The sequence below is a fragment of the Hypanus sabinus genome, chromosome 18, assembly GCF_030144855.1.
Source record: "Hypanus sabinus isolate sHypSab1 chromosome 18, sHypSab1.hap1, whole genome shotgun sequence".
NCBI classification, from domain to species: Eukaryota; Metazoa; Chordata; class Chondrichthyes; order Myliobatiformes; family Dasyatidae; genus Hypanus; species Hypanus sabinus.
Genome location: NC_082723.1, coordinates 3,861,725 through 3,933,813, shown reverse-complemented (window position 1 = coordinate 3,933,813; position 72,089 = coordinate 3,861,725). Strand labels below are relative to the sequence as shown.

At 44.0% G+C, this 72,089-nt stretch overlaps 1 protein-coding gene across 1 annotated transcript; it reads right to left on the bottom strand.

The window, feature by feature from the left end:
- Positions 1 to 42,483: 42,483 nt before the first annotated feature.
- Positions 42,484 to 46,068, bottom strand: LOC132407287 (NACHT, LRR and PYD domains-containing protein 3-like). The gene is made up of 4 exons (XM_059993571.1): positions 45,253 to 46,068; positions 44,006 to 44,092; positions 43,683 to 43,850; positions 42,484 to 43,530 (listed from the first exon to the last, which is right to left on the bottom strand). Exons 1-2 carry the CDS (start codon positions 45,927 to 45,929, stop codon positions 44,014 to 44,016), a joined length of 756 nt encoding a protein of 251 aa, XP_059849554.1. The 5' UTR covers positions 45,930 to 46,068; the 3' UTR covers positions 42,484 to 43,530; positions 43,683 to 43,850; positions 44,006 to 44,013.
- Positions 46,069 to 72,089: the final 26,021 nt, after the last annotated feature.

The following is a 72,089-nucleotide window of genomic DNA, read 5'->3' as shown; positions in this document are numbered from 1 at the left end:
AGCAAGTATGTGATGTTGAGGCTCTACAAGACACTCGGGGGACCACACTTGGAGAATTGTGTGCAGTTTTGTGATCCTTATTTTAGACACGATATACTGATATTGGAGAGGGTTCAGAGAAGATTCATGAGAATAATTCCAGGAATGAAAGGGTTACCGTATGAGGAGCATCTGACAGCTCTTGGGCTGTGTTCTCTGGAGTTCAAGAGAATGAGGGGGATCTCATAGAAACATTCCCAATGTTAAAAGTCCTGAACAGATTAGATACGGTAAAGTTAATAACCATAACAATATAACCATATAACAATTACAGCACGGAAACTGGCCATCTCGGTCCTTCTAGTCCGTGCTAAACGCTTACTCTCACCTAGCCTCACCGACCTGCACACAGCCCATGACCTTCCATTCCTTTCCTGTCCATAGACCTATCCAATTTAACGTTAATTTACAATACCGAACCTGTCTCTACCACTTCTACAGGAAGCTCGTTCCACACAGCTACCACTTTCTGAGTTAAGAAATTCCCCTGCTGTTACCCTTAAACTTTTGCCCCCTAACTCTCACATCATGTCCTCTTATTTGAAACTCCCCTACTCTCAATGGAAAAAGCCTATCCTTGTCAAGTCAATCTATTCCCCTCATAATTTTAAATATCTCTATCAAGCCCCCCTCAACATCTTACGCTCCAAAGAATAAAGACCTAACTTGTTCAACCTTTCCCTGTAACTTAGGTGCTGAACCCCAGGGAATATTCTAGTAAATCTTCTCTGTATCTGTCTATTTAGTTGACATCTTTCCTATAATTCAGCGAGCAGAACTGTACACAATACTCCAAATTCGGCCTTACCAATGCCTTGTACAATTTTAACACTACATCCCAACTCCGATACTGAATGCTCTGATTTATAACGGCCAGCATTCCAAAAGCTTTCTTCACCACCCTATCCACATGAGATTCCACCATCAGGGAACTATGCACCATTATTCCTAGATCTCTCTGTTATATTGCATTCTTCAAAGCTCTACCGTTTACCATGTATGTCCTATTTGGATTATTCAAGCCAAAATTTAGCACTTCACTATTATTAGCATTAAACTCCATCTGTTGTCGTTCAGCCCCCTCTTATAACTGGCCTAACTCTCACTGCAAGCTTTGAAAACCTACTTCATTATCCACAACGCCACCTACCTTAGTATCATCTGCATGGTAGGGGATTATTTAATTTCCCATGGTAGGGGATTCTTGGACAAGAGGGCACGACTTCAGAATTTAAGGACGTCATTTCGAACTGAGATGCGGACAAATCACTCTAGTCAGAGTATGGTAAATCTGAGGAATTTGTTGCTACGGGCAGCCATGAATGTCAAGTCAGTGGTTGTATTAAAGGCAGAGATAGACACGTTCTTGATTATCCAGGGCATCAAAGGTGATGGGGTGATTCAGGGTAGTGGAGATGACTAGAAGAATTTGATCAGCCCACTATCGAATGGTGGAGCAGACTCGATGGGACAAATGGCCTACTTCTACTCCTATATCGGATGGTCTTATGGATTCACTCATCCATGTGTCTCCATCTATTTCCGATTTTCAAAACGTATCTACATTTCAATATCTTAAACACATGGATTTCTGTAGATGCTGGAAATCCAAAGAAACACACACAGAAAATGCTGGAGGAACTCAGCAGGTCGAGCAGCATTTATGAAATTGATCAACATTCGATATATCAGGCCGAGATCTTTCTTCAGTTCTGGAAAGTTACGGAAAAGACACCAGAATAAAACGTCATGGGGAGGGGAAAAGTGACAGATGAAGCCCGGTGATTATGAAAGGTAACGGGCTGGAGAGGAAGCAATCTGGTAAGAAGAGGCAGTGGAGCAATGGCGATAGAGTTCCTCCTGTCCCGCCCTACCAGGCAATGACACTCTGCAATCAACATATTCTGCTCATGTAAGTGGGCAGTTCGCTCCACCTTGTCCATGGAGTTTCACAGCATCGATGTGTGTAGTGAGGTCTATGATGTCCAATGCCTGCATTTCTGTCCACGCCGATCTCTTTAATTCTCTCATGTTACAGTAATGAATTTCCCTGCAATGGGGAAATATCTCTGTCTCTCTGTGCTTCTGTCCATCTATCTATTTTTCTATCTTCCATCTAAGTTTCTGTCAATTTCTCCCTCACAAAAATACATACGTTCTCAGGATCTCTCTCTCTCTCTCTCTCTCAGACACACACACACACACACACACACACACACACACACACACACACACACACACACACACACACACACACACACACACACACACACACACACTCACTCACTCACACTCACACCACGGAATTTCAATTTATTTGTCCCAATGGAACTTCATTTTTTCGGACTTTTTCACTTTTCGATATATTCTGTGCTTATCTTTTCACTGCTCACTGCACTTCAGGTACTCAGGAGTATTCATTGAAATTCATGCAGAAGCGCCAAATGGATTTTAGTGAGAATTTTGATAATGTTCCCCAAATTAGGCTGGGTCAGGGTGGCAGGAAGCAGGGATCCAGGGGAACTTGGCTTTGTGGATACTGAGATGAATTGACCACAGAGGCAGTGGGTGCTGGTAGAGTGAGAAGCGTATTCTCTCTAGAAGCAGGTACACAGGAGTGCCCTGAACAGATCTGTTCCGACAACCCTGTTTGTTGTGATTTTAATTCACTCGGAAGATTATGTGAATGTGGATGTGGGTTCAATTGCAGCATTGAAGAGAAGTTTGTTTGGGTAGATGGATGAGGGAGATATTGACATCTAGAGTCCGTATGCATGTGAACGGGCCAGGCAGAGAATGGCACAGTCTAGATGGGCTGAAAGCCCTGAATCTGTGCTGTGAGAGAATGAATTACATTGTGCGTCCTACACAAGTGCATTTCGCTGGCGATCTAAGTTATTCCAATGAAATGTTCTAAAAAAACACCTGCAAATACAAGAAACACTCAATGGATGAAGAACATCTGGGGAGACAAAGCAAGTTAGTATTTCAGCTTCAACACCTTGTGTCGGAATGGCTTCAAACAATTTCTGATGTGAATTCAGGCCTCCAGCATCTTGAGTGTTTATTTAATTTCCAGCTGCTCACAGACAGACAGTGAGTGGGAATTCCCATACACGGTGAGGATACTGAACCCGAGGTAGATAACCAACGATGCAAACACTGAACAGCTCACTCCAGGTACACACTGCCTCTGTGTATTGAGATTACCTCGCAGGTCTATTCCATCTCTCCGATCTTTTCGATCTGTGGCCATTCAGTCCTTCTAACCATCAACAAGATGGTGGCTCCTCTTCCATTTCATTGCATTCTCCATAACAAATACTCTCTAATCTGTTAATCCTCTATGGAATTAATTTCCATCTTCTGCAGCCCGGTGTTGCCCCAACCACTCACATCCCACCCCTGTCACTATTTCCACCTTGCCACCTCCCGCTCACCTGGATCCACCTTTCACTCCCCAGCTCTTGCCCCATTCACACCTCTCACGTCTTTTCTCTGACTATTTCCCGTCCCCTCTCAGTTCAGAGGGAGGGTGTCGGCCCGAAATGTCGACGGTCCATTTCACTCTACAGATGCTTAGTTCCTCCGGCAGTTTGAGCTTTGGTCTGATTTACCTGTTTTAGAATGGGGAGCGGGATTTTACACTTATTCCAGGTACAATCTCAATAAAGCCCAAAGAATTGTCACTTTGCCCGGATCTCTGGCCGCGCTTGCAGGGCAACAGTCTGCCTGTGTTTGCCCCCCAATGTGGTGAATCCCTCTGCTCGCCACCACCGTTGCCTCAGACATTTCCACAGATGAGCCCCTCCTGTCCCCACCAGAACAAACATCCTGTCCGCCCACTCTCACACCATCTGAATCATTTCAATAAAATCCCCCTCTTCCTCCCTCCCCGGGGAACCGGCATCAAACCGATGGGCCGATCGGACTCCTCCTACCTCTCAGCGATACATCAGATTTCGGCCGCAGGAGACGCTTCACAAACTCCGCAACTTCCCTCGGAGGGAAATGGAAACAAATCAGAAAGCCGACATTTACCTTGGGATTTGTTCCGCCCTGAAGGGAGATCGACACTTGAGCTGGAAAGTTTCAGCGGGGTAACGCCCACTCGGCTTGTCCGCCTCTGTTACTGGTTGTACCCAGTGATTGACATCGCTTCGCTCCAATGGGAGTATCGCAGCCCCTGAAGCTTTGGTTTTCACCTGTGGGGGGGGGGTGTAGTGGAGGTCACGTGATTGCTAGCTCAGCCGTTAAACCGATAAAGCTCGAGCTCTCCAGCGCGTGGGTGGGGTAAGACACCGCGCACGCGAGGGCAGGTCCTGGTGTGAGGAGGCAATGTGTGATGTAAGTCGCGTGAATTTGCCTGTGTGACGTCATCTGTGTGGGAGCGCTTGTAATTAAACACCTGAATGGACGTTTCTGATGCTTTCAGTGACACAACAACATTAATCACTGGTTTCATCACTGAACCCAGTGTTGTGAGATGTAAAGTCCCCTGTTTTGTATCCGGCTGTGCCGTGTTGTTGGTGGACTGGGCAGCGTCGTGTTTGTCTCGATTCGGGTCACAACACCAGAATTGCCAGCGGGGTCCACACACAGTGTATTAGTCAACAGAAAACCTCTCGTCCCTGCAGTCTTTGTCTCCTGGTAAACTCAACAACCTGACAATGTGGACCATAGACACCCTTCTTCTTTAAAGTCAATTATTCATTCAGACTGCTGATCGCTGAGAGGAATTATATTTATTGGTCATTAAAGTTCACCCAGATTCGTTTGGACGGATTTGATGTGGAGTTCGGGGTGTCACAGTGAAAGGGCCGGACGGCCGAACTCTCTCCGTTGCCCAAACAGCCTTCTAGGTGAGGCGACACTTCACCCGTGAATCTTCCGGGGTCGCCCGTTGTATCCGCTGCTCCCGATGCGGCCACCTCTTCACTGGTGACATCAGCTGCTCCGCAGTTGTGCGGGGGTTGTTTTTTTTGTTTTTTTGGCGGGGCGGAATTGATGTTATTGTTCCCTTTTGAGAGGGAGGGGTGGGTTTTGGGGGTTGATGATCGGGATGCCGTTCTTTTTGATGCGGGGGTTGGGGTGGGAGTTTGATTTTTTCTCTCTGAACGACTTTCATGCTCTTTCTATGTTTTGTGGTACTCGGGAAATAAATAAAACACAAGCGTTCTTTATGGATACCTGCTTTGAACTATCCGCTCCAGCGGGGCTTCCCAGTATCCAAAATTTTCATTCCCATTCCCGTTCCGACGTGTCAACCCTCTTGTGCCAAGTTAAGGCCACCCTCAGGGTCAAAGATTTGCATCTTCTATTCCGTCTGGGTAGCCCCTCCACCCAAACTGATGCCATGAATATCGATTTCTCCTTCCGGTGAACAATTCTCCCTCCCTCCCACTCTCTCTCTTCTTCTCTGACTTTTCACGTCCTCTCACGTGCTTATCACTTCTCTCTCGGTCCACTGCTCCGATTCTCCACTCTCCTCTTCTATTAGAGTCTATTTTCTTCTACTCTTGAACTTTCCCACCTACCCGGCTTCACCTATCACCATCCAGCTAGCCATTTCCTTTCCGATTTTATTCAGAAATTTCCCGCATTCCATCTCAGTGCTGAAGGAGGGTTCAACTGGAAACGTCGACTGTCGATTCTTTTCGTTAGATGCTTCCGGGTCTGCTGAGTTCCGCCAGCATTTTGTTTGTGTTGCTAAGGATTTCCTGAATCGGCAAACTTTCTCGCATTTTTGATTTCCCTCTCCATTGTACCTCCTGCCTCCGAATACAGGAAGTGCTGTATGGACCTCCGGCCAGTAGTAGCGATGTGCAGACCTCCGACCGGTGGTGTCGTTGTACAGACCTCCGGCCATTGAGATGTGCAGACCTGCGGTCACCGGTGGTACTGCGGAGGACTTCCTGATGAACGCATGCACAGTACCGACTGTAGCTGTTGGGAGTTCTCAGACTAAAGCGGGGGTGAGTAGGGGCTGATCCCGGTGGGTTTGTGTAAATCTGGGCAGGCTGCATTGGGAAAGGGCCGGGCCCGTGCTCTGTCGGATGGCTGGAGCAGGGGGCACTTTGCCAGTCTTTCAGCTGCCGGAGATATAGCAGCGGCGATTGATAAGTTCGTGGCCTATGTTGGAAGGCTTAAAGTTATACAGCTCTCGGTACATGTACGTGCAGTTGATTATCCAGAAAGTTTGAAGTTAATAACTTTTGCGGAATTTCTGTGTCAGATAATTGAAAATTGCTAGGTTTTCTAAAATCGACTCCCACCCTAGGCCACGAACTTATCAATCACCCCTCGTATTTCACACCTAATTTGTGTACCTGCCCATTTCATGTACTGGGTAAGTTCCTTGCCCCATTCATGTGATGACCAGGTACACAAATTGGATGTCACACACACAAATACACACACACACACACACACACACACACACACACACACACATATATATATATTTATAAATGGGACTTTTTATAATGTCAAGCACTGAACCAAGATGAAAGAAAGATATATGAATATATATGATATATGAATATGATAATGTTTTGCACGATTGCGTTCAATAATTATCATAAAATTTAATTATCAAGCAAGTGAAGTAACGTTGTTTGCTTTGAAGCCATAGGGTTGTTAGTGAGAAAAAATTACTTTTGTATTAGTGAGTAATCCACGGACCACCACATTGACAGCTCCAGGATTTCACTCGAAACGATCAAATATTTTATCCTAATGTTATTTGTGGTATTTTCCCCACCTGCCACCAAACCCTCTCCCTAACCCCCGTTTCCTTAAAATTCCCTCTATTTAATATGCAGCCGCTGTTAAATTTCCCGCTTGTTTATTTTGATTTTTTTACCGAGGTGCTGGAGTGGTGCTCCGGTGAGCTCCGGCAGCACTGCACCCCTGTTTAGATCCAAGTAACTTGGACCCGGGGATCAAGCTGCCCCAGTTTATGAGGTGTTGAGCGAGTATTTCTGGTCTGGGATAAAGTGTTTTTTTTTTCTGGAGTAGCTTTGGAAGCAATGGTGCTAATCTGAGGAGAGAATGAGTTTGTATTCCATCCCTCACAAGGAGAGGCTGTGATTAAATGGGCTGTTCTGTGTTTGAACCAGTAGAAGCAGACCTGGGGGGTTCAGTGTTCGAACTGTGTTTGGAAATTCCTCCTCGCTGTCACCTGTCTGTCAGACAGTGGAAATCAAACAGAAAATCAAATTGCACTAAAAATCAAAAATCCTTAATCCATTCTGACAAAAGATCGTGAACCTGAATCGTTACATTTGTTGCTCTCCCCACAGCAGTTCCATACCTTTTGAGCGATTCTGGTGAATCCAGTTTCTTTTTATTCCATTCACTCTGGAATGGTTTAAATTTCCTGATTGTCTGTTAGCCTTGGGAATGTGTTCAGTGCAGTTGTTGCTAACAAGGTTCACGTGAATAATCTCAGGAATCATCGGCTTTTTGTATGAGGAGCATTTGATTGTTATGGGGCTGTGCTCGATGGAGGTCAGACGGGGTGAAAGAGGAGGGGGTGGTTAAATAAACCTACCAAATGCTGAAAAACCTGGATACAGTGAACATGGAGAGGATGTTTCCATTAGACGGACAGTCTGTGATCTGACAGCACAGTCTCAGAATAAAGATGCTTCCCTTTAAAACTGAAACAAGAAAAAATTTCTTCAGCCAAAAGATGGCTGATCTGTGGAATTTGTTGCCACAGATGTTGGTTGAGGCTGCCATTTGGTTATATTTATGACAGAGATTAATATACTCATGATTGCTAAGTAGCTTCAGGGTTACAGGAGGAAGGCAGGAATATGGTGTTGGAATAAATCTCAGTCATGGGTCAGTGGTGGAGCAGATGTGATGGATTGAATCACCTAATTCTGTCCCTGCATCTTATGTCTTACCATGACTGAATGATAACTCCTTCCTATCCAATATCAGGTTTTGTGAAGTGCGAGGACAATTACTGATTTGTTCACTGAGATCGTTATATTTGTCTTCACTGTTTAGATTTCAGTGAGCCGGAATATTTTGTTCTGCTTTGTATTATTAACATGGTTCATTATCTCTCATGTTAAATTTAGACCTGTGGTGAGAGATTTATCTGAATAAAAACCCACAACTGGAAGCAAACCACGACTGAAGATAAGGGAACAGCAGCGAGTGAACCAGCCCGAGGACTGAGAGCACCTACTGGAGAGAAACCCTTTCGACTCAGGGTTTCCATTGTTTCAGTCAGGAGCAAGTTTGGTGAGTCTCATTTATTCAAACACTGGTCCTTTAGACATTACATACTGTACAAAATAAAGTAGGGAATAGTTGAGGTGAGAATGCAAGTAGCAGTTAAGTCTGTCAGACCCAGCTGCAATCCCTCCAGGTCTGTAATTACTGTCAGTATCCCAGCTCTTTAAAGTCACTCACATTCCCTCAGTGTTTGCTCATTTGAAGAACTTGCATCTTCTGAAGTAGCTTTTGGTCGGTTCTGAGTGTGGAGAGGGAAAGAGGGGTGTTTGTATTTACTATCCTGCAAAAAGAAGTAATTGTTTGCAATTACTTGCTGCAGACTCACTACCCATACCCTGTACATTCTCAACCAGATTATTGACATCGATGACAAGTAGCAATGGATGTTACCCTGGGGAGCTCCACGAGGCACGGGTCTTGACTCCAATAAACACCCTCCCATCATCACCATCTGCTTCCTACTATCGAGCTGTTCTCAGACTTTGGGCTCTGTAACAAATACAATGGTAACAGCAAGATAAGACAGTGATTAATATAAAGAGAGATTTGTTGCTTTGTAAAAGCTATCTGATGTAATGGACCAGATCCTCCTTTGCTTACACTAAATCTGCCCTAGGACCCAACCTCCCGGGTCACACTTTGTCCGATAATCCACATCCCCAACCTCCCTCCACCCCGCCAGTAACCCCACAACTTTCCCACCATTTACCCCACACTGATACATGTAGACAGATCCTCATCACCGACATCCACTCTCACTGCTTGGGGGACCAGAACTAACTGATCCTACATTCCCGGCCCAGACTGTCCAGGCATCTGGCTCGGTCCCGGCCCTTTCCCACTGCAACCAACCTTCGATTTACACAAACCCGAGATCAGCTCATTCCTCATCGCTGCCCAACCAGGCTCAGAGCTCGTTAATTAGCCTCGTGTGTGGCACCTTGTCAAAGATCTGAAAATCCAAGTAGACAAGATCAACCAATTCTCCTTTGTCTGCCCTGCTTATTATTTCTCAAAGCTTTCCACCAAATTTATCAGGCAAGATTTTCCCTTGAGGAACAATGCTGGCTCTGGCCTATTTTATCTTGTGCCTCCAAGTACCCCGAACTCACATCCTTAACAGTCGACTCCAACATATTTCAAACCACTGTCAGACTAAGTGGCCTATCATTTCCTTTCTTCTGCCTCTCTCCCTTCTTGAAGAGTGGAGTGACATTTGCAATTTTCCAGTCTTCCAGAACCATTCCTAAATTTAGTGATTTTTGAAGGATGATTAATGCCTCCACAATCTCTCTGGCCACCTCTTTCAGAACTGCGGGTGTAAACTATCTGGTGCAGGTGACTTACCTGCCTTCAGATCTTCAGTTTCCAAAGAACCTTCTCTCTTGTTGTGGTCCCTTTTGTACAGGTCCCTTCCCTGGAAGAGAGCCATGGAACCATAAACCCTGTTCCCTCCCCTCCCCTTCACCCTCCACATGCCTGATGTCATGCATGGATTTGCTACACCGGGGTCTGACATCACATGTGCGGTTCCTTACGTCTGTGGGTTTGTTTCTCGTGGTTGTGCAGTTTAATCTTTCTTCAGTTCAGACAAGGGAGTAAGATCCAGATTTGTCACGTCCTGTCATTGTGGGTGAGCATTTTTTTTCTATCGTCTCCATTACACTCTTACAAATTGCCGAATTGCAGCCGATGTTTCGAGGTATATAACCCGATTAATGCAAGAAGGAAGCCGTTTCTGTTTTTCCGGGCTTCTCAAACATTTGTACACTTCAGTGAAATCTCCCTCCAGAAGTTCCAGAGAAGCTCAGTCTGTCTGATATTTCCACACAGTTAAAGTGGGGAATCGTTTATTAGTGTCATGTACCGAGGTTCAGTGAAAATCTTGTCTTGCATACCATCCTCTCAGATCAACACATTACAGCAGTAGATGATGGTAAAACATTAACAGGGTGTAACAAAGCATTATGGTCACAGAGAAAATCCACTGCAGGTGGACATATGGTGCAAGGTCACATCGAGTTACATTCTGAAGTCACGACTCCATCTTATAATGCTGAGGAACATTCAGTTTGCTTATAACAGCAGAATGGAAAATGTCCCTAGGCCTGGTGGTATGTTTTCTGTTATTTGTTTTTATTTATCTTCAACCCGATGGGTGGTTGAGAATTGAGAATGACTGGTCTGGAGTTCTGGGAATCTTTAATTATGTTGCCTGATTTACTGAGGCAGCAGGAAGTATAGATCGAATCCATGGAGGGGAGGCTTGTTTCCATGATGTGCTCAGTGAAGTCCACAGTTCTCTGCTATTTCTTGAAGTCAACAGAAGAGAGTAGCCACACAAAGGTGAGATGTATCTGGATGAGATACTTTTTATGGTGTAAACTTAAATTCGCCGGACCAATAACCACACAACAAGCCGTTCTTTACTTTATCCTTATGACCAGTTTATTTGGTCAAACTCAGCCGGTGAGAAGCTCAGAGCCAAGCATCAGGGAGACAGACTTCCTCTCCCTCTGGTGGCTCGTGACGAACTTCTGTCTAACATGCAGAAGCGTTACAGTTTATAGAACTAGGAAACAAAGAACACTTTAGTTCAACCGGTACTACCAGCAAGTCTGTCAGAGCAAAACTTAATTTCTTAGATTAGAGAGTCCACTAAATCAGGGTTGTAATTACAAATGAATATACTGTCAAAGCCTTAACAGTTATTCTCCTTCGTTTGAGAAAGGAGGGAACTCAGTTCAATTTGTGTCTCATTAGAACTCAACTCCACATAACGTTCCCAAGAGACATCTGTGAGTCGTTAATCTAAACAAGCTGCAAGCAGATTCTTCAGTGAAGGACAAAACAGAAATTTGCACACTATCCAGAACAGAGCACACATGTTCGCACTTATTTTTTACCCATTATTTACAAGAGTCCAAGAATCATTTCTTACATCCCCCAATACCCTTAAAACGTCATCATTCCTCCTTTTTATTATTGCACGATAACCTTTTAGAACAGATTGTCGCTTCTACAACATGATAGAAAACATGGCCAAAGGCAGGGTAGGATACAGACAATAATCAAAATTAATACAATCAGACTTCCAAAATGCAAAAGCAACCTCCAGAAGTCCCTGAATATATTGAAGGGTCAGGACCACCCTCCCCTGCCTTACTGGTCCCAAAATTGTGTAGCTTACAGCCAACATTTTGAATTTTCTGAATATCTTGGGTTGTGTGTTTAGACAAGTCAGTAATATTAGACGATTCGTCAGGGATATGAGTTCAGCATTCCTTACCTATGATAGCACAGGTCCCTCCTTTTTTCTGCTAATATAAAGACTTGGGCCATCCGATTCTGTCGCACTGCTTGTCGAATTGCAATCATCTCACTTACCTGTGCTTGAGTGTCAGTCAGTGCTCCAGCTGTATTATTGGCCAATTCTTCTAGAACGGCTGTAAAATTAATTATTTCCCTGGAATTTCTGGCTACCCCATAGGAGGGAGAGGCAATCATCCATAATCTCTCAGATTCCGTTATACCCCTTCGTTGCCTATTCCAGTGGATGATCCTGAGGCTGAGCCAGGATCCTCAAGTGGTGCACAAGGTCGGCCAAGTAGCAACAACCACTCCGACCCTCGTCCCCCCACGAGAAACCGTCTGGTAGGGTGTGGTTCCATGCCGCTGCCCTGTTCTTTCTCCCGGCAGCCAGGGATCGGCCCTATTTCAACAAAGCCAATAAGCTCCGTTTATTGGTCCAGGGGTATCATAAGTTTAACTCTTGGTACAGTTACTACTTCCCACTTGACAGAGTGCACTCTCATTCTGGTTACACCAAAAAGTAGAACTAGTTTCTTGTGTAAGTTTTGCCAACTTGTCTTTCAAAGTACCATTGGCTTGTTCCACTATGCCTCTGCTTTCAGATGATGGGTGCAGTGGAACTGCTGTTTTCTAGCAAGTTCTTTACAGATTTCCTCATTTATTTTGGCCCATTGTCCTAGCTTATTTCTGGAAGTCCATAGTGAGGAGTTATTTAGCAATATTTTCACAACAGTCATAGTGGTATTATTAGTTGTAGGAACAACTCAGCCTTCTGGGCAGAGACAGCCGCTTCAAAAGAGGCCTGCTCAATTACACAGGCACGTAAAAGTTTGGGAGCCACTGGTCAAAATTTCTATTACTGTGAATAGTTAGATGAGTAAAATTTGAACTGATTTCCAAAAGGCATAAGTTAAAGATGACACATTTCTTTAATATTTTAAGCAAGAAATCTTTTTTATTTCCATCTTTTGCAGTTTCAAAATAACGAAAAAAGAAAAGGGCCTGAAGCAAACGTTTGGGCAGCCTGCATGGTCAGTACTTAGTAACACCCCCTTTGGCAAGTATCACAGTTTGTAAACGCTTTTTGTAGCCAGCTAAGAGTCTTTCAATTTCTGTTTGGTGGATTTTCGCCCATTCTTTCTTTGCAAAAGGATTCTAGTTCTGTGAATTCTTGATCTGTCTTGCATGCACTGATCTTTTGACTTCTATCCACAGATTCTAAATGATGTATAAGGCGTGGGACTGTGAGGGCCATGGCAAAACCTTCAGCTTGCACCTCTTGATGTAGTCCATTGTGGATTTTGAGTTAAGTTTAGGTTCATTATCTTATTGTAGAAGCCATCCTCTTTTCATCTTCCGCTTTTTTACAGCCTGTGTGACGTTTGCTTCCAGAATTTGCTGGTATTTAATTTAATCCATTCTTCCCTCTACCAGTAAAGGTTCTTGCAATTCAGGAAAGTACAGTTCCCATACATGATGCAGCCAGTCAGGATGCTCTCAATTGAGTTCCGTAGAAAGTCCTTAGGATTTGGGTCCCCATCCCAAACTTCTTCAGCCATCTGAGGTGAAAGAGGTGCTGTACTTTTTTCACAACACAGCCAGTGTATGCAGACCATGTGAGATCCTTGGTGACGTTTGTGCCATGGAACTTAAAGCTGTTCACCCTCTCAACCCCAGATCCATTGATATCAATAGGGGTTAGCCTGTCTCCATTCCTTCTGTCCGGATTCCAGATGAGCTGAGGAGAGGGAATTATGATATTCCAGCCATTATTGGGACTTGGTTGCACCCAACAGTCTGAGCAATTTAGAGGAACAAATTTGTAGAGAGATCGCAGACCATGCCAAGAAACAAAGGTTGATTTAATAAGAGATTTTAACTTTCCATATATTGACTGGGACGCCCATACTATAAAACAAATAGATGGGGTAGAGTTTGTCAAATGTGCCCTTAATCAGTACCTCGAATTCCCGATGTATAAGTGTGCAATAAGCTGTTAGGAAATGATCCACGGCTGGTGTCAGAAATTAATTATTATAATGCCATGAAGTTGAAAGTAAATACGGAAAAAGAGAGGTCTGGACCATGGGTGGGGATTCTCAATTGGAGAACGGTCAATTTTGATGGTATCAGAAAGGATCTGGCAAGTGTTGTTTGGGACAGGCTGTTTTCTGGCAAAGGAGTACTTCGTAAGTGGGAGGCCTTCAGAAGTGAAATTTTGAGGGTGTTGAGTTTGTATGTGCCTGCCAAAATAAATATTGAAAAGTAACTGGTGCAGGGAACCTGGGTTCTCAAGAGATATTGAGGCTCCGGATATTTTGTTCTGCTAAATGCCTCAAACTGTTGGGTGCTGCCAAGGCTAATTAATGACTGACTCATAAATCATCATTCTACGACCTCAACTCATCTGACTTGTTTTTTAGTCTTCTGTTGGTTTCTCAACGCTTCCCAATAGTTTTTGCTGTTTTGTTTGCCCTCCCTTTTGCTGTTATGTTGGCTTTGGCTTCTCATTTCAGCCACGGTTGTGTCCTCCTGCCTTTCCAATGCTTCCACTTCTTTGGGATGTATCGATCACTCCCAGAAAATCCACCCATTGCTGCTCCATTGTCACTCCTACATTTTCCCTTCCAGACGAGTTTAGCCAGCTTCTCTGACATAGAAACATAGAGAAGTTCAGTACAGAAACAGGCTTTTTGGCCCATCTAGTCAATGCTGAAAAAACATTTAAGCTGTCGAATGCAACTACCTGCACCGGGACCATCGCCCTCCATACCCCTACCAGCCAGGTACCTATCAAACTTCTCTTAATTGTGAAACCAAGCTCATATTCACCACGTGCTGTCATCTCATTCCACACTCTCACGACCATTTCAATGAAGAGCTTTTCACATGTTTCCATTAAATTTTCACCTTCCCCACTTACCCACGACCTCTGGTTGTCATCCCACCCAACCTCAGTGGAAGATGCTGCTTGCATTTACCCATCTGTCCCTTAATTTTGTGTACTTCTAAGAACACTTCAAAGCAATGTATGATTCCCTTGTTTATGATTAGAGAATATTTTAGGTGAAAAGATGATGAGCGGCCTTGATCGTGTAGATAGCCAGAGGCTTTATCCCCCATGTCTAAAGTGGCTAACACGATGGGCATAGTTTTAAGGTGCTTGGAAATAGATACTGAGGGGATGTCAGTTTTTTTTTTACACTGAGAGTGGTGGGCGCATGGAATGCAGTAGCACTGCGTGAGACTGTTTCAGTTACTGTGGGGCCAGGCACCCATGCAGCTCAGTGGGATCAGGGAATAATACCAATGGAGAGAGTCAAACTGAGCCAGGTCACAGATTGGAGATGGCAGAAATGCCCCATTCTTATCGAGACTGGAGGAGCATCAGAGAGTTTGATGGTCATTCCAGATACCAGCACTGTGCCCAGTTAGAAGATGACTTCTCTCTCCAACTTGTGTTGAACTTCACTGCAACAGTGTGATGTCAGATCACACCTCGGCAACTAAAGTGATCTCATCTGAAATATTGTCCTACACCAATTGATGGATTTTGTAAATCTTTTTACAGGGTACAAATGACAAGCAATTTGTCTATGGAAATCCTGAACACAACAGGCTAGTTTTGCTGTCCTTGTCCAGATATTGAAGAAGAGACGCAAGGGATTCAATCGATCATCCATCCTTCCTGCTCAGACTGTGGGGAGGGATTCACTCGATTATCTGACCGACTGGCACGTCCATCATTTTACACGGGTGGGAGTGGGGTTCCCATTCATCTACTCAGACAATGGGAATGGATTCAGTCGATCATTTCAACTGAAGGTACATCAGCAAGTTCACACTCTAAAAGGCCATTCACCTGTTTTGTGTGTGAGAAGGGTTTCAGTCAGTCATCCCACCTGTGGACACACCAGTCAGTTCACACTGGGTGGAGTTTGGTCATCTGTTGAATTTGTGGCAATGATTCACTTGCTCATTTGACCTAATGGCTCACCAATGAGTTCACACTGGGGAGATGCCGTTCACCTGCTCAGTCTGTGGGAAGGGATTCACTCAGTCATCTCACCTACTGAGACACCAGTCAGTTCATACAGGGCAGTGGCTGCTCACCTTCTCAGACTGTGAGAAAGGATTCACTCGATCATCCACCCTAATGGCACACCAGCGAGTTCACACTGGGGAGAGGCCGTTCACCTGCTCAGACTGTGGGAAAGGATTCACTCGGTCATCTCAACTGAAGGTACATCAACTAGATGAAAATACAGTGTGACGTTCACTTCTCTTTCAGCATTTGACGAGTGCATCTACCGGGTCCCCTTTGTCAAGACCCATAACGATCATTGTTGCATTTTTCAAACCAGCACACGTCTCCCATCACGTCGTTGTATATCTCGTGAAGCTGAGTGTATTTTTGGATGCAAACACATTATAGTCAATTTCCTTTCTTCTGTCTTATTGAGGTAATGTATTGCTCTCTGATGACCATTGATTGGAAAGGCTCTCAAGGATGTACAGATATATTTAGCAATTTTCTTAAGCTGCTGTATCCAGAACAGTGTGGTTGATGTATGTTCTGATTTTAGTTGCTCCCCCTGCAGCCCCCTCTCTGATAGCAGATCGATAGTAGCATCCCCAGCAGTTTTCCCTTCACAGCCAGGGTGGTTGACAATCTCCTCATACTGCGGCAATTTTACCAACTCGTATTTCTGAAGGTATCCACTCCAATTATACAAATCCAAGTCCTTTGATCTTGCAGAATTTCCCAAATTCATGCTGTTAGAAACCACACGCTAGCCAGCCCTGGATCGCTCTGTACCATGTGGTCCGACTCGAGTCCCCCACTGAACAAAAAGACTTAACCTTGAACCCAACCAGGGATGTAAATTCTGAATCACGCTGTGCAATAATGATCGGTGAGGTACAAAGAACCGGTATTTACAGACAAATGACTTTGATTGTCTCAACGTAGGTTCATAAACTATCTACCTGTGTGCACCCCACTAGATTCCCTGACTCACCATGAACAGTCAATGATGAGAAAATGTATTACTCCATCTCAGCATGGTGTCATCTCCTACCTATCTTTTCTCCATAACCCTTAATTCCCCTACTATGGAAAACTCTATCCAACTTTGTCTTAACTATATTTACTGAGGTAGCCTGCGCTACAACATTGGGCAGAGAATTCAGATTCACCACTCTCTGGGAAAAGCTGTTCCTTCTCATCTCCATCCAAAATCTAAATGTTGAGGCTATAACCCCAAGTTCTAGTCTGATCTACCAGTGGAAACAACTTTCCTGTCCCGATAGTATCTATCCGTTTCATAGTCTCAAATGTTTCTATTGCCTGTAACTCCATCCGACAGTCTTCAAAAGATCCCTGAAAAGGAAGAAGATGAGATAGAAGAGATAAAGATAGAAATAGAGCTGTTTCTGAAGATAGCAATGCCGATTCTGTTAGGCTCCATCATCCTCAGCTCCTCCCCCCAATTATAAGAGTGGTGTCTCACTGGAGGAATGCATCTTCACAACATCACAAAGGCGTTAATGACTAGAGTTACTGATTGGAGGTGCTTGTGACATAGGTCACAGTATAGTCCAAATCTGTTACTTCAATGGTGGTAATGGCCATTGTCAAGCTTGATACGATGCAACAAATCGATCACTTAGTTTCAATCTTATCTTTGGACAGTGATTAGAGGTGAGAAGACGTTTAAGTCATTGGAGATTTGGTGCTGACCATGATTTTAATCTGTTGAATATTAACTTGCGTACAATACATAACTACCAGTGTCCCTTTGCTTTAGACTCGAAATGATTTCTTAAATGGTGTTTGAGTCTAATCATAAATTATTTGTTCGCTGTTCAACAATAAAAAAAAAGAGTGTCATGCTCTGCAATAGTTTGAAGTGTGAACGCACTGAGAATTTCAGGACTGGGCACTTGTGAGTTCAGCTGAACGAGAAACACAGGTATTACATGGTGAATGAGCGGACGGCAGTCATGTGATTGTTAAGATTGCATTGAAAAGATGTCTGAATTAATCCTTTCTTTCATAATAGGATCTCACTGTTTACAAATGCTTGCTGTAATTGGTTTAAGTAAATTTGCAGGAATATGTGAATATCAGAGACTGCTTCCTTTTCCGAAATTGTATGATGTCTTTGTGTATGGCGGCCAACGTCAACCACATCTGGTTTCCCTGTGTTCTTTATAATATTTGATGAGGATTTTCACTCCAGGTCGGAGACGTTTATTCTATATACGCCAGGTACGGATGACAGTTTTGAAGGACAAACGTTCGAGTTTAGATTTATGATTTGCCTTACCTGCGTATTTAGATCGTGTTCATTTGTTTGTTTGCTGTGCTGTTGTTTCAGAGGGAGACAAGGATACCACATTGGTCATGTGAAATCAAGGTTAAAATGATCGAGATATGATTGTATCAATTCCAGGTAAGATAAGTCCTCTGTGCAAAGGTAAATTGACATTCAGACAAACTCGTGTATACCAGAATTCGGAATTTGACATTCTCATTCTGGGAAATTGGTTCATTTAGGAAGCACCAAAGGATGCTGCAGAAGACTTTGAAACGCTGGTTTTGAGTTGCAGGGTTCCATGGGGAAAGATTGTTTTGATACAATTGTACCATATGCCCCGTAATAAAAACACGGGAATTCAGTTCAGAGAGCATGTAGTTTCATTCCCGATTCAGTATTTTGCTTTCATCATCAGCCCTAACTCCGTAAATTATACAAGTGCTGTAGGATGGTCAAATAAATGTTGGTCTCTCAAAACACTATAGTAGTAGAGTCTAATTATAGTTGTAGAGTGCAGTAAATCATATATAACCGTATAACAATTTCAGCACGGTAACAGGTCATCGCGGCCCTTCTAGTCCGTGACGAACACTTACTCTCACCTAGTCCCACCGACCTGCACTCAGCCCATAACCCTCCATTCCTTTCCTGTCCATATACCAATCCAATTTTTTTTTAAATGGCAATATCGAACCTGCCTCTACCACTTCTACATGAAGCCCGCTGCACACATCTACCACTATCTGAGTAAAGAAGTTCCCCCTCGTGATACCCCTAAACTTTTGCCCCCTAACTCTAAACTGCTGTCCTCTTGTTTGAATCTCCCCTACTCACAATGGAAAAAGCCTTTCCACGTCAACTCTATCTATCACTTTCATAATTTTATATACCTCTATCAAGTCCACCCTCATACTTCTGTGCTCCAAAGAATAAAGACCTAACTTGCTCAACCTTTCTCTGTAACTTAGGTGCAGAAACCCAGGTAACATTCTAATAAATCTACTCTGTACTCTGTCTATTTTGATGACATCTTTACTATAATTCAGTGACCAGAACTGTACACAACACTGCAAACTTGGCCTCAACAATGCCTTGTACAATTTTAACATTAAATCCCTACTCCTATACTCAATGCTCTGATTTATAAAGGCCAGCATTCCAAAAGATTTCTTCTCCACCATATCCACTTGAGATTCCACCTTCAGAGATTGTACCATTATTCCTAGATCACTCTGTTCTACTACATTCCTCAATGCCCTACCATTTACCATTATGTCATATTTTCATTAGTCCTACCAAACTGTAACACCTCACACTTATCAGCATTAAACATCGTCCGTCATCTTTCTGCCCACTCTTCTAACAGGGCTAAATCTCTCTGCAAGCTTTGAACACCTACTTCATTATCCACAACGCCACCTATCTTAGTATCACCTGAATACTTACTAATCTAATTTACCACCCCATCATCCAGATCATTAATGTATATGGCAAACAACATTGGACCCAGCACAGATCCCTGAGGCACACCACGAGTCACTGGCCTCCAGACTGACAAACAATTATATACCACTACTCTCTGGCATCTTCCATCTAACCGCTGTTGAAACCAGTTTACTTCTTCAATATTAATACTGAACAATTGAACGTTCCTAACTAACCTTCCATGTGGAACCTTGTCAAAGGCCTTACTGAAGTGCATATAGACAACATCCACTGCTTTAACCTCGTCAACTATCCTAGTAACCTCTTCAAAAAATTCAATAAGATTTTTCACACATGACCTTCCACGCACAAATCTCTGTTGACTGATCCTAATCAGACACTGTCTATCCAGATAATTATATATAAAATCTCTAAGAATACTTTCCATAAATTAACCCACCACTGACATCAAACTCACAGGCCGATAATTGCTAGGTTTACTCCGAGAGCCCTTTTTAAACAATGAAACCACATGAGCAATGCACCAATACTCCAGTACCATCCCCGTTTCTAATGACATTTGAAATATTTCATTCAGAGACCCTGCTATTTCTACACTAACTTCTCTCAAGGTCCAAGGAAATATCCTGTCAGACGCAGAGACTTATCCACTTTTATATTCTTTAAAATCGTCAGTACTTCCTCTTCTTTAATCACCATAGTTTCCATAACTACCTTACTTGTTTCCTTTACCTTACACAATTCAGTATCCTTCTCTTTATTGAATACCAAAGAAAAATTGTTCAAATTCTCCCCCATCTCTTTTGGCTCCACATATAGCTGTCCACTCGGATTCTCTAAGGGACCAATTTTACAACTCACTATCCTTTTGCTATTAATATAACTGTAGAAACCCTTTGGATTTAGTTTCACCTTACTTGCCAGAGCAACCTCATATCTACTTTTAGCTTTTCTAATTTCTTTCTTAAGATACTTTTTACATTCTTTATATTCCTCGAGCACCTCATTTACTCCATGCTGCCTATATTTATTATAGATATCTCTCTTTTTCAGAACCAAGCTTCCAATATCCCTTGAAAATCATAGCTCCCTTCCCTTCCCTTCCCTTCCCTTCCCTTCCCTTCCCTTCCCTTTCCTTTCTACCTAACAGCAACATAAAGATTCTGTACACTCAAAATTTCACCATTGAATGACCTCTATTTCTCTAATACATCCTTCCCATAAAACAAATTGTCCGAACCCACTCCTTCTAAATCCTTTCGCATCTCCTCAAAGTTTGCCTTTCTCCAATTAAAAATCTCAACCCTTGGTCCAGACCTATCCTGCTCTATAATTATATTGAAACTAATGGCATTGTGATCACTAGACCCGAAGTGCTCCCTAACACGTACCTCTATCACCTGACCTATCTCATTCCCTAACAGGGGATCCAACACTGTCCCTTCTCTAGTTGGTACCTCTATTTATTGCTGAAGTTTATACCTACTTTGCGGAAAATCTCCATCCACTGCCTCATCTGCCTTTCCTTGCTTAGCCAGTTTGTGCACCAGAGGGAACTCAGTCACTCATCTTAACAATCAGTTCGACTGCTCTGACGTCATCTGCCTATTTTCCACTTTTTCATGGAAATTATTCTGGCTCATAAGGGTCGACCTGACCGCACAGAACCATGCTGACTATTCCCAACCAGGATACGTTTCTCCAGATGCTCATAAACTCTGTCTCTAAGAAACATTTTGTATAGCTTTCCTACCACTGACCGAAGACTCACTGGCCTGGAACTCTCAGGACTACATTAGATTTCTTGAAAAAATGAATAACATTTGCCATTCTGTGTGGCCGGTGATGGCAGAAGTGTCATGTCCTGAAGTACAGCAATATCTTCGCTCGCTTTCTATAATTGCCTGGAGTAAATCCCCTGTAGCACGTGAGAATGGTTTATTTTCATGTTTTCCCAGATTCCAGCTTATAATTCTAAGCGTCTGCATGTACCGGCACATCTGCCCTCTTTCTCTGTATCCACATTCATCAAGGTCACACTCACTGGTGGATATCGAAGCAAAATCAGTAAGGACCTTCACTGCATCCTTGCACTCCAGACACGTTTCCTCTTTTATCGCTGATCTCTCCCACTCCCTCTGTCATTATCCTCCTGTTCTACACCTCCGAGGACTTCTGATGTCCCCTTCTAATTCTTCTGTCCATTGTTAAATTCGTCCTGTGTACATTGTGTCATTCCATAGCCCTGCCTGATCCTTTCTTCCCAAACCTTAAGTATATTTATTTCTTCTTCTTGGTGTTCCTTATCTCTTACTTTAGGGGCTATCCGTTCCCCGCCTCAATGAAATCGCCGATACTGAAACCCAAACTAATGGTCCATTAACAATCGTCATATTTCTGTTGTGCATTAGAAGGAACAAATCGTGTCCCGATTTTGGTTAGTATTTTCCTAACTAATAGCATCAATTAAATACTATCCATACCGTCTGCTGCCATCACAGTGTAAGGTATTAGTAAATGTCGAATAGCTGTGCCCTATCGTTCTGAAATACTGACCTGCAGAGAGATCTGTTACCGTTTCACTTTCCAGTACTAGATTTAGCACAGACTGTTCGCTAGACCGCCTGCCCGCTTATTGTGATCAGTCACTTTCCCAGACGTAACCAAGAAACAGTGTCTCATCTAAAGCTTTGTAAACAGAAGAAGTGCCCATGAATATGAGTGAAGTTTAAGTTGCCTGTGACAACAGCCGTGTTAAAATGGCATCTGTCCAAAATATATCCCCCGATCTTTCACTGTCTCTGCTTGTTGTTTTCTTTTTGGTGATGGGAGCTCTGTACAGAATACTCTCAAACGAGTGCTTGTTCCTATCCTACTTCTGTGTTCCACTCACAGTCTCTTAACGTACAGTCCCACCACAGTATCTTGCCTTTCCGCAGCTGTGATACTATCACACTCTCCCTGTACTTTCGCTTTACTCTCTTTTACCCGACTATAAGCATTTTGAAACATCTGAACTCCTAAATGTCCGGAAGTCATTCCTCCCCTTGAGATTGAATTAACTTTATTTCCTCCTCATGGTGGCATCCGTTAGTCTCTCGAGACCGTGGATCTCACCCTGGAAAGTGTACTGGAGGGTCCTCACCAGGGCGCAGGCCTGGGTAAGGTTGTATGGAAGACCGACAGTTGCCCATGCTGCAAGTCTTTCCTCTCCACGACACTAATATTGTCCAAGGAAAGGGCAAAGGCCGATACAGCTTGGCAGTACATACATGAGGAATAAAAATCTTTTGGTGCGTCTCCGTCTAAATGTACAATGTGCAATTCTAGAAATTTATATTCGTAATAAAATCGAACAGTCAAAGTAACATAGGAAAACACTGATATCAGTGTGAGTTAATCAGTCTGGTGGCATGGTGGCTGAAACTATAACGGATCTTGTTCTCCAGCCTTTTATGCTGCAGTACCGTTTCCCGAATGATTCTCAGGTCTCTCTGATTGTTTGGAATGCATTCATTTCATGATGACCAGGGACATGAATGTTTGGATTTATGGCATATTTGCAAAATCTACTCACTTTGAAACTGCTTTATTCAAAACTCCGCTGAATTGCAAATGCAGTGGGCGTTATCTACACAGATGAACATTTAATGTAAACACATACTTCATTCCATTCTTCAATTCTTTTCTGAATTTCCTCGGTGTCAGTGTATTGATACAAGTATTGGTGCACACACTCAGAATTTGGTGTCTGAAAAGAGGATGCTGTCACAGTGTTTTCCATTTTGGCAGTAGAGAACTTGCGGTCATTGGATTAAGTAACAGCGGGGAGAATAAATCTGATTTAGATCCCGAGAGAGTCACAGCACAGAAACAGACCCTTCGGAACCCTACAGAACGTGACGTCTGCCTGCGACCAATTATTAATCGGACTTTATTTTTTCCAACACTTTTCCGCTGTCGCCGCCACCACGGTGATTACGGTAATAAAAGAGGGGGTCCGAATCTGAGGATGTTCAAGATCAAGTCGGCAGAAGTTAATCTCATTCGTTACTTTACTCTTTGAATAAGAATGAAATGAAAAAAAAATAAGTCAACAGAATGTAGGAACTTAAAGTAAACTTTCCACTTGTCTTTCACACTAGGTACCCTGTTATGGAGGAATGCTTAAAACTGCAGAACATGCATTCTTTCATAAATGTGCAAATTTCTATGGAACCCTGTCCCAATGCCTACTCTGCTCACCTCACTTCCTGATTTCTAATAAATTCCCATCCGAGCAATCTGCATGTTGAATGTCCTGTGAACTCGCTACTGCAGAATGGCATGATTATTACTATTTTATTTCTAAGATAAAACTAGTCAAGATTGGAGGTACTGTGGAGATAGACAAGCAGACTGATTAATCAATATTCTAGGAGCTTTCGGACTATTCTATTGTTGTTTCATTTTGTGCCTTTCTGGAGATGTACATGTGTATTGTCGTGTAGATCTAATTGTTTAATGTTATTGTATCGAGGCTTTGGAATGAATTAACTTGTAGATATTAAAAGTGGAAAAACATACACACTGCTTATCTGTCAAACTCATTCAATCTTCTCTTCGAATTCGACATATTTCTGCTGTTTTTCAGGGACTGATTACAGAATGTTGTGTGTGTTTGGAATGGAGAAACCTATTAAGTAATTTATTGATAGTTTATCCTGTAATATTATATTGGGATAGACAGGTGTCATTCATTGCCCTATCTGTTATAAAACATCGGTCATGATATAATTTTAGGAGTCTGAATCTACAGCTAGATCAGGTTTGTATATTTAGTAATGTATGGTATTTCCTTCATGAGTTTATGTTTTAAAGCAGGATTTTACTGAAGGATACTTGACTCTTGACTGTGCCTGTGCGAGTCATCAGATTAAGTTAAACTGAAGCTGGCTCCTGTGATGAGCTAGATAATTTCTTATTTCTGTTGGAAATTTCTAATTTTATTGTCTTCAATTTATGTGCCTTTTAATGTGTGTTTTTGGTATTTTTTGTGTTAAACGCCTGGTCATGTTTTGCCACTCGAAGCCCCTCTGTTTCTGTGATGAAATTTTCAACTCTGAGCCAGGCTTTTCACGCATACTTGTCAACATCTCCTCGTCTCAGTTCGTGGGGTCTCTTCCATCCAATTACCTGTATCTACCGTAGTCATAATTGCTTCATATTTATCGGCTGTACTTTAATTTCAGTGGTGTGCGCTTCTTACAGGAAGAGCATGTAGAAACATAGAAAATCTACAGCAGCTTAGAGGCCCTTCGGCCTACAATATTGTGCCGGACATGTGACTACTTCAGAAATTACCTTGGGTTACACATAACCTTCTAATTTTCTACGCTTCATGTACCTATCCAGGAGTCTCTTAAAAAACCCTATCGTATCCGCCTCCATCACAATCGCCTGCAGCCTATTCTATGCGCACACCACCATCTGCATAATAAACTTACCCCTGATACCCACTCTGTACCGGCTTCCAAGCACCTTATTATGCCCTCTTGTGTGAGTAATTTTAGCCTTGAGAAAAAGCCATACGAGCATTACTTCTCATCAACTTATACGACTCTATCAGGTCACCTCTCATCCTCCATAACTGCAAGGACGCATCAGGTGTTGAATCCTGTTTTCGGTGATGGAAACGTATCCAGAGAAGGTTTGCTGTAAATGAAATTCACCAAAACAATCACAAAACATATAGCATAATTACAAGTGCATGACTGTAAATTGTCCTGCTCAGCTTGTACCTTCACTGATTGAACACTGGAGGGCAGTACAGAATGAACACCAAGGGCAAGCACCGAGCAAACACCGGAGAGCAACCCTGCAGAACAGCAGACCCCAGCACAGCACGGTTCCTGGGCGCCCACGAGATGCCCTCTGGATGGCAGCAAAGTGTCACTGCGTCCAAGCTGACCCTGCTGCGGAGACCGAGCCCTCACTACAACTGCGGCAATGCAGATCCCCCATCATTAGCTTTTCCAATGATCTTGTGAACTCCGCATGCAGATCGACTGAAGTTTCCAATTACAGAGGTAATGTCCAAAATGACTATTCACTCCATTTGCTGCATTGAGCATCACCTAGGTAGAAAGACACACAATAAGGTGACAACAGAGCAACAATACGGAACAAGTTACACTCTATCGCCATCGAGAAACTCACCGATGGAACTATTATAGTATATAGGCATCCGCTAGACACGTGAGACCATGGATTTGCGCCTTGGAAGGTTTCCAGGTCACAGGCCTGGGCAGGTTGTATAGGAGACCGGCAGTTGCCCAAGATGCAGGCCTTCCCCACTCCATACCACTGACGTTGTCCAAGGGAAGGGCACTAGGACCCAAGCAGCTTGGCACCGGTGTCGTTGCAGAACAATGTGTTGTTAAGTGCCTTGCCAAGGACACAACACGCTGCCTCAGCTCAGGCTCGAACCAGTGACCTTCAGATCACTAGACCGATCCACTAGGCCACGCGCCAACTCTATTATAATATAATATAAATCAGTACTCTCATCCACATAAAGCTAATGAATTGGCTGCAAGCCCGAGACCTCAGTATCTCCTTGGGCATTTAGATATCCATTTCCTCACTAGCAGACCCCAGTCCGTAAAGATTGGCAACAACATCTTCTGGAGATTTCCCCTCAACATAGGTGCACCAGAAGGCTGTATGCCCAGATTCTTCTCTATTCCCTTTACACTTGTGTCCGTCGCGCTAAACACAGCTCCAACGCCATGACTCCGTTGTTGCTGACGGCACTGTTGTTAGCTGAATCAAAGGTGGTGGTGATGAATCTACATTTAGGAGAGACATTGATAATCGGGCTGAGAGGTGCCACAGCAAGCTATCACTTAATGTCAGAAAGATCAAGGAGATGACTCTTGAGAAAGAACAAAGAGGTCAATGAGACTCTCCGAATTAAAGGAACAATTGTACTAACTCTACTTTCATAGAAGTTTACCAAAAACATAGCATGCCATATAAAGCTTTGAGAAATTTCCATAAAAGTGCGGTGGAGATTATATTGAATTATATTGAGATTATATTGTGTCATAGCACAGACTGGAGACACCAATACCCATATACGAAAATCCAACAGAAAAGCGGGAATATGTTCCAGTCTATCGGTGGTAAAGCCCTCCCCACCATAAATCTCATCTACACTGTCCCAGGAAAGCAGTATGCATAATTTCCTTCATTCAATTCCTACGTCTCGGCCACGTCTGCTCTCAAGATACGAGACTTTTCATTCATTCCAGAACGAAGGAGATGTCCGCTTTTTTCAGAGAAAGGGGTTTCAGTTCAGCATTCAACACAATCATCCCTCAGAAAATGATTGGAAAGCTGAGCCTACTGGGCCTGAACACCTCCCTCTGCAACTGGATCAGACTACGTAACAGTTTCTTCTCCCAAGCAATCAGTCTCCCCAATACCCAGAGCATGCACTGACCCCAACTTACTGCCCTCTACTGTGCCTATTGTCTTGTTTATTATTTAATGTTTTGTGCACTTTATACAGTCATGGGTGGGTCTGTAGTCTAGTGTTGTTTTTTTTTCTCTCTGTGCTGTTTTTTACGTAGTTCAGTCTAGTATTGTACTGTTTCATGTAGCACCATCGTCCTGAAAAGCGTTGCCTCGTTTTTACTGTGCACTGTACCAGCAGTTATGGTCGGAATCACAATAAAAAGTGACTTGACTTGACTTGACTTTCCTTCCTCCTCCAAGAGAGCTACCCACAACTGCAACTCTTCTAATTCACTCTGGTCTGCTCTTACCCCAAATTTCCAAACCCTCCGCCAGCTCGAACGGGATCCCACCACCAAACACTTCATTTCCTCGACCTCCATTCTGCTTCCACAGCAGTCAATCCGGTTAGGGCGATGAATCCTCTGTCAATCGGTTGGAGTCAATTACTTTGTTCATTGATCCCAGTGTCGCCGCCTGAATATCGATGAGACCTGAGGTAGATTGGAAGACCACTTTGCTAAACATCTACCCTCCGTCCGCCAGAATAAGCGGGATTTCCCAATTGACACCCATTTTAATTCCACATCCCATTCCCATTCCGATATATCCATCCGTGGCATCCTCCACTCTCGGAATAAAACCAAACTTAGGTTGGAGGAACAACACCTTGCGCAGCCTCCAACATGATGGCATGAACATTGGGTTCTCAGACTTCCGGTTATTCCACAGACCCATACCCACTTCACCATTTCCTTCCCATTTCTTTCACCATTTCCTTCCTCCTGCACTTTTCTCCTTGTGCGCCTATCACCTCCCTCAGTTGATCATTCACCCTTGTTCATTCTTCCATGGCATTCTGTCTATTTCACCAACTTCCCAGCACTTTACTGCATTCCTCCCACTCCAAGGGTTTCTCTCACACTGCCCCATCTTTTTACATTAGCTGTGTTTCTCTATAGTGCTGCTTAAGGTGTCGGTCCGAAATTTCCAGAGGTTCGGTCTGAGCCACTGAGTTCTTCCTGCACATTGTGTGTGCAACTAATCCCGCAGCCCGGTCTCGGGGGCAAAACGAAAGCCAGGCTACTCAAAACCTCCCACCTTCCGGTAGAGCATGGTCCCAGATTACAACAAAACCGAAATCAGACCTTTCCTTACCGCCATCCGAACGGGAGAACCCAGGTCAGCACTGAGCCTGCGTGTAAACCGATCTCATCCGAACGACAGCGGTCGGTTTTCCAACCAACAAATGCTTGAAGGATACCGCTTCGCCAACAGCGGCCTTTCTGACTTACATTGCCAAAATCGCCAGCAGCGATCGGTGTTCCGAATATCCAATCAGTGCTGGGAGTGTCCTACATCGCCACCAACCCGGGGAGTTCTGAATATCGTCACCAGCGGTCTGAAGTCTCAACATCGCCACCAGCTATCGGAACTCCTTATGTTGCCACTTGTGGTCAGAGGCCGGAGGATCAATGCAGAGATCCTCTACCTCTTTCACTGAAAAAAACCTCGACTTCCACAACAAAAACAACCGACTGCATGTACGAACTTTGATTAAACAGAATGATTCTGATTAATCAGCTGCCTGAATGATGTACTTACTTTTAGAGTAAGGAGAACTTACGGTAATACCTATGTCAGTGTATGTGGTTCACCAGGAGACACAGACTCCAGCGACCAGAGGTAATCTATTCACCCCGGCTCAATTTTGTTCTGCAGTATTGAAATCATTGTTTATCAAACTGCAAAGCAACAAGAAAGTGCTTTGACAGAATCCACCCCAAATCAGATCTACCCGAGAAATTCTAACACAAAAACATTTGTGGTTTTATTACACCACTCGAGTAAACTCCACGCTGCACGTGTCATCAACAACAGCCGTGCACATAGAAGGGGACATTGCATCACACGCCACTGGATTCAGTGAAGAAACACGCGATTAAATTTTGGTTCCACTAAAATCGCATGGAACGTCAATTACGTTGTTTCAAATACAAGCGCTCCAACACGCGTGACTTCACCCTGGCGCCCCACGTGACTGACATCACTCGTGGGCTCCCCAGACCAGGATCTGTCGTCTCGTGTCATGTGCCAAATGTCACACACGCGATACTCAGCTCGCGGAGAGACGATAAAATGTCTGAACGAAAAATCAGTGACACCCTCCCGGCCCCTAAGACACAAGAGGAATTCGGAACTACGTTATTGCCATTGTTACGTATCGATATCAATCGCGGGCTACACCCAGTAGCGGTGGCGGTGCAGCCGAGGGGGTTTTAACGCCGTTGCATTGTCTCCCGCTCCCGTTCGAACTCCCCTTCAGAGCTGAACGACCCCCAAAACAAATGGGACTCTTTCTATTTAATTTCCATTTTCCTCAGAAGGAAGTTGGGGACATTTGTGAAGCGTCTCAAGTTAGATAGGGATCGGGGGAATGGAGAAAAAGCAGGTACAAGGTTTTGAGTTGGTTAATCAGCCATGATCATGCTGAATGGTGGTGCAGGCTCGAAGTGCCGAATGGCCTATTCCTGCACCTGTTTTCTATGCTTCTATGTTTCTATGTCTCCTACTGCTGTTGTCTGATGTATTACTGAGAGGTAGGAGGAGACCGCTCGGCGCATCGGATTGATACAGTTTCCCGGGGAAGAATTTCGACAGAAGATGGGGGGAGCACGTGGGGATTTTAATGGTAGGATAATGTTGATGTGACAGGTCCCGGCCAGGGACAGAAGGAGATTTTCTGTGTAGATATCTGAGCTCACGGCGGTGAGAAGCAGAGGGATTCATCTCATGGGGGGTTGGGGTCAAATACCGGCAGTGTGTTGAATTGTAAGTGGTGACTGGTCGGGATGGAGGGGCCAAGTTGCCTGTTCTTGTTTCTGCTGTCTGTGCTTTTAAAATGAATGAATAATCAGAACCTGCTTGGGCCTGCAAGATGCAATAGTGGCTGTTGTAGTGACTGTTGCTTGGAACCCAGTTGAACCCAAACGGTGGCAACTATTTGGCAGAGGGATCAAATACAACGTTACATGTATATTGATGTATTGTTAATTACATATTGTTAATAACGAAGAATTGTTTAGTTTATGTTTGTCTATTTTCTGAATGTTCTTGCCTGTGATGCTGCTGCAAATCTCGGTAGATGAAATGTAAAGAGAAATTACACTGTTACACGCAATGCCCTAAACAGCTTTGGTGAGCAGAGGAATCTTGGTGTCCAAGATCATTGCCTTCTGAAAGTGGCTACACAGATTGATGGGGAAGACAAATAAGGCAAATTGCATGCTTGCCTTTACAAGTCGAGTTATTCAGTTTAAAAGTCAAGAAGATACATTACAGATTTATAATATTGTAGTTCGGCCACGTCTGGTGTAGTTCATACTACTGTTGTTAACCAATTCGAGGAAGGATATCCAGGCATTATAAAAGGTGCATAAGAGGATTCCCAGGATATTGCCTGGAGTAGAGGGCATGTGCTTTAACGAGAGTTTGTACAAACTTGGGTTGTTGCTTCTATATTTCTTTTCTAGAGAATTACTGACTGGAGTGAGACTTGATAGATGTTTATTAGATTATGTGAGGCATAGGTCGTGTAGACAGTCAATCAGATTGTCCCAGGGATGACATGTCTACGACGAGAGATCATATACTTAAGTTGAAAGGGGGGAATATTAAAGAAGATGTTAGGGGCAAGTATTATTTTTTCTCTCTCAGAGTGGCTGGAATGCGCTGCCTGGGGTGGTGGTAGAGACAGGTTCAAAGACTTTTAGATCGGCACGTGGATCGAGAAAATTGACGGATATGGAGATTGGACAGGCAGAAGAGAGAAGTTTAGTTCGAAATTTGATTGCTCGTTTAATTGTTTCGAGACATCATTGTGAGTTAAGCTGTCTTTTCCTCTGCTGTCCTGTTCTATTGTCACGAGTTTTCAGGTAACAGTGGGAAAAGGAGAGAGAGGGAATGAAAGGTTAGCTGGAACCTAATCTGGGATATGTGTGAACACTCACTTATTTAGGAGAAACAGAAATACTGAGTATATTTAAACGGTGGGGTATTGAGATGCAGCGGATGTGGGCGGAGGTCAATGCCACATTTTATTTAATGTAAGAGTTGTTGGGTATAAATGACTTTAACTATTATCTGGGCTTTGTTGGGATTTTACCTGCAATATGATGTAAAATCCAGCTCCAATACTAACACTTTGAATTGAATAGACTTTATTACTTACATTCTTCATATAAATGAGAATAAACATCTTTACGGTACGGCTGCGTCTAACTGTGCAATGTAAACTTTGTAATAATTTATAATATGTTGCATGTTATTGCAAGAAACACCCCTTGTAATAATGCTCAGTGAGGAACAGAGAATCCGTATCTGCCGACAAGTAAATGTCATTGTTTCAACTAAATCCATGTGCACCTTACTGACCCTCCATTAACGGTCAATGAGGAAGAAAGGTATTAACCGGGAAAGGAGGCTACGGCGGCCTGACGTTCCCTATGGTTCCGATCTTCACATGTCCGTGGGGTCCTCCCTATTCGCGTTGGTTGGTCTCTGGCTGCTGGAGAGTTATCGCCCCTGCAGATTGGAGCTGCTGAGTCTTATACTGTTCTTCTTCAATTGAATCATTGGATCTCCGCCCTATTGGCTCAAGCTCACTTGACCTACCTTGGTTTCCTTCTTACCCGTCTTTGTACTGGGATACAACCAATATTGTTTAATGGTTCTGCCCACCCCAGCCTTCTGTATATTTGCCGTTACACTCCGACCGGTCTAAACCAGTCAAATGAGGCAACCGAGACAGAGTCTAACGAGATTACAGATAGCTTCTTTGTTAGGTCTGTCATTTTACATAACAAGTAGCTATCCCTCCGAGAACGTCTCGGACAGTTGCCCTGATTAGACTGTCCCAGAGTCGAGAATCAGTTCAGAGTCCACGCCATGTACAAAACAAATGGCGACTTGTTTGAGAATTGTCACAGGTTTAGCAGACCATTTCTGTCCCATCAATGCATATTGTAAGAAAGACTGATCACCCAAAGGCAAAATAGACAAAGAATTAAAATTCATAAGTACTGAAACCACAATTTGTGAGCGCCTGCTTTGTCATTTCTTCTGGACAAGACCAGTGGTCTTCCCTTGAAGACCATTCAAAGCAATGGCACGTGTTGGTGGGTTACTTAAAGATACCCAATTATTTCCCAATACTGCTCCGGCATAAAACCTTCCTTAACCATCATCACAGGTACCCAGTACTCTGTTGGTTACTGTAAGGCATCTAATATGACGCAATGGCGCCCTTTCTCTAACCCATTCTTTTAGCTGTTCATCTGAGATCCAATTTGGTACGATGTGCATTCAGCTGGAATACATTAGTGCCAGTCATGGTAATCAAACAACTAGCAGATGCAGCACAGATCTCAGTTTTATGCATTTCCTTAGACATGAGTTCTGTGTGGACAATAATCAGATGTGTTGTATCTTGAGGGGGCTTCAGTAATTTACTGCATCCAGAGTTACCTGAGATATATCTCGCCCGATCTGATTAGTCTCTACCTGAGCGTCGTAATTTTCTCCAGCAATATCCCTTATATTCTGCTGGAGAGACTGTATATGGTTTTCTAATTCTGCTATATATATACCGTTGCTACCCCTGATGCATAACCTGCTCCTACTAATTCCAATAGTCCTCTTTACCTACTATTTGTGACTGGCTTAAACTCACTCCTGCTTAATTTTCTTCCAAGAAGTTGATCAAACAATTGTTTTGTTGTTGGTGAGCACCATTCAGGTACCGTTACCTGCACATGATTGTACCCTGTTATCAAGGTTAAAATGCCCTTGTACCCTCTAACATTAATTCGGAGCAAGAAGGCTGCGTGTGAACTGCTGATTTTTCGGAGCGAAGGGAATTGTTTACAACTCGGGTTAAAAACAGGCGACACTGCGCAGGCGGCTGACGTCAGCCAATAAAGCGCGGAAGGTTTAAAAAGAAGACCTCCGAATCCAACGGGCAGCGTCGGAACAGGCAGCGGTGTAAGAGGCAGCAGGGTGATAGGGCTTTGGCTCAACGGGCTTAGGCGGTAATGGGACGAGGCGAGGTAGGAAATATGTGTGTGAGGCTAGTTTTCTGTGCTCGGTGTGGGGAAGGGGCCTGGAGTCTCCCAACCTTTCGGACGGCCAGATCTGTATGCGATGTTGCTCCTGAGGGACCAAGTTAGGGAACTGGAGATGCAGCTCGATGACCGTCGCCTAGTCAGGGAGAGCGAGGAGCTGATAGAGAGGAGTTACCGGCAAGTGGTCACACAGGGGCCACGATATACAGACAACTGTGTCACATTCAGGAGAGGGGAAGAGGATGAGTCAGGCACTAGAGAGTACCCATATGGCTGTACCCCTTCACAATAAGTACTCATCTTTGTGTACTGTTGGGGGGGCAACCTACCTGGGGAAACCGGCAGTGGCCGTGACTCTGGCAAAGAGTCCAGCCCTGTGGCTCAGAAAGGTAGTGAAGGGAACAGGAAGGCGGTAGTGATAGGATACTCTATAGTTCGGTGGTCAGACGGGCAATTCTGTGGACGCAGGAAAAAAATTCGGATGGTAGTTTGTCTCCCAGGTGCCAGGGTCCGGGATGTTTCGGATCGCGTCCAAGATATCCTGCGGTAGGAGGGAAAACAGCCAGACGTCCTGGTACTAATTACATAGTTAGGAAAAGGGAAAAGATCCTGAAAATAATGACTACAGAGACTTAGGAAGGAAGTTGAAAAGCAGGATCGCAAAGATAGTAATCTCGGGATTACTGCCTGCCACGCACAGTGATAATAAGAATAGAATGAGGTGGAGGATAAATGCGTAGCTGAGGGATTGGAGCAGAGGGCAGTGATTTAGATTTCTGAATCATTGGGAACTCTTCTGGGGTAAGGGATACCTGTATAAAAGGAAGGGTTGAACTTGAATCCCAAGGGAAAAAATATCCTGCAATAAGGGGACTGTTTGCTAAAGCTAATTGGGAGAGTTTAAACTAGATTTGTTGGGGGTGGGAAACGAACTGAAGAGACTGGACAGGAGGACGTTGTCTCACAAATAGAGGAAGCTTGTAGAAAATGCGACAGCGAGGAGACGCAGGTGATAGAGAAAGGACATGCTCAGACCGAAAGCATGAGATGTGTCTATTTTAATGCAAGGAGTGTTGTGAACAAAACGGATGACCCTTGAGCGTGGATCAATACTTGGAGATATGATGTGAAGGACAGTAGAGAGAATTGGATGGTTCAGAGTCAGTATTGGTTACTTCTAGTGCCGGGTTCTAGATGTCTCAGAAACGACAGGGAGGGAGGCAAAACAGGTGTGGGCTTGGCACTGTTGATCAGAATTAGTGTCACGGCTGCTGAAAAGGTGGACGCCATGTAGGAATTGTCTACGCAGTCTCTGTGGGTGGAGGTTAGGAACAGGAAGTGATCAGTAACTTTACTGGTTGTTCATTTTTTCTTCCTTTTTGGCCGCCTAATAGCAACAGTGATATCGAGGAGCAGATATCGAAACAGATCCTGGAAAGGTGTAATAATAAGAGTTGTCGTGTTGGGAGATTTTAATTTCACAAATATCGATTGGTATTGCCCTAGAGCAAGGGGTTTAGATGGGGTGGAGTTTCTTAGGTGTGTTCAGAAAGGTTTCTTGTCACCGTATGTGGATAAGCCTACAAGAGGAGAGGCTGTACTCGATTTTGTATTGAGAAATGAACCTGATCAGGTGGCAAATCTCTCAGTGGGAGAACATTTTGGAGATTGTAATCATAATTCTATCTCCTTTACAATTGTATTGGAGAGACAGTGGAACCGCCAAGTCAGAAAAACGTTTAGTTGGAGTAAGGTTAATTATGAGGCTATGAGGCAGGAAATTGGAGATTTAAATTGGAAGCAGTTGTTCCCTGGGAAAGGAACGGAAGAAATGTGGCAAATATGCAGAGGATACTTCGTAGAGTTCTGTACAGGTGCATTCCAATCAGACAGGGAAGTTATGGTGGAGAGTAGGAACCGTGGTGCAGAAAGGCTGTAATAAATCTAGTTAAGAAGAATAGAAAACTTCACACAAGGTTCATTGAGCTCGGTAATATTCGAGATCCAGAAGATTATAACGCTAACTGGAAGGAGCTTAGGAAAGAAATTAGGAGAGCCAGAAGGGACCATGAGAAGGCCTTGGCGGGCACAATTAAGGAAAACCCCAAGGCCTGGTCAGGGAGAGTGAGGAGGTGATCGAGAGGAGTTACAGGCAGGTGGTCACTCCGGGGCCACGGGAGGCAGATAGGTGAGTCAAGGCCAGGAAGGGGAAGAGGCAGGTGCTAGAGAGTACCCCAGTGGCTGTACCCCTTGACAATAAGTACTCATGTTTGAGTACTTTTGGGGGGGACAGCCTACCTGGTGGAAGTGACAGTGGCCGGGCCACCGGCACAGAGGACGACCCTGTAGCTCAGAAGGGTAGGGATAGAAGAAAGAGGACCATAGTTATAGGGGACTCGATAGTCAGGGGTTCAGACAGGCGGTTCTGTGGAGGTGATGGGGAGTCACGGATGGTAATTTGCCTCCCTGGTGCCAGGGTTTGGGACGTTTCTGATCGTGTCCAAGAAATCCTGAAGTGGGAGGGTGAGGAGCCAGAGGTCGTGGTACATGTAGGTACCAATGACATAGGTAGGAAAGGGGAAGAGGTCCTGAAAAGAGAGTATAGGGAGTTAGGAAGGCAGTTAAGAAGAAGGACCGCAAAGGTAGTAATCTCGGGATTATTGCCTGTGCCACGCGACAGTGAGAGTAGGAATATAATTAGATGGAGGATGAATGCGTGGCTGTGGGATTGAAGCAGGGGGAAGGGATTCAAGTTTCTGGATTATTGGGACCTCTTCTGGGGCAGGCGTGACCTGCTCAAGAAGGACGGGTTACACTTGAATCTTGGGGGGACAAATACCCTAGCGGGGAGGTTTGCTAGGGCTACAGGGCAGACTTTAAACTAGTGAGATGGTGGGGGGGGGGCGGGAATCAATTTGAGGAAACCATGGGAGAGGAGGTTAGTTCACCAGTAGAGCAAGTGAATAGACAGTGTGAGAGGGAGGAAAGGCAGGCGATGGAGAAGGGATGCGCTCAGCACGAAGATGTAGGGGAGAAGAAAGAAAAGGTTAATAAATTTGAATGCATTGTTAGGGATGAAAAGAGAGGAGGAGGTGGAGAGTATCTTAAATATATCTATTTTAATGCTAGGAGCATTGTAAGAAAAGTGGATGAGCTTAAAGCGAGGATTGATACCTGGAATTACGATGTTCTAGTTATTAGTGAAACATGGTTGCAGGAAGGGTGTGATTGGCAACTAAGTATTCCTGGATTTAGTTGCTTCAGGTGTGATAGAGTAGGAGGGGCCAGAGGAGGAGGTGTTGCATTGCTTCTCCGAGAAAATCTTATGGCAATGCTTTGGAAGGATAGATTAGAGAGCTCCTCTAGGGAGACTATTTGAGTGGAATTGTGGAATGGGAAAGGTGTAGTAACACGGATCGGAGTGTATTATATGCCACCTAATGGGGAGCGTGAGTTGGACGAGCCAATGTGTAAGGAGATAGCAGATATTTGTAATAAACACAAGGTGGTGATTGTGGGAGATTTTAATTTTCCACACGTAGACTGGGAAGCTCATTCTGTAAAAGGGCTGGATGGTTTAGAGATGGTGCAATGTGTGCAGTATAGTTTTTTGCAACAATACATAGAAGTACCGACTAGAGATGGGGCAGTGTTGGATCTCCTGTTAGGGAATGCGATAGGTCAACTGACAGATGTATGTGTTGGGGAGCATTTCGGGTCTAGTGATCACAAAAGCATTAGCTTCAATATAATTATGGAGAAGGACATGACATGACCTAGAGTTGAGATTTTTGATGGGAGAAAGTCTAACTTTGAGGAGATGCGAAGGGATTTAGAGAGAGTGGATTGGGTCAAGCTGTTTTATGGGAAGGATGTAATAGAGAAATGGAGGTCATTTAAGGGTGAAATTATGAGGGTACAGAATCTTTATGTTCCTGTTAGGTTGAAAGGAAAGGTTAAAGTTTTTCAAACCTTGAAAACCATGGTTTTCAAGGGATATTAGAAATTTGGTTCGGAAAAAGAGAGATGTCTACAATAGATATAGGCAGCATGGAGTAAAGGAATTGCTCGAGAAATATAAAAAATGTTAAAGGAATCTTAAGAAAAAGATTAGAAAAGCTAAAAGAAAATACGAAGTTGGTTTGACAAATAAGGTGAAGGTAAATCCGAAAGGTTTCTGCAGTAATATTAAAAAGCAAGAGGATAGTGAGGGATAAAATTGGCCCCTTAGAGAATCGGAGTGTGCAGCTATGTGTGGAGCCGAGGGAGATGGGAGAGATGTTGAACGATTTCTTCTCTTCGGCATTCACTAGGGAGAAGGATATTGAATTGTGTAAGGTGTGGGGAACAAGTAAGGAAGTTATGGAACCTATGACAATTAAAGAGGTGGAAGTACTGGCGCTTTTAAGAAATTTAAAATTGGATAAATCTCCGGGTCCTGACAGGATCTTCCACAGGACATTGAGGGAAGTTTGTATAGAAATAGCAGCAGCACTGACGGAGACCTTTAAGATGTCATTAGAAACGGGGATTGTGCCGGAGAATTGGTGTATTGCTCATGTGGTTCCATTGTTTAAAAAGGGTTCTAGAAGTAAGCCTAGCAATTATCGAGCTGTCAGTTTGACATCAGTGGTGGATAAATTAATGGAAAGTATTCTTCGAGATAGTATGGACTTCAGCAAAGCCTTTGACAAAGTTCCACATGGAAGGTTAGTTAAGAATGTTCAGTCGTAAGGTATTAGTGCTGGAGTAATAAAATGGATTCAACAGTGGCTAGATGGGAGATGCCAGAGAGTAGTGGTGGATAATTGTTTATCGGGATGGAGGCCGGTGACTAGCGGGGTGCCTCAGGGATCTGCTTTGGGCCCAATGTTGTTTGTAATATACATAAATGATCTAGATGATGGAGTGGTAAATTGGATTAGTAAGTATGCCGATGATACTAGGTAGGAGGTGTTGTGGATAATGAGGTGGGTTTTCAAATCTTGCAGGGAGATTTATGCCGGTTAGAAGAATGGGCTGAACGTTGGCAGATGGAGTTTAATGCTGAGAAGTGAGAGGTTCTACATTTTGGCAGGAATAATCCAAATAGAACATACAGGGTAAATTGTAGGGCAGTGAGGAATGTAGAGGAACAGAGGGATCTAGGAATAACAGTGCATAGTTAACTGAAGGTGGAGTCTCATGTAGATCGGGTGGTGTAGAAGGCTTTTGCAACGCTGGCCTTTATAAATCAGAGCATTGAGTAGAGAAGTTGGGATGTAATGTTAAAATTGTACAAGACATTGGTAAGGCCAAATTTGGAATATTGCGTGCAGTTCTGGTCACCGAATTATAGGAATGATATCAATAAATTAGAGAGAGTGCAGAGACGATTTACTAGGATGTTACCTGAGTTTCAGCACTTAAGTTACAGAGAATGGTTGAACAAGTTAGGTCTCTATTCATTGGAGCGTAGAAGGTTGAGGGGGGATTTGATCGAGGTATTTAAAATTTTGAGAGGGATAGATAGAGTTGACGTGAATAGGCTGTTTCCATTGAGAGTAGGGGAGATTGAAACGAGAGGACATGATTTGAGAGTTAGGGGGCAGAAGTTTAAGGGAAACACGAGGGGGTATTTCTTTACTCAGAAAGTGATAGCTGCGTGGAATGAGCTTCCTGTAGAATTTGTAGAGGCCAGTTCAGTTGTGTCATTTAAGGTAATGTTGGATAGGTATATGGACAGGAAAGAAGTGGAGGGTTATGGGCTGAGTGCGGGTAGGTGGGACTAGGTGAGATTTAGAGTTCGGCACGGACTAGGAGGGCCGAAATGGCCTGTTTTCGTGCTGTGTTTGTTATATAGTTATATGGTTATATTCTACAAGCATGTGAAGAGCAAGCGGACAAGACGTGAAAGAATAGGACCTATCAAGTGTGACAGTAGGAATATTCGTATGGATCTGGAGGAAGTAGCAGACGTAGTTAATGAATGTTTTACTTCAGTATTCACTATGCAAAAGGATCTTAGTGATTGCAGTGATGACTTGCAGTAGACAGAAAAGCTTAAGAAAAAGGATGTGCCAGAGCTTTTGGAAAGCATCAAGTTCCATAAGTCACTGGTATCCGACTAAACGTACTCCAGGCTACTGTGGAAGGCGAGGGAGGAGATTGCAGAGCCTCTGGCGATGTTCTTTGCATCATCATTGGGGATAGGAGCGGTTCCGGTGGATTGGAGGGATGTGGTTGGAGTTCCTTTACTCAAGAAGGGGAGTAGAGATTGCCCAGGAAATTATTGACCAGTGAGTCTTATCTCAGTGGTTGGTAAGCTCATGGAGAATATCCTGAGAGGCTGGATTTGTGAACATTTGGAGAGGTTTAATATGATTAGGAGTCAGCATGGCTTTGTCAAAGACAAGTCGTGCCTTACGAACCTGATTGAATTTTTGAAGATGTGACCAAACACATTCATGAAGGAAGAGCCGTAGATGCAGTGTATATGGATTTCAGGAAGACATTTGATAAGGTATCTCATGCAAGACTTACTGAGAAAGTGAGGAGACATGGGATCTAAGGATCCGGAACTGGCTTGCTCACAGAAGGCAAAGTGTGGTTGTAGCCGTATCATATTCCGGATTAGGAAGTGAAGGGATGGGTTAGTAAGCTTGCTGATGACACAAAGGTTGGGGTGTTCTGGATAGTGTGGTGGGTTGTCAGAGGTTACAGCGGAACATTGGAAGGATGCAAACCTGGGCTGAGAAGTGGCAGATGGAGTTCAATCCAGCTAAGTGTGAGGTGCTTCATTTTGGTAGGTCAATTATCATGGCAGAATATAGTATTAAAGCCAAGACTCTTGGCAGTGTGGAGGAAAAGAGGGATCTTGGGGTCCGAGTCGATAGGACACTCAAAGCAGCTGGTTGACTCTGTGGTTAAGATGGCGCAAGTTGTATTGGCCTACATCAATCGTCGAATTGAATTTAGGAGCCGAGACGTAATGGTGCAGCTATATAGGACCCTGGTCAGACCCCACTTGGAGTACTGTGCTCAGTTCTGGTCTCCTCACAACAGGAAGGACGTGGCATTCATAGAAACGGTACAGAGGAGATTTACAAGCATAGACAATAGACAATAGGTGCAGAAGTAGTCCATTCGGCCCTTCGAGCCTGCACAGCCATTTTGAGATCATGGCTGAACATCTACTGTCAATACCCGGTTCGTGCCTTGTCCCCATATCCCTTGATTCCCCTATCCATAACATACCTATCTAGCTCCAACTTGAAAGCAAGAATTGCCTGGATTGGGGAGCATGCCTTATGAGAATAGGTTGAGTAAACTCGGCCTTTTGTCCTTGGAGCGAAGGAGGATGAGAGGTGACCTGATAGAAGTGTACAAGATGAGGAGAGACATTGATCGTCTAGATAGCCAGAGGTATTTTTTCCCCCAGGGCTGAAATTGTTGCTACAAGAGGACACACTTTTAAGGTGCTGGGGAGTAGGTACAGAGGAGATCTGAGGGGTAACTTTTTTTTATCTAGAGAGTGGTGAGTGCGTGCAATGGGCTGCCGGCAACAGTGTTGGAGGCGTATATGATAGGATATTTTAAAAGGCTTTTAAATAGCTATAAGGAACTTAGTTAAATAGAGGGTTCTTTGTAAGCCGAGTAATTCCTAAGGTAGGGACGTGTTCGCCACAATTTTGAAGGCCGAATGCGCTGTAATGTGCTGTATGTTTTATGTTTCTATGTTTCTAATCCTACCCCGCTTGGATTACTCTGGGTCTCCCTACATTTTGGCACCGGTGTAGTTTCCGTCGCTTGTGGACATGGAGCAGCGATTTTTCTAACAGTATTGAATAAGTGGAAAAGGCTTGGCCCCGCCAAAGCCTCATCTGATTGTCTCTTAATGCCTTCCCCATTCCACTCTCACCGTGCACTAAATTTCCCTGTGGACAGTTTATAATGATAGAAGCAACCGTTGAGAAACTATTTGGCTGACAACCCCAGTCATATACTTCTTGTGTAATTCACTGCCCTACTCAATATATACATGACTACGATCCCACTGAATTGTAATCTTACGATGGCCATCAGTATTTCAAGGCTGCTTAATAACTGGACCGAATAATGTCACCTGAATATACTGAATAATGTCACCTGTAGAGTTTTATGGCATAGGAACTGTACCTTTTGTCCATGAATATTAAGCCATCTCCCCAGTATTGTACAAGTTTATGTTCTCAGTTTCTCCGTTGATAGATCTTATTCCCTGTGTCTGTTGAGATGATTTGTTTCTCTTCACTGAGTTTTTCCAAGCAACGACGTCACTGTTGACACATTTGTCCGCTCTACTGGCTCTGGAACAAGACTGACCATGGCCCCATCATGGCTGATGCCATCGCAGTAAGATACATTATTCTCTTCATGTTTAATTAAATCTGTAACGCACAAGGGTAATATCTGCTCTTATTTCCAGTTCAAATATTAAAATATTTTATGTCCATATTTTGTGTCTGGTCTTCTAACCCATCCAGTCTAGGATTCCAATTGTCTTTGGACTCAATCTGTCCGTCTTTTCTCACCCATTTTCGATTCACGATAAGAGAGGCAAGCACGGTCTTATCTTAATTTTCCTTTCATTTACTTTTTTGACAAAACTTCCCTGATTCTCAGGATGAGAGGACTGAAAATCGTCCCCCTTGCTAGGGCTTGTTCCCATCTTCTTGGAACACTTGTTCCTTCCTCAGGTCTCCTTAATCAGGGCTATCATATAGATCAATAGTCATGTGATCACATTCCTGTTTCTGCTCCACCGACATCAGCTGGTTGATACAGTATAAACCACTTTTATCTGTAGAAGTCAGCAATTTGTACTCTGAAGGACTTGCTTTGTCGAAGGGAGCTTCTCTCTGAATCAGACTGTGGTAGTCTATGATGAAACAGTGCGGAGGGAGACTCGCATTGTATCTGATCCTGGTTTCATGTGTTAGGACATTGCCGACATAGCTGCACTTTGTGTCTGACGATGGAGGGTTGTGATGGGACGTGCTCTGTGTCTGATAACTGGTGAGTTGTTTTGGATGGGGCAGAGGTGTAATAACGCTGTGTCTGACCAGGGATCTTTATTTTTGATTGGACGGTGTGAGGGGGTTCCGCTGAGTCTGACGCTGGTAATGTGTGATGGTATGGTATGGAGAGAGCTTCAGTCTGCATCTGACCCTGGGGGTGTGTGAAGGGATGGTGCCTCACCACATGTTTAATGTCGGTGTCCCACCGCATCCCTATCCTCTTCAGGACCTCTGTGGACTCACGCAGATATTTTACCGGAACTCCTAATCTCTTCATTTTGTTTTGTCTTCTTGGACGAGGCGTTATAACCGTCTATTGAGTTGATCATGACAAGTGTAAATTAAACAACTTGTGACCTCCGGGATTTGGTAAGCTGCTCACCATTTTTTTTTATTTACAAACTACAAAAATTTATTTGCAAAACAAATACATAAGGTGCAGCCACTCAGATTTTACAAGGCAGTGCATACTCTCAGTTTAAAAAATGGTTACTACCGTTTATTAAACAGTCAATTTCCTGTGGTGTGCATCGCTCCCGGAAATCCCCCAGTGAACCCATTGCGACCGTATGCTCCCTGACCAAGGACAGCCGGGCATGAACGCCTTCTCGGATGAGGGGCAAAGAGTCGGACGGGCACAGCCCTCCATTACCGCCGTATGGACCCGTGAATGACCATTTTGGCCCGGCCCAGGGGTAAACCTACCAGGAACACCTCCTCGTGACCCGACCCCTTCTGTACTGGGTGCCCGTATATGACCAGCGCGGGACTGAAACATAGCCACATCAGATACACAAACAGGGGCTGCAACCTCTCTCACAGTCACAATCAATTAACTGTCAGGCGACAACGAGTGACAGGTTGAATAATCAGCCCCGTTTCTCACCGACACTCTGCATCGGGGAACCGATGATTACAAAATTACACTTCAGGGCTGTGTCCGAGATCGCTGCAGATCCAGGGTCACTGCCGCAGGATTTGTCAATTTAACATCATTATATCTGCCAGATTGCGGAATGTACCGTCCTCTGCCTAAAGTAAGCAAAATAATTCTCTCCCCGGATAATCCTACCCCGGAACATTGCTGTCACATACTGAATCCCTCCCCCGTGCTCTTCCTGTCTTTGTAATTTCCCGGGATTCCACGGGGGACTTCTCGAACCCATCCTTCGGCGGTAGCAGCGCAATGGAAGAGGGGGCGGGATAAGTCACTGCGGGACCACCTCTAACGGACAGAGCGCTCTGCTGGTGTGGGGTTGTGCTTGTGATACAGCTGTTGGGAATTAAACCTGGAACGCGGCAGTTAAAGGGGAGGCTATGAGTTAAAGGAGATGGAGTGAAATCGGCCAAAATGTCCTCATCCCACGGGGGTGGTGGAGTGGGTGGTTGTTCACACATTCAGATGATCACAATTTCACTGTCAGTCCGGTTCTGGGTTCCTGCATAGATCTCAGTTCCTTCTCCCCGGTCTGACTGAACTGATTCTCCATCAGCCTGAAACAGATGGAAGAATACAGAGGAAATAAACAGATTGTCAGTAGCAGGGGATTCATATTAATGCTTGAACAAGACACAGACAAATATCACTATAAAACCCGAGGATCCGCGTTTATTTTATCACATTAATCATTAACACAAGCACCCACCCGATCCAATTCAGACTCGGGTGTGTCAAAATGAGGGGGCGAAGAGCAGGAATTGATCGGTCAGTGAGCGAGTTTAATGCCAGATCCAGCAACGTCAGTGAACGGTTTGCACGGAGAGCCGAGACGAGATCCTCGGCACCGGAATCTGAGAGACCAACATTGATCAGCCTGGAGATGAGAGAGAGTGAGGATGAAGAACACAGAGAGACAGGCGGCGGTACAAATTGCAAGTATTTATCCGTAACACAATTACTGATTTTATTAATGTTCAGTGTCAGGCACCCAGTGACTGTAAGCACAATCTCCCACAGTCTGGTACTTACGCTAGTTCCTATATTTTACACTCCGGGTTCCTCAGAGCCGCAGACACCACTTTCACTCCTGAATCTCCCAGTTTATTCCCCGCAAGTCTAAAGACAAACATACAAATTGATCAACAACGTGATTCAAACCATGGGTCTGAGGGAATTTCGCTCACTCGGATATTTCAGGGAGCATTTAGCCCTTCAATAAGTCACTGATCGGAGTTCCCATCACTGTCAATGTCCCTCACTGATCAGCTCCAGGGTATTCACCGAATGTCAGTAATTTGGTCTGTCGGTGTGTCACCGTAAACTCTACATATTCTGTCCTATTTCCTAGCGGTTAGAAAAATGTTCCTGAGGTAAAAGAGTTGGAAGGGGCAGTGCTGATGGGGGGATAGTCTCACAGTGAGGAGGGGTTATATGTGGGGAAATATCGATGGGAGATGGTAGAAGTGACCACACCTGCGGAAAAGGGATGGGAAGGCAGAACCTGGAGCAAGGAGGTATTGGGGAAGAGATCCCTCATGAGGTATGGAGGATCGGGAAGAAGGATCCCACAGGTGGAAAGGGACATCGGAATGTTTGATCCGACAGCAGGAAGGGCGATGGAGGAAAGAGATATCAAAGGAGTAAAGGAGAGGGGGAGGAGAGATCCGACAGGGAGAAGGAGATGGGGAAGAGAGTTCACAGAGGAGGGAGGGGTGCGAAAGCAAAACTTATGCGAGCGGTGGTCCTGAATTGGAGCTCATAACCTGAAAATGAAATGATAATTTGTGGGCTGGGTAGCAATCAAAGTCACACAGTTGGCATGAGAGTGATAATTACACAAGGCGGGGGTAAAGACACACCCGGGGTATTTTTTTTTCTCTACCTCTCACTGGGGCAGTACACTAACCCTCTGTAGTAATCACACCAGGAAGAGAGTGTGAAACTCCGACACACCTGCTTGGGTCAGTATCGGCCTTGGTATCAGCAACAATGAGAAGGATCATTGTCGATGGACGTGTCACAGGCAGAGAGAAGCACGGCCATTCCTGTGACTTACTCCCATCAAATCACTGGCCGTTGTTCACTGATTGGATGAAGTTTCCATTATCCCTTCACGAGGAAGCACAGAACCCTCCCGTCCCCCGTCCCTGCAGAATACTGACCAATCCCCTGGGCAATTGTTTCAATTCTTCACAATCTGATTTACTACAGCTTTACCCAAATTCCATTACATTGAAACAACACAATGAAACAGTTTCGCTGGTAAAACAATTTACCTCAACTCCCGGCACTTGTACAGTCCGGGGCCGAGCCGCTGGATTACTTCACACTGAATGCGGCAACGAAAAAGGTCGAGGTGTTTTATTGTATCACAGAGTCCGATAACATGAGACAGGACAGCGCAGTCAATCGTGGTCATTGCCATTCCACTGAACGAAAGTGTTTCCACAGATCCCAATATGTCCTGAGCCAGTCCACGATTCTGAGACTCAAACAGGTAGTGCAATGTGTTCAGTAGGCTCCTTTTACTATCTTGACTCTCTGCGTTTTCAATCTGGCGTCGAACCTCCTCCTTCACCCAGTCAATCACCCGGTAGATGGTCTCATGATAAAATTGACCCAGAAACTCCACCAGGCCTCGAGCTGCTACTGGAGAGGAGAGACCTGCAACAAAACGGAGAAATATCACAAATCGTCCATCTGTCGTGTTGTGGGCTTCAGTGAGGAATCTGAAGATATCCCCGAGATGCGGATTCAGGAATTGTGCGAGTGCAGCTGCAAACTCTTGGATGGTGAGGTTTGGGAACGTGTACACTACACACCGGGGAGAATCATCTCTCTCCAAAAGCTCCATCAGGAACCCGGACAGGAACTGAGAAGGCTGCAGGTTGCAGTTGATCAAATCTCCATCTGTAAATATTATCTTCTTCCCGGACACTCCTCTGAAGGCCATCTGACCAAACCTGAGTAACACATCACGGGGGTTCTCAATATCACGGCCGTGGTTTTTCAGGATGTTGTAAATATAGTAGGAGTACAGTTGAGTGATGGTCTTGGGAACACGCTGGGTATTCCTGACTCTGTATGAAGAAGGGGCCCAGTGCAAGAGCGAGAATCAGGCAGTAGGAGGGATTGTAGCACATGGTGTAAAGAATATCGTTCTCTTCCACGTGTTTGAAAACAGCTGTTGCCACCATCCGATCTTCGAAATACCTGATAAAATATTCCTTCCGCTCCTCACCATCAAATCCCATGATCTCACCCCAGATACTAATCTCTGCCTTTTCCATTAAATGTAACACAGTGGGACGGGTGGTCACCAGCACTGAACACCCTGGGAGCAGCTTGCCCTGGATTAAACTGTACACAATGTCAGACACTTCACACCACCACTCGGGATCTGGGCACTGGTGCTTGGGCTCTGTATCTCTCCGACTGTCAGCAAAATCGATTCTGTGCTTGAATTCATCCAAACCATCGAATATAAACAGCAATCCCTCTGGGTTCTTCCAGACCTCTCTCAGGAAATTCCCAGAGTAAGGATATTGATCCAGAATCAGTTCCCTGAGGTTTATCCTGCAGTTAATGGAGTTTAAATCCCCGAACTTGAAACTGAAGACAAACTGAAATTGTTGGTATATTTTCCCTATGGCCCAGTCATAAACAATCTTTTATACCATTGTGGTTTATCCGATCCCCGGGACTCCGGCCACCGCTGCTGAACTCCCGGTTCTGGATTTACTCCCAGAAAAGCTGCTCTGGAACAACTGATCAGTCCGGATTTTTTCCAGCTCTCTGTAGAGATGTTTATCTCTCCACTCCTCGTGGTCTCTGCCTCTTGCCAGCAGCTCATGTTCCACGAGTCTCAGATCTCGAACAGTAGAAATGACCATCAGCTCAGCGTATCGATGAGCCAGCTGGAAAACCTTCACCTTCTCCGTCATCAGGATCGTGTTCACTCTCAATGTTTCAGTTTGTGCCCGCTGAGTTTCCTTGTGTTTCTGCTGAACATCTTCCAGGGGAACAGACAGTGGACAAGCTGTTAGATGCCTCAACTCAGAACTCAGTATTTAAGCACAAAAGAGTTAGCTCAAAGCTATTGCATTAATTGAATTAGAACATAGAACATATAGCATAGAATATTACAGCATAGTACAAACCCTTTGGCCCACAATGTTGTGCTAACAATCAAACACTGCCTCCCATGTAACCCCCTACCTTAAATTCCTCCATATACCTATCTAGTAGTCTCTTAAACGTCACTAGTGTATCTGCCTCCAACACTGACTCAAGCAGTGCATTCCACGCATCAACCACTCTGCATTAGAGGAATCTCATTAGAGGAAGTAAAAAACCTTCCTCTAATATCCCCCTTGAAATTCCCTCCCCTTACCTTAAAGCCATGTCCTCTTGTAATGAGCAGTGGTGCCCTGGGAAGAGGCGCTAGCTATCCACTCTATCTATTCCTGTTAATATCGTGTACTCCTCTATCATGTTTCCTCTCATCCTCCTTCTCTCCAAAGAGCAAATCCCTAGCTTCCTTTATCTCTGATCATAACCCATACTCTCCAAACCAGGCAGCAAATCTCCACAGTACCATTTCCAATGCTTTGCTTTCACATCCTTCCTATAGTGAGGCGACCAGAACTGGATACAGTACTCCAAGTGTGGTCTAACCAGAGTTTTATAGAGCTGCATCATTACATCGCGTCTCTTAAACTCTATCCCTCGACTTATGAAAGCTAACACCACATAAGCTTTCTTAACTGCCCTATCTACTTGTGAGGCAACTTTATGGGATCTGTGGACAGGTACCCCCAGATCCCTCTGCTCCTCCACACTACCAATTGTCCTGCCATTTACTGTATACTCTGCCCTGGAGTTTGTCCTTCCAAAGTGTACACCTCACATTTCTCCTGGTTGAACTCCATCTGCAACTTCTCAGCCCACATCTGCATCTTATCAATGTCTCTCTGCAATCCTAGACAATCCTCTACACTATCTGCAACACCACCAACCTTCATGTCGTCTGCAAACTTGCCAGCCCACCCTTCTAACCCAAAACATCCAGGTCATTATTAAAAATCACGAGAAGTAGAGGTCCCAGAACAGATCCCTGTGGGACAACACAAGGCACAATCCTCCAATCTGAATGTACTTCCTCCACCACGACCCTCTGCCTTCTGCAGGCAAGCCAATTCTGAATCCACCTGGCCAAACCTCTCTGGATCCCATGTCTTCTGATTTTTTGAATAAGCCTACCGTGTGGAACCTTGTCAAATACCTTATTAAAATCAATGTAGATCATATCCACTACACAACCCTCATCTATATGCCTGGTCACTTCCTCAAAGAACTCTATGAGGCTTGCTAGACATGATCTCCCCTTCACAAAGCCATACTGCCTGTCCCTGATCAGACCATGATTTTCAAAATGCCCATAGATCCTATCTCTAAGAATCTTTTCCAACAGCTTTATCAATGGATTTTCGTACAGTAACGTGAATTTCCTGAACAAACTGCAATCTGGACAGAGATGCACCGTCTAGATAAACACCCTTCCACATTAATTGTGTTGTAAAGGTGAGTAATTACTTGATAGTTTACTGACACCCGACTGCTCCTTACTGCACACCCTACCACTACTACCACAGGTATTATTGTTCTTGTGAAAGAACTTTGGTAGAGAAAAGGGTAGGGGACATTCTGTCAAAGGTATCGCAGCTCGCCCTTCCATCCTTACTGTTTGTTGATCAGTATGTGCACTGTTGTGCTTGGTTGGGGAGAAGATGTCAATGTCTTGTTCAGGGGATTCAGACTGTCAGCATTTGGACACAAAACGCTGACAATCCGCCCCTCCCCAACACACAGACGCTTCCATCATCACAGAAGCTGCTCGGCTCACTGAGTTCCTCTGGAAAATTGTGCCAGACGGCAGATCTGCAGTACCGTGTCTCTTAAAGAGTCTGTGTTGTAAATACTCAACAGATCCAATATTGAGTATACACGAGTGTAAAGGAGAAGTTATTCCGGATCTGATGTAGCACAAAGAAAACTCAGATAAATATGAATACATAAGGTACAGGTGTCACTCTGACTTCATGTTGTTCTGACAGAAATCGTGCTGGTGGTGGGGTGGGGGTTGTTAGTTGTGGAAGGGTGACTTTGTCATTGGAGGTGTTGACCAGTCTTGCTGGTTGAGGAAAGTAACTGATTTTGTGTCTGGTGGTCCTGCAGTGGATGCTACGTACCTTCCTCCCTCATGGGAGAGGGGCAAACAGCCCATGGACAGGATTGGGAGAGGTCCTTCTTGATGCTGCTGGCCCTTTTCCGGAGACTTTCTGTATACCCGTTCCTGATGGAAGGTAGGCTGGGGCGCCGGTGATGCGTTGGGCAGTTTTCACTACCCATTGTACAGACTTCCAGTCCGCCACAGTATGCAGCATGTTGGCCTCTTCTCTGCAGCACAGCTGTAGATGGACGGGAGAGCAGATGTGAGTACAGATCAAACAGCGTCTGTGGAAAGGGTAGAAAGGGGAGATGCTACTGGTCTATGTCTTTAAATACAAGTTTGAAAACTGTTCTGCTTTCCTATCGGGTGGTGAAGAAGAGAGCAGAGGCTGAGGCATTTCGGTAGCAGGTGATGCCGGATTTCAGCTGTCACAGGACGTACATAGAACATAGAACAGCAAAGGAATAGGCCCCTCGGCCCACAACGTTGGTTTCAGAATGATGCTACATTAAACATCCTACCTACCTCCAGTGTTCCGTACTCCACCCCCACACCCCCTCCCCCCGCCATTCCCTGAATGTTAATGTGCCTATCTAAATCTCTAACATCTGTCTACATCTCCACGCCTGGCAACATATTTCAGGCATCCGCCACGCTGTGCAAAAGTAAATGAACTGAACATCTTGCCCCAATCTCACCACAAATCAATAAACTCTATTATATGATATATCTACACCGGAATCTATATTCACCTCTCAATTGTATAATCCAATATATATGCTCTCCCTTCAAACCTTTGCACTTCAAATAAATGATTCGAAATCTGCCTAACCACTATTTAAGATTGATGCCCTCTAACCTAGGATGTGGTTGCATCTCTCTTCAGCTCCCACTGAGGCCTTCACATCTTTCCTGAAATGGGGGTCAGAATTGTACCAATACTCCAAGTGCAGCCAAACCGAAACTTTATACAGCTGCAACATAAAGATACATATTCAGGAAACTATGGACATGAACATCAAGGTCCCTCTGGACATGAATGATTTAAGCGTCGTGACCTTTACCCTTTACTTCCCAATATACTTGATCTCAAGAATTGCAGAATCTCTCACTTTTTTGGATTAAACGCCATCTGATATTTGCCCATCTGCATCTGCAACTGATCTATATCCCGATGGATTGTTTGACACGCCTCTTCTCTCTCCACAGCTCAGTGTCTCACTTCACATCATAAACCTTACCGAGGTTCCGAACTAAATTTACAATATTTCCCGTCAAGATCCACAGGTGCTGCCATCGTTGGCATTAATCCCCTTAGGACATGCCGGTCCGAAATTCTGATGAGTTGATACTTAATCAACCCCACCTGCTTTATGGGGATTTGCCCAATAATAGGTTTTCGAGTCTCACTCTGCGTAAAGAACCCTGCCAGGGGTATGTGGGGTCTCAATGCCAGTACTCTGCCAGGGCTGTGTGGGTTCTCACAGTGTGTCAGCAACTGTCAGCGGTATGTGGGATCTCACAGTGTCTCAGAGATCTGTCGGAGGTGTGTGGGTCTCACAATGTTTCAGGACCCTGCCCGCGTTGTGTGGGGTCTAACAGTGCGTCAGGACCAGGTGGGGTGTCTGGATGTCTCACAGTGTATCAGGATCCTGATATGAGTGTGTGGGGGCTCATAGAGTGGCGGGTCCCTGTCAGAGTGTGTAGGTTCTCACAGTGTGTCAGCACCTGTCAGCGGTATGTGGGGTCTTACAGTGTCTCAGGGACCTGTCGGAGGTGTGTGGGTCTCACAATGTTTCAGGACCTTGCTAGAGTTGTGTGGGGTCTCACAGTGTGTCAGGACCAGGTGGGGAGTCTGGGTTTCTCACAGTGTGTCAGTACCGGGTGGGGTGTCTGGGTTTCTCACAGTGTGTCAGGACCAGGAGGGGTGTCTGGGTTTCTCACAGTGTGTCAGGACCAGGAGGGGTGTCTGGGTTTCTCACAGTGTGTCAGGACCAGGTGAGGTGTCTGGGTTTCTCACAGTGTGTCAGGACCAGGTGGGGTGTCTGGGTTTCTCACAGTGTGTCAGGACCAGGTGGGGTGTCTGGGTTTCTCACAGTGTGTCAGGACCAGGTGGGGTGTCTGGGTTTCTCACAGTGCGTTAGGACCAGGTGGGGTGTCTGGGTTTCTCACAGTGCGTTAGGACCAGTTGGGTTGTCTGGGTTTCTCACAGTGTGTCAGGATGCTGACAGGGGTCTGTGGGGTCTCATAGAGTGGCGGGTCCCTGTCAGAGTGTGTGCGGTCTTACAGGGTGTCAGGACCGGGTGGGATGTCTGGGTTTGTCACTGCGTTAGGACCAGGTGGGTTGTCTGGGTTTCTCACAGTGTGTCAGGATGCTGACAGGAGTCTGTGGGGTCTCATAGAGTGGAGGGTCCCTGTCAGAGTGTGTGGGGTCTCATAGAGTGGCGGGTCCCTGTCAGAGTGTGTGTGTTCTCACAGTGTGTCAGCACCTGTCAGCGGTATGTGAGATCTCACAGTGTCTCAGGGACCTGTTGGAGGTGTGTGGGTCTCATAATGTTTCAGGACCTTGCCAGCGTTGTGTGGGGTCTCACAGTGCGTCAGGACTAGGTGGGGTGTCTGGGTTTCTCACAGTGTGTCAGGATCCTGACATGAGTGTGTGGGGTCTTACAGGGTGTCAGGACTTTTCCGGGTTCTGTAGGTCTCACAGCGTGTTACGAGCCTTTTAGGGCTGTGTGTTGTCTCACAGCGTGTGAACGACCCTGCCAGAGAATATGTCGGCGTCTCACAGCGTGTTAGGACCCCTTTGCGGTGTATGTTCTCACAGGGTCTCAGGACCCGGCTGGGAGTGTGTGGGCTCTCTATTCAACGTATTTAGATGAAATAGGGATCGTAGGAAAATATTGACTGGTGAAATAATTAATTTAGAAAATGTGACAGTAGTGGAAATGATGTTCTTCAGTAATCGGGGGAGAGAATCTATTTCATATTCAGCAAAGGGCGTGGGGACTGCATTGCTTTGGCTGTTACCTTTGGCAAGCAATATACAGAATAATAAAGAACAAGTTTTCAGGAAAATTGTGGAGAATTACCAAATCCATGGTTCAGGGAAACTGGGGGCCTTCGTTGTCTTTATATGGACTGGAAAAGCATTAACAGAAGTGACAGAGACATGAGCAGTTTGTAAATTTCCTGATCCCATACGAAAAATAACATCTTTGGAATTTGTTGTTGGAAATGAGAGCGGCTGAACTATGGTACTTTTCCAGGATTCCTTACCGATTATTCCTTACGTTGCTGTTCAAGAGAATAATCAGGTAAAACATCGGCTGCAATAACTGTCTTTCCTTCACGCTCTCTTCTCTTAAGTGTGCAGTTACGTGATCCAACTCAGTCTGCGATTATGAAATCTCATCATCTCTTCAGCCCATTCACTGCCCCGGGTTCCATTTTCATAGAGAAGATGGGCTTACGAATGCTGTGAGCTTTCCATCCGGACAGTCATAATTTAATGAATTGTAATATTATTTGTAGATATTTTCAGTCCTTTGCACAACACTCAGTTTCTCTGTCCTGATTTCCATATCTCAGACCTCCACAGTGCCCATCACATAACAGCGGCAGACATGAATTTCAGCTTCAGCGGACTGAGCTGAGGTTTTTTCCCGCAACCCCATCCTCACTAACACTGTCTCCTGATGGACTTCCCAGGATTACTGAGTTGGGAATGAAACTGGATACATTGGAAACTGCAAACTGGAAACTGGTAGCAGTTTGCACTAGGGAGAGCAGATATGATGAGAGTGGGGTTCATATGCTGCTTAGGCTTGAGCAGACTAGTTGGGGTGTTACCTGTTTTTTTTTCATTAAATGGACGTTGTCATTGTTATTCTGTGACGACCGCGTCAATGGACAACCAACTCTAAAAATAAAGAACTGTCGGATATGAGGGAATTTTGAAAAGTGATTTAGTTGTGGGCTATTTCGGAGGTTGGTCGGCCACATGGAAATGATTTCACCTTGAGCAATGAAGACGTTTCTCTTATTTTCACTACTCCAGATTACTCTCCTCTGTTTTCTGACCCCAATCGACGGATCTGTATTTGCTGCACCGAAGATGTGTGATCCCATTCAGCAAACTCCCAAATCTCTACGTTGTTCCGCATAACGTCCAGTGAAAGCTCGCCCTGCAACAAACACTCTTCATGCGTCTTACTGTGCACTGTCACGTTGCCACCATTTACTTGGTCAAATACTCGTGGCTCAACAACGATATGGCCCGCCACAACATGAAACACTGGTGGAAACAACGGTTTCTTCACTTACCCTTCAGTTCACTGGGAATCTTCGTTGCGGGTCCATACACCGGAACACAACCTGTTTGGATTCAAAAAATTAGGTGAATTCAAATGTGTAAAGTTATTATGAAATGTTTTGAATCCAAAATTAAATTAATCTCTGATATTATCTCACCATGTTGCTGAATTTCCTTCAGTATTTTGTCAAACTTTGGGACACCGTTCCGCATTTTCACAAAGGTTTCCCACATCACCCTCCGGGCGCGGGAGCCTTTCTCCATCACCAGGCTCAGGAGGAGTTTAGAACTGTCCGCCCGCTCTCCCTTATCAGCGAGATCAGAGATTTTCTGTGAAGAGTAACAGTGAACATATTGGGGACTGAGTGAGTCACACAGGGAATGAAAAGTAAATGATGTGATGTGTAACGGGATCACACTGAGCAGTCACCCGGACGGGTGCTGATCCTGTCTGGACATGAACTGTACATTCTGAGTGCAGAGCACACAGAGGGACATTCACCGTGAACCTGGTCCACCATTCAGTGAGATCATGGCTGGTCTGTGACAGCTTCATTGACGTGGCTCTAAATCAATAAATAATTCCTCACCGGATTCGACAGTGTAAAACAGAAATCATAAAATAACGATCACAGATGAAGAAAGAAGTCAGGAGCGTTTTTACAACAGTCGCAGAGAAGTTGCAGATTATGTGATTCATCTCCTCCATCCACCAGTGTCCAACCGGCTGACACCTTTTCCATTACAACGTTTTGGCGCGTGGCTAGGGCGTTGTTCTACTGATCTGAATGTCGCTAGTTCGAGCCTTAGTTGAGGCTGTGTGTGTGTGTCCTTGAGCAAGGCACTTAACCACACATTGCTCTGCGACGACACCGGTGCCAAGCTGTATTGGCCTAGCCCCATCCCTTGGACAACATTGGTGGCGTGGAGAGGGGGAACATGCAGCATGGACAACTGTCAGGTCCTCAGTCAACATCGAGATCGATGGGAAGAAGAAGGAGGAGGAGGAGGAGAAAAAGAAGAAGAAACAACGCTTTAGAACGCAGCAGTATTTCCCAGTTCACACTGTTTGCAGTTGGAGATTGCAAAACAATATTCTCTACCCGGAAAGGGGCTTCTGCGGCACCCACAGATGACGCCACCGTTCTGACTGACATCCTGCCGTCACGATATACGGCCCTCCCAAACTGAAACTTACTGGGATATTTCCATTTAATCCTGTAAGCCCACACCAGGCTCAGAAGGAGATACTTGTTCAAGTCGCTCTGAACATTGAGCAGCTACCCATCAGTCCACGGGGTATTCTCGTCCCTTTCTACAATTGGTTCAGATTCACATGTTTTGAGATTTCAGGTACAGTATTTATTTCCCAAATGTTCCTTTATATCATTAAATGTCCAATGGGTCTGTGTTCCGAAACCCATCAGTTCTGTAATGTGCGAAAGTTTAAACTCATTTTCCCTCCTACTCACCCGATGTTCCTCTCCGCTGAACTGATTCTCGGCCGTTAACGCCAGACTCACTCCGTGAATCCCTCCTTCCATCGCCTGCTCAAGCCTGTCCCGGTAGAAGTCCGTCAGCTGCAGCAGCTGGAAATCAATCCAGCTCGCCAGGAGCTCGGTGATCACTGGGGTCGGACCTATGAAGGCACATGATAACCATTAAATAAATTATTGACCGCATATTAGGCAGTAACTTTCTCCCTGGAACCTAAAGATGGTGCACCAGATCATCAACCACAATATGAGATATATTTGAGAGGGACGGGCGTGAGACTGGGGCGGGGGGAGAATGGGTGCGGCCTGGCATGTGGAGGGGGGAGGCAGCACGTATTGGGGCGGTGGGGGGAAGAGGGAACCGGGTTATAGTCCCTTCTGTTGAAGCTGCTCTTTCTTAACCCAAGGAATGTTCCTCACTGCTTTGACAGAACTCTGCTTATTCCTGCGGAAATAGTAACCCATCAGCATCACTGTCCTGCTACTGCTTACCACTACCGCTTTGCTATGGGTTGCTGTCTGCCTGCCTGGTTAATCTCTTCCTCCACAAATCTCTGGAATATCTCATAAATGCTGGGGGTAAACAGCAGGTCAGACAGACAGCATCTGTAGAAGAGAATAAATAATCAACGTTTTAGTCCAAGGCCCTTAACCGGGACTGGAAATGAGAGGTCAGAAATTCTAGATATCTCCAAATTACTTTCTACTCTTTGTGGTCCTGATCCGAAACGTCAAATGTTTATTCTTTTCCATGGATGCTGCCTGACTTGCTGAGTTCTGCCAAAATTTTGTGTGTCTTTTAGATGCGCAAAACTTTCAGCATCTGCAGAATGTCTTGTCTTCTGGATTAACTCGTTATTTTAATCTGCATCACAATCTGTTAGAGGAAAGATTACTTGTACTCCTTCCGCATGTGACTATGTTTTCCCAGAGAAGTTATCTTCTCTCTCCCTCTGCTCAGATCCTTCACAAATAGTTTGATATTTACCGACATTGTATAAAACCCAGACACAATGTCAGAACAATATTTAATAATTAATATAATTCACCAACATACCCGTGATCTTTCCTGCTGTTGGCTTCACTGGAACTGCTCCACTAGCCGCCCGTTCAGCCATTTTGAGGACAATTGTGTTCATATTTTGCTGTTCTATAACAATCAAAGTTAACAGGAGGGTCAGACGTTAATTGAGCTGTAAAGGAGAATACCGTTTTCTTTTTAAACTCAGGCAAACACTTCCAAACATCTTGCGCCTCTCCACTTAAATCTTGACACTGCCATATCCACCCACAGTTACGCAATGCCCATTCCCGCTCTCTTCCTGGATTGTACATTGAGCCAGAGTTCTCTAGTGTATCTACTCGCTATATTTCAGGCAATTCCTTATGAGGAACAAATCAAGGGAATGGTCAGGCAGGTTGAGCGGACAGCGCCCACTGCTTTCTTCCTTCTACTACTGGTGTCGCTTTGTTGAGTATTGGACAAGTGTTACAGCAGTGTGGGTTGAAATATTTCTGCAGAACAATGGGACATGTATTATTCTTGTCGTTGAATTATACGGATTTCTCAGTCACACCTGATTCTCACTGACTCCTTGCATTTTAACATCGCCTGGCATTGACAGCTATGTCAAAATTTGATTTGAATTTACAGAGAAGCACTTTGACTTACTGAACAGTGCAATAAAGACATATTGTCCTGAAACAATACATTTCACTCACGAGTTCATTAGCGATTTTTTTCACGCGCGAATTCTGTATTAACATATTTTCACAGGAATTGTGGGGACACAATTGTTGAACTCATGCGTAAAAAAAATGACACATGGAATGTAAAAGGTTGGCCACCCCTGGAGCAGAGATAACCCAGTAAATTATAGAGCTGTCGATTTTACTTCCGTGATGGGCAAGATGTTAAAGAAGTTTCTGACATGCCAGATTTCTGAGCATTTCGAAACTACTAATCTGAAAACGTCAATAATATTGCATCGCTTTGTCAAGTGCAGGTCATGCCTCACGGACCTAATTGAATTCTTCGAGAATGTAACAAAAAACCTTGATGATGGTAGAGCAGTGGATGTAGTGCATATGGATTTCAGTAATAGATGGATAGATAGATAGATAGATAGATAGATAGATAGATAGATAGATAGATAGATAGATAGATAGATAGTTTATTCATCCCCAAGGGGAAATTCAACATTTTTTCCAGTGTCCCATACACTTATTGTAGCAAAACTAATTACATACAGTATTTAACTCAGTATAAATATGAAATGCATCTAAAATCACCCTCCCAAAACTCCTTAATAAATAGCTTTTAAAAAGTTATTAAATAGTTTACTAATATATTTGGCAATCTCATTCAGATAGGAATGATGCATGAGATTCAAGAGACGTTGCTTTCTGGATACAGAATTGGCTTGCTCAGAGAAGGCAAACGATAGTTGTACATGGTACGAATTTTGCATTGAGGACGGTGACCAGTGGTATCAAATTTGAAGATAGAATATAATATTAATGGTAAAACTATTGACAGTGTGGAGGATTAGAGAAATCTTGAAGCTTGTCTCCATAAGGCACTACAAGCTTCTGCACAAGTTGACAATGTTGTTAAGAAGGCGTATGGTGTGATAGCCTTCATCAACAGTAGAATTGTGCTCAACACCTGTGAGACAAAGAAACATAGAAACAGCAGCACAAAAACACAAAAACCCTTCGGGCCCTTCGGCCTAGAATGTTGTGCCGTAAATGTATTTACTTTAGAAAACACCTAGTGTTACACAGTCCTCTATGCTTCTAACCTCCATGTTCCTATCCAGGAGACACTTAAAAGACTCTATCCTATCCGCCTCCATCACCGTCGTTGGCATCTTATTCCACGTACTCACCACTCTGCGTAAAAAAAAAAAAAACCTTACCTCTGACATCTCCTCTGTACCGACATCCAAGCACCTTAAAACTGTGCCCTCTCGTGTTAGCCATTTCAGCCCTGGGCAAAAAGCTTCTGACTATCCACACGATTGTTAATGCTATATAAGACCTTGGTTAGACTCTACTTGGAGGACTGTGCTCAGATCACTACAGCAAGGATGTCGATGCTGTACAGAGAATGCAGAGGAGATTTACAGGGATGTTGCCTGGATTGGAGAGCATGCCTTAAGAGAATAAGGTGAATGAAATTGACCTTTCCTCCTTGGAGCGTCGGAGGATGACGGGTGACCTGATAAGGTGTATATGAAGATGAAAGTCATTGATGTTGTGGGTAGACAGAGGCTTTTTCCAAGGGCTGAAATAGATAACACGATGGGCTATATTTTTAAGGTGTTCGGAATAAGGTACAGGGGGATGACATGCAGATACTGGTTGGGGCATGGAAAGCACTGTCAGCAAGATGGTGGAGGCGAACACAATAGGGTCCTTTCAGAGCCTATTAGATAGTTAGATGGAGCTTAGAAAAATAGAGGGTTATGTTGTAGATATTACCGGACATTTTCTAGAGCAGGTTACATGGTCAACACAACATTGTGAGCCGAAGGACCTGTACTGTGCTGTAAGTTCCGAAGTTCTCTCTTTTCATGTTTTATTGTTTCACAACTTTCAATCACATTTGATTGAATGTGTCTTTTCTGACATTTAAAGTACTTAAGTCAAAGTGAAAACATCTATTTAAAGTGACCTAAAATAATTCCAAATATAAAACTTAAAATAATTGATTGAATAAATATTTACCCTCTTTAAATATGACACCAATTCACCACTGATGCTGACAATTGGTTTTAGAAGTCATATTAATAGTTAAATGGAGATCTGTTTGTGGACACCTGTGAGCAGTCAAGATGTTTCAATTGATTGTAGTAAAATACACATGTTTCAAAAGGTCCAAATGTGGAAGAGTTAGTTGCCAGGGAAAACCTACATCCTGAAAACAAAAGAACACTACAAGCAACTCTGTTCTTGAAAAGCACAAGTCAGGTATTTGTACAGGATTTTTTCCACGTCACTGCATATCCCCAGTGGCGTATCTAAGTTATGGCAGGTATGGCACGCGCCCTGCGCGCAACTAGAAGGGGGCGCCACTGAGCAGCTTCTATTAAAGTCAGACAAGCCATCCTTGGAGAGTAGAAAAGGGAATTTTCTTCAGATGTATGATCTGTCTTCGAATATCATGGGTGAGAAGCACTAGGATGGTCTTATTACGGAGCATTATGTAAGAAGATCAGGAAAATTTTCTTCACAAAGACCGAGGGAAGTGAAGCTGAACGACAGAAGACACGAAAGCTGGAGGCGTAGGAAGCCAATAAGTCGAGCAAGTACTTCGTGACATTATTTCAAAAGCCCAGAACGAATAGTTCGACACGTTCCATGGAGTCGCCTTCACCTGCGACCAGTTTGTTAGAATCCGAAGGTGGATCGAGTACAAATGCGTCACAAGCCGAGGAGGAAGTCAAGTCAGATAAATCGGAGTGTGACGAGATTAAGTATGAGGCTGCAACAGAGAACGTGGACGTCACAGGACGGGAAGACAATGGTCGTGGTGGTGATGTTAAGTTTATTGATGAGATATTACCTGACGAGATTGAACCTGACGACTCTGAAACTAGTGCCACTGGATGGTGTCAAAGAGCCTCGAACTGTCATACCAGAAATGATTGAACAGCATTACATTGGACTTCTGAACCTTGACAAGCATACTGGAAAAGCAATTTTGTCTGACACGTTGAGAACTGAAATAATAAAGCTGGGTCCGAAATATGCCCAGAACAGTGAGGGGCCTTTCCTCCCGACAAACAACCGCTCAGTGAACAAGGTTCAAGAGGAAATTGGGAATTGGTCGTGGTGAGGAATTGTGTCGCACATGGCTGCTCTATTCCCCCTCCACAAAGTCTGCATTTTGTACCTGCTGTCTACCCTATTCCCGGTCAGGCTATCAATCCTCATTGGAGCAGGAAAGTTGATTCAAGCTGTGGAAAGCACATGAAAGGATTGGTGTTCAGTAAAATGCCATGTGTCACTGGGAATGCTAAACACAGTGGAAAGAAATGGAAAGAAATTTAGCTGGAAACAGAGGAGTTATTGAGGCGGTATTTCAGTCACAGATTGAGCAGGAAATGCCCAGGTGGCGTGATAACGACAAGAATTCTTCACTGCTAAAATTAATTACGAATCAAAACCTGGCTTTGCGAGGACACAGGAAGTCCCTTCAGCTAGACGACGATTCAATTGTGGGAACTTTCCTTGGCTTACTGAACCCACTGGCCATCTTTGACCCTGTTGTAAAAGAACACCTCCCTCATGTGGAAAGTCATCCTAGATTTAAGTCTTACCTTTCACCGGATGTTCAGAACGAATTCATCCACATGATGACGTCGACTTTTCGCCAGAGTTTACTGAGAAGCATTCATAAAGCTGAGTACTAATGTCTCATGTTCGACTCGTCTCCTGATCAGGCACATCGTGAGCAGATGTCAGAAGTAGTGAGGTATGTGGAAGTTGATTTTGAGAGGGAAACAGTCCGTGTTAGAAAGTCCTTCTTTGTTTTTATCCAGATAAGCCAGAAAGATGCTGAGTGCTCGGTTGAAGACATCTTGAAACAGCTAGAGCAGGATGAAATGGAGCTACATTATTGTCGGCCACAGTGCTATGGCAACGCTGCTGTGATGGCTGGACACAGAAGTGGTGTTCATCAAAGAATAAGTGAGAAAAACAACCTGGAAGTTTTTGTGAATTGTGACAATCATTCAATCAACTTGGTGGATGCACATGCAGCCAAGCAGGATACAATGATGGTCACGCATTTTGGAAACATCGAAACTCTCTGCGCGTTTTCCTCCCGTTCACCACAGTGTTGGTAAAAACTCAAAAACGGCGTTCCTGTGATTGTTAAGTCGGAATCCGAAAACCAGATGGAGTGCAAGAACAGAAGCAGTGAAACCCGTCAACAAGGAGATACTTCAAGTTCTCCAGGACATGATAGACAATGAAAACGAGACCAGTGAAACAGAAGTGACGCAACACAGCTGTACAACCAAATGTTGAATTATGATTTTCTGATTTTGCCTGGAATTTGGGACAAAGTACTCATTCATATTGACCGCATTCAAAAGAGGCTGCGGGATACAAGTATGTAATTCCAGGCTGCTACACTGGATTTGAAAACCCTCCGAGATCACTTTTATGATGAAAGAGAAGTGTTGGTCAGTGAGTCACTCGAAGAAGGACTCGGTCTCTGTCAAGAATGAAATATAGAAGTTGAAAGACATCAGAGGCGAAAGAAAGGAATTGCTGATGAGAGCTCGAGAAACGCTGGGTTAACAGCTAAGGAAGAAATGGAAAGAGTCATGAAGGGAACACTCGAATAACTTCACGGAGAAATAGACTAAAGTTTCGCTCGTTTTCACTCGGAGTACAGTTAAGTCAGTGATCGATAAATGGAAAGAATATAACACAGCTATAAATGTGCTGAGACGAGCTCTCGTCAAAAACTGAGAGACCGTGCAAGAAGAGGACTGGTGATGGAGGCTACCAAGAGACCTATGACAAACCTTTAGGATTTACAAGCTTCAGCTGTTGAAATGGTCGAGACTGTGCAGTTGCCCAGACGCTTCTGCAGTCACAGATGTATGGGAAAGTGGCAAAGACAAACGCACTGCTGAAAAAAAAGCTCGCATGAAATCTCGCCAGAGTTTGCCAGAAGGCATCTGTGAAACCCTGAAGGTTCGAAGGTCTGAATATATCAAAATTTTGCTTTCTGGCCATTTGACTAAATGCTGTATTTAGTGTAAGCCAAACACTACACGTCATCAGAATAACAAGATTCCTGCCATTAAGCATCATGATGTAGAGACGGTGCACTGCAGCAGGTCCCGGCAGGCTTGTGAAGGTAGAGAGGGAACTGAATGCAGCAGAAAACAGGGAAATCCTGGAAGAAAACCTGATGTAGTCTGCAGGAGAACTGCAACTTGGGAGAACTTTTCAGCAAGACAATAACCCCAAACATAAATTCAAAACTGTACTGGTAGAACTTAAAAACAACAAAGTTAATGCCCTGGAGTGGCTAAGTCAGAGTCTAGACCTCAACCCAATTGAGAAATTTTGGCTGGACTTGGAAATTGCAGCTCACTGAGGATTCCTATGCAATTTGACAGAGCTTGAGCAGTTACCTAAAGAATGGGTTAAAATTGCATTGTCCAGATGTGCAAAACCGATATCCACAGAATTCAAGCCTGTCATTGCTGTCTAAGTGTGATCTATCACACTTGCTGTCAGTGTTTGTACAGAGAGAGCATAAAATCATACATAAATTAATGCCAATAAATCTCACGACATATATCGGTGATACTAAACCTGTTTATAAATCTGAGAACATTTATCTGAAAACACACACACTCACATACACAAACAATCACACACTTCTAGTCCATATTTAGTAGATCACACTTTCACAGCAAATCTCAGATTCTGAATCTGAGCACGTTTATCTGAATGCTTTTAATGTTCATTAATCTTCCTCAGCATACTGTCGTAGGTAGTGTTAATCTAAGTGCAGTCGAGGGTTATTTCAGTTTTTTTTTAGGTTTTCCAGATCGGTTTCAGATCAAGATATTCTGCCAAAGGATACGTTAATATAGGCAGAGCGAACGTGTTTATGGCCGTTGTCATATTGTGACTATTCAGCTCAGTTTGGAAGATTTTCTTAAGCCTTTAAGTAAATTCTGTTGAAACATTTCTCTTTAGCACACGATGATCTATTTGCTTTGTTTGTTGATAACCTTAATATACTTATGGTTCATATATATCTGTTCTCTTGAATCCTGATGCTCTCTCATACACTACAAGCTCTATTGCACCTTTCGTAATTTTTAATGTTCTGTACTTTTCCAGTCTAAAGCATACCTTTGTATCTTTGAACGTTAGTTCCATCATTTTAATTAATTATTCTAGCTTTTACTGATGGACTAATTTCAAATCGTTCTGTACAGCAGATCTGTCAAGGTAATATTCATTTGTTTTTTGTTCCTGTTTTGATACCCTGATTTTGTCCGATTCAGTAAATTAGAGAGCCGGTTTAAAGCTAGACAAAACCCTAGGCTTGGGATTTCGTTCTGGAAACTGCTTCCATTTACTTGTTCCTACTTGATTGTTAATAAGGTGATTATTGTACGCGAATGCTTTATCAGATGTTGTAGATATTTCTCAATTATTAGTTTTATATATATATATATATATCATAAAGTTCAATTAACCACGAGTGAGGGACAGAATCAAATGTTTTCTGATAGTCAGATTGCCTCTTCCCCTCCGGACTTGGTTTTGAATTTGTTTATCAATTATCAGTTGTTCCTTAAATCCCTTCATAACCTACCAGTATGCTTTCTGCTCTTCTGAAAGTATATCGAGGTTGTCTTACGAGATACAATGATGTTACAATTTTATACCTAAAATTGATTCATTATTATTAAGAGTCAATAATAACATAGTAGATGTCGATCTATAGTCTTATAAAAGCACCATTAAAGCTGCCTTTGATGCTGGTGGTATAGATATTCAGCCTTCTATATCTTCTGTCCCATGGGAATATGAAAGAGACAATGTTTGAGGTGGGTTAAGGTTCAACACCAAGGCTTTGAGTGGAGGATGTAGAGTGTTCTTAACTTAATGGAGTTCTTCCAGCAGGTGAAAAAGGTGATGGATGAAGTTACAGATGGATATTTTCTACTTGGATATTAGTCGTCTGTTTGACAACGTCTCACATGGGAGGCTCATACAGGGAATTAACATGCTTGGGAAATGTGGTGAATTGCCTTTAGCATTCATAGTTGGGAATTACTTAAACAGAAGGACCGCTTTGCCAGACTGCACCCCACACACCCAACTATTTCAACAATAAATGCTGGAGCTGTCAGTGAGAATCGCTTTCCAGAGATGCTCCCTCCATCCTGGCGAAAACATATCCCTTAATTCATATCCCACAGATGCTCTGTTGTCTGCACAGCTGCATTTCCTCCAATACAAATCCTGGAAATCCTCAGAGCTGGCAGTAGTGGGGTAACGGGTGCCTTACTAAGACACTTGTAGCACACCCTCAAATTTCCCCTCTCTGACTAACCTTCCAAAAAGGAACCACGTCCTCCCTGCCGCATTCTGCGAACATACCATCCTCCTATTTCACTCACCCGCTCCTTTTTGGGGACTTGACAATTCCGCGTGTAATGAGCTTCCGAGCTGAGAGGCAGACGCCTCACTTGTGCCGGTTCCAGGGACCTGATCGGTATTTCCGACCTCACTGTCCCTGGGCTGACTTTGCTCCTCCTCATCTGCGGCCGGACCGCATTCCGTTGGGACATTGCTCTCAATCTGACCCTGTTTTGGTACCATGCTTCCCGTGTGCCGATCACCTTCCCTCGATGAGTTGCCTGATAAAAGTTTCTCGAATGATTTCCGTAACCTGTTGAACTTCTCACCTGAAATACATGATTAATTGCAGGTCAGACAGAGAGACGACCAGAACAAGGGTTCGCAATGGGTGGCTACATTAAGAACATGAGACATAGGAACATAATTAAGGCCCTTGGTCCATCGATTCTGCTCCGCTATGGCTGATCCTCAACCCCAGTTCCCCGCCTTCCACCTGTAACTTTGATGCTGTGTTCCATCAAGAACTTATCAATCTCTGCCTTAAGTAACGAGCCAACGATCTGGCCTCCACAGCTTCCTGTGGTAATAAATTCCACAAATTCACCACCCACTGGCTTTAGAAATTTCTGCGCATCTCTGTTTTAAATGGATGATCCTCCTTCCTGAGGATGTGCCCTCGGATCCTGAACTTCCCCACCATGGGAAAAATCCTTTGCACATCTGTTCGCTCTGGGCCTCTCACATTCGTAAGGGTTCAATGAGATTCCCCCAGCCCCAGCTAGAACACACCCGGAGCCCAGAGCCACTAAACAATGGGGCCCAGTCTCTGGCTGACCTGACTGTTCTGGTGAATGAAAAAGAACAGGATAGACACAGTAATACCGATCACCAGCTACGAAGGAGTTGAACACACTGATATCCAGAGCATTAATAGAACGGTGTCAGGTGATACGGCGAAATATTATGGGTTTATTTTCCACACAAAAAAAAGCTCCCTGGGTCACAAGCTGTCAAGTCACCTGTGTCACACACACAGATTCGCCATCGGATTCTGCACTGCCCGATCCCCTGGACACAGTGTCTGTGTCAAAGTGTCCAATCCCCTGGGTCACAGACTGAAAATTAACTCGAAACTCACACTGCCTACTCCCCTGGATCACAGACTGATCACTGCCTTGTGTCACAAACTGTCCGGTCCCCGCGGTCACAAATTCAACATTACCGAGATAAGCACAGTGTCCTGTCTCCAGGGTCACACACAGATCAGCCACCTGATTAGACAGAGTCAGATCCTCTGGACCACATACTCTCCGTGAGCTTTGACATACAGTGTGCTGTCGCCTAGATCACAGACTGACCATTGCCGTGACACACTCACTGTCCAGTCGCCTGGAGGAAATGTTTCTGTACCCATTCCATCTGAAAGAAATTTATGCTCTGCTCTACCTACGTGTATGAACAATTCCAGGGAATCGTGCATCTGATTTTTCGTCCCCCACCTTCCCTTGTTCCACAACACTTTTCAGGGCGCTACAATTTACTACGCACATCCTGCCCTGGTTTAACTTTACACATGTAACCCATTCCTTGGAGCACTTTCCACGTTCGTCTTAGTCTCCTTGTAAATTTACATTACACAACTTTACCAGCAATTTTGAGGCCATCTGCTAACTAATGAACAACGTTAACTTTTTCTACCAAACCTTTAATATAAAGAGAAAACAGTGGACGTAGCACCCATCGACAATTAGCACGTTTGTTGTCATTAGCTGCAGCACAGAATACACGCGCAGAGAGATCTTCTGACAGGTTTATAAACTGTTGGTTAGACCAGTTGGAATAGTGTGTGCGGTTCTGGTACCAATACTACAGGAAGGATATATTAATGCTGGGGAGATTGCAGATTGAAAATCTCAATTACAGAAGATTGAATCGGATGAGGACATTTTCTGACAGAGAAAATCATTTCCCTGCATAGATCAAACACGAGGAAATCTGCAGATGCTGGAAAATCAAACAACACACACAAAATGCTGGTGGAACACAGCAGGCCAGGCAGCATCTATAAGGAGAAGCACTGTCGACGTTTCGGGCCGTTAGTCCTGATGAAGGGTCTCGGAAGCAAACCGCACATTTATCTACAATGATCTGTCTCCTGATTCTCAGCTGTTGCCAACAGTGGCAATGTTCTCAGCTCGGCTAGAGAAAACAGATTTCAAGATCACCCCTGAACCTCATCTTCTTCGCATAGCAATAAAAAAAAAACTTGCTAAACCTGAACACAATCTCCGAAGTCCTGTAAATGCTCCAATCATCTAACTCTGGATAATCATCTAGCTCTGGATTTTAATAATGAAAGTTGGAGATGTCTTTCAACTCTAAACAGGCCCTGATGTGCAACATACCCTAAACCGGCACTTTTACGTAACAAACAGCACCGCTGTCACTTTCCCTGTCTCAACCAACTGAGTCAGGATCTCCTGCTCCTTTCATTCACCTGAAGCTTTGCATGGTGATCGGACTGTTTTGACCATGACCAGTGTCAGGTCCCTGCTATGGCACTGTTGGATGATCCATTATGCAAAGCCTCTTTACCAAGGGATTCAATGTCCCTGTTTGATGAAACATTTCTGTGACTGTTAGCATCTATGCACGTTTCTTCATCTGAGCTATTGTACACGAACGCTACGGAAGTTTAGTTATAAAGATCCCAGCGAACATACCTGTAGCCATTCTGATTCTGACTGAGGATTATTTATTGACGTCTCCTTTGCACTTTGGTCCCGGTGCAGGAACGGTCCGCCTGCTACTGATGGCATATTACAACCAGACCGTGAGTCAAAGGGAATAGGATTAGTTTGCAAATACGACAGTATATCCATCACCTGTATGAGAGCAGTCGTTAGCTTAAGGACCACCCATTCCCGGTTTCCATCAACTTCTACACTATGTCTGTATGGCTGTCCAGTGATATCTGGCGCATCGTACTGATAGGGTCACAGAGCAACTGAACACAAATACAAATGATTCAGCTCAATGAGATAACACCAACCACAGTGACTCCATAGATCGTCTTAATCTCCTGTGATAGGCCCATTTCCTTGTGGCCTCTTGACTCTGTCTACACATCCTAACTGCTTTTGGAGTTATACAATTGTGCCTGCCTCATCATCTTCCTCTGGCAGTTCAACCCACACAATCACCAAACTCTGCATAAAACCGTTGCGGCCTTTGGTCGGTTTTGGAATCTATTTACCACTCTTCTGCCCATTTAGATCGGCTATAAGCTCTGGTGATACGCGTGTCAGAACGTGATTGGACAGAGTTCGGAGCATGCGCATAAATAAGGGAATGATCAAGAAACTTGTCTGATAAAAACGTGGGTGCTGTTGCTGTTGTAAATAAATGTTCCAGTTCTATTCTTTCAGAATATGGTTTGTTATTAGTAACCCAGAGTACGTATAAGAACACAATATGGTGTCATAAGTCGGTCTGGAAGAATAATACGTTTCGCTAACACAGGAGAATCGTAAAAAAATCGAAAAACAAGCGCAGACTGTTTTGGTTTGCTAACAGTTTTAAAAATGGAAAGTTTGCATCCTCCACCTACACTTCACCTGACTGGGAATGCAGCTGAGAATTGAAGAAGATTCATACAGCGTCTTGAAGTTTATTTATCGGAGATCGAAGCAGATAAAAATCGGAGAAAACGAGAGTTGTGATTCTACTTCATGGAATAGGTGACGTCGCAATTGAGGTGTCTAAACAATTTACTTTTGAAGATGAAGATAATTAAAATTTGTAATCTACTTTGGACAAATTCGAAGCATTTTGTTTCCCGAAACATAATGTGACGTATGAGCGGTACAAATTTTTCACGTGTAAGCAGAAAGCTGGTAAAACGATTGATCAATTTATTACGGAGTTGAGACACCACAGTAAAACATGCTATTTTACAGAACTGGCGGACTCTCTCATTAAAGACAGAATGGTTTGTGGCATTCTGGATAATGGTCTGAGAAAAAGACTGTTAAGAGAACAAGACTTGAACCTGAAAAAAGTTTTGATGTTCGGCAAAGCTTCAGAAACTGTGACGTTGCAGGCTAAAGAGCGAATATATTAGAGAGAGAGAAAAAATGAAACGACAACAAAACCGAAAAAATAATATGTGATCGCTGTGGGCGGCAGCAGCGGCAAAAGCAGTCTCCAGCGCATGGGAAAATGTGTAATGACTGCGCTGAGATTAATCATTTTTAACGCTGTTGCAGAAGTAGAAAGATAATAAAACAAGTAAATGCAGTGCTTGAAAATGCACTTGCCGTGTTTTATATAGATGTGCTTTGTGAAAACAATCAATGAAAGATTGACTGGACTATTCCATTGCAAGTGAAACAAAACAGTATTCCGTTTAAACTTGAAACTGGAGCACAAATAACTGTTCTTGCAGAATCTGAGTTTAATTCATTAAAGCCAAGACCAAAGTTACATCAGACAAATATAAAGGTGACTGGGTAGTGAGGTGCAGACATTCCCGTTAAAGGAATGTGTGTGGCAAAAGTATCCACAACAATATGATGCACACGCTTTCATTTGTTGTGGTGCCAAAAAAGTACAGTCAATAGTGGGTTTATCTGCCGGTGAGAGACAGAATTTGGTGAAAGAGCCTTCGTCCTGGACAGTGACACAGAGTCAGGATACAGTTACTTGATGAAAGAGTTTTAGGGCTTTTTCATACAGAAAGGTCCTACACCTATCCCTCTATTAACAGCATCTGACAAAGCATTTCCAGCAAAACCAGGAGTTGCAATTTTGCCCTCTGACAGTAACACACATGCATCAATGGGCCATGCATTCCATCACAATCTCACCTGTGCAGAAGGACGGAAGCCAAACTTGCCGGAAGAGTACAATACTGATCTGAAGCCAAAAAGTGAAAGAATCAGGAACCAATTGAAGACGTGAAAACACAAGAGAATGAATAGAGACTTTATTGAAATGATGACGTCTCAGCTTTAAAAAGAGATTACACTGTTAATGAATGAATACGAAGAATAAAAGAAGATTCATACTTCATTACAAATAGAAGTGGAAGGGATTAAAAAGCTACAGTACTTGAAGAAGTACAAGCCAGATCATGCATGGTCCAAACAGAATAAGGGGCAGTGTTAAGAAGGGTTACGTACCCGTGGGTATCTTGTACCTGTGACGTGAACGGGATACAATTGAGGCTGTACTGGAGATGAGGTAATGGTCATTTTTTCTGCCAGCGAGAGATCAAGTGATAGTCTTTTTTCAACCGGGTATAAAATGAGAATTCCACCTAGTGACGTGGGTAGTTCGTGGCTGAATTCACTACTGACTCCATGCTGCTGCGTATTCCGATATTATGACGCAGGTTCGTTTAAAAGTGGACATTTACTTTCTGTTTTAAGTCTCAAAGTTTATTGCCGGCAGTTTCGCTATAATACTCCCAGTTTAGTTCGTGGAGAGTGAAGATTCGTCGACAGTCGGGGAGTGGAAAGATTGAAGAAAGTTTATATCTGCTGTGTAGCAGGTTCAACTTTTACTTAATCTTCGCACGTGGAATTAGTAACCTGTGTCCTTGTTAACTCCTGTTCTGCCAGAAGAGTAGAGGGTTTGATACGAAGTTTTGCCAAAGGAAGTTCAATGCCTTTAAGCCGTTTTGTTTCTTTCGATCGTAAATCCTCAGGGGAATAAAATACTTCGGCTGGGATCAGCAGTAACTCCACGAAAGAAAATTTAAACCATTTTAAGTCTCTCCTTTAACAGACTCTGTAGAACTTTGGACTTTCGCATTACTACTTTAAGAACTGTTTTTGCATTATCGCTTTAGACAATAGACAATAGATAATAGGTGCAGAAGTAGACCATTCGGCCCCTCGAGTCAGCACCGCTATTCTGAGCTCATGGCTGATCATTCACTATCAATACCCAGTCCCTGCCTTGTCCCCATATCCCTTGATTCTCCTATCCATCAGTTATCTATCCAGCTCCTTCTTGAAAGCATCCAGAGAATTGGCCTCCACCGTCTTCCGAGGCAGTGCATTCCACACCTCCACAACTCTCTGGGAGAAGAAGCTCTTCCTCAACTCTGTTTTAAATAACTGACCTCTTATTCTCAATCCATGCCCTCTGGTACTGGACTCTCCCAACATCTGGAACATATTTCCTGCCTTAATCCTATCAAATCTTTTAATTATCGTATACGTTGCAATCAGATCCCCTCTCAATCTCCTCAATTCCAGCGTGTACAAGCCCGATCTCCCCAATCTTTCTGCGTAAGACAGCACTGCCAACCCAGGAATCAACATAGTGAATCTACGCTACACTTCCTCAATTGCCAGAATGTCCTTCTTTAAACCTGGAGACCAAAACTGTACACAATTTTCCAGGTGTGGTCTCACCAGGGCCCTGTGCAAATGCAAAATGACATCCTTGCTCTTGTACTCAATTCCCCTTGTAATAAATGCCAACATTCCATTTGCCCTCTTCACTGCCTGTTGCACTTGCTCATTCACCTTCATTGACTGATGAACTAGGACTCCTAGGTCTCTTTGCATTTCTCCCTTAACTAACACTACACCGTTCAGACAATTCTCTGCCCTCTTGTTCCTGCTTCCAAAGTGGATAACTTCACATTTATTCACATTGAATGACATCTGCCAAGTATCTGCCCACTCACCCAGCCTATCCAAGTCTCCCTGTATTCTCCTAACGTCCTCTTCGCATGTCACACTGCCACCCAGTTTAGTATCGTCAGCAAACTTGCTGATATAGTTTTCAATGCCCTCATCTAAATCGTTGACATAAATCGCAAAGAGCTGTGGTCCCAATACAGAGCCCTGTGGTACCCCACTAGTCACCTCCAGCCAGTTCGAGGAACACCCATTCACTGCTACCTTTTGCTTTCTATCTGCCAACCAGTTTTCTATCCATGTTGAAACCCTGCCCCCAATGCCATGAGCTCTGATTTTACTCACCAATCTCCTATGTAGCACCTTATCGAATGCCTTCTGAAAAGCTAGGTACACAACATCCACTGGCTTACCCTCGTCTAACATCCTTGTTACACCCTCAAAAAACTCCAACAGATTAGTCAAGCATGATTTGCCCTTGGTAAATCCATGCTGGCTCGGCCTAATCCTATTACAGCCATCAAGATGTGCCACTATTTCGTCCTTAATAATGGACTCAAGCATCTTCCCGACGACTGACGTTAGGTTAACAGGGCGATAGTTCTCCGTTTTCTCCTTTCCCCCCTTCTTGAAAAGTGGGATAACGTTAGCCACTCTCCAATCTTCAGGAACGGATCCTGAATATAAGGAACATTGGAAAATGATTACCAATGCATCCGCAATTTCCTGAGCCACCTCTTTTAGAACCCTCGGATGTAGACCATCTGGACCCGGGGATTTATTAGCCTTCAGTCCTACCAGTCTACTCATCACAGTTTCTTTCCTAATGTCAATCTGTCTCAATTCCTCTGATATCTTATGACCCTGGCCCATCCATACATCTGGGAGATTGTTCGAGCTGACTTGCGGTTACGTTAGTCGTTTATTTACTTTTGGGTTATTTTTACGGTGTTTAATAAATGTTTAGTTGTTAAATTTTTTAAAATCTGCCTCAATTATATATTCATTGTTGCTAATTTTGTGACAGAAGAAATCGCAAAGAGCTCAAGAAAGAGCCAACCTCAGCGTTTCAGTTAACTGATGCGGACTAGACAACACAAGGAAATAACAACTAAACACAATAAATCTGCAAACCACTTAGAAGTCAACTCGTGTCCGTAAACCCCCAGAGAGACTGATACAGACATGTTAAATTAACGTTCTTGTTTTGATCCATGATGCTAATCGCTTTTCTGTTTTAAGGAAAAGAAAATAGAACCATAGAACACTACAGCACACT

Coding starts and splice junctions, on each gene's coding strand:
- LOC132407287 (XM_059993571.1), bottom strand. CDS start 45,929: ATGGCCTTCAGAGGAGTGTCCGGGAAGAAGATAATATTTACAGATGGA. Junction 44,093..45,252: donor TACAAGTGCCGGGAGTTGAG/GTAAATTGTTTT, acceptor GTTTGTCTTTAG/ACTTGCGGGGAATAAACTGG.